Raw genomic sequence first — 72,089 nt, 5'->3', positions numbered from 1 at the left:
AAATCCTATGCTTCAAATACAATGTCTGGAGTAAATAAATGCTTCCTGACTGTGAAGAAACAATTTCCCTAGTTTCCTAGAGGCATCATAGCAAATTACCACAGACTTGGTGGCTTGAAACAACTGAAGTTTATTCTCTCACTGTTCAGGAGCCTGGAAGTCTGAAATCTTATCAGCCGGGTTGGTTCCTTCCAAGTCTCTTGAGACAAACTGTCCTATGCCTCTGTTAAAAGATAAACTGAAGATTATTAAATTTCAAAAAGTTTATTTGAGCAAGAGTCTATTTCAGACAGTGCCAAACCGGAAGTAATTAGGAGCCCTCCACCAACAGGAGCTAGGGGCAAGAGTTTTGTATCGGGAATTCACAAAGGCAACACAAGGAAATTGACCGACTATAGCTTAACTGGTGCCTTATTTGGGAAAGCATAGTTGCAGTTTGTGGCTGGTTGTCTTTAAGTTTTGATTTCTTAACCTTGAGGCATTTATAGGCTTAGGTTTTGGTTTGCTTATTTCAGCCACTAAGGCTTTAGAACTAGCTCAGCCTAATGGTCTTCTTGTTTAATTTAAGACCTCTCTCTTAGCTTTTGGTGGCTGGCAGGCAATCCTGAACACTCTTTAACTTGTACGTGCATCACTCCAACCTTCTTCTCCATCTTTGCATGGGCCTTTTTTTCTGTGTGTGTGTGTGTGTGTGTGTGTGTGTCTTCACATGGCCTTCTTGTAAGGACACCGGTCATTGGATTCAAGGCCCACTGCAATAGCATATGACCTCATCAGAGCCTAATTAATTACCTCTGCAAATACCCTATTTCCAAAGAGGGTCACTTTCTGAAATTCCAGGTGAGCATGAGTTTTGAGGGTACACTAGACAAACCAGGATGCAATGTAAGGGTACATTAGTGCATATTATGTGGTTTATTGTACACTTAAGATAGGAAATTAGTGAAATGACATTATTCTTCACAGTCTCTTTGTGTAATCTATTAAGTGACATTTTATAAGTCTAAGAAAATGCTTATTGCATATTTTGTTTATTAAAATCACTCAGTGGATCTAATCATATAGTTTATTGTTAGGAGGTTTTAATTATTCAAAATCTAATATGTCTGTTAATTAATTCAGAAAGTGCTGACTTTTTTTTTTTTTAATCATCTGGCGTGATGTTATATGATCTATATATTGGTTTTTGGTAAGTAGCTACTCTATTTTCTTTTGTAATCCAGATTTGAAACTGAGAATCTACCAAGATGATAAAACTCAGAGGTAGATAAAAATGATGTTTTAAATTTTTTTACAATTTACTTACTTACTTTGAAAAGTTCCAAGTTTAAGAAGCACGTTCTTTTTTGGGGATTCTTATGTCTTACTTTTATAACCTATATTTCCTTCAAAGTCTTAATCATAAGGACAGATAATATCATTTTTTAAATACTCATTTAAACAGAGTAACCATAGAATTGCTAAGGAAAGTAGCTTTGTTTTATGCTAATCTTCAGTTGATTTTTGGACACCAGCAAATTAATGAAGCATGGCAACAAATTGACTCATATTTTTCCTAGTCTCCATGGTACTTTAATCTAATTTAATTATTTTACCACATTTCCCTCATGTATATACATCACATTATCAGAGCTTTAAAACTACAATCTTTTAGGAGTTTTAATCATTTAACATAATTTCTGTTTTCAAAGTGCTATTTATACAATAATCTGAAAAGTCTATTATTAAGTCATTTTACAGTACTCTAATTATTTCCACAGAGCTGATTATCACTTAAATTCTAGACCCCATGTGAGTAGAAAATTAGCCTATTCACTTACCATTCTGAATGAATAGGAAATTATTATAATAACATTTCTAGTGTATTTGAGATAGAGGAACACTGATTAGCTGGGCCTAGACCTTTTTATGTTCAAGTATAGTGTTTTGGTAGTTGTTTTGCACAATTGTTTAGCCTTAGGCGTGATTGTAACATTTGCTACCAGACATGCCATATGTCCCTATTTGCTTGGGTCAGTACTGGTATATAACTGATTTTCCTAAGTTAGCTTTAATCTTGCTTCCTCTTTCATTCTAAAAAATATCCTCCTTTGGGCAATAAATTACATGTCCATCTAGTGATAATGTAGGTTTTCCTTTACCTACAAAAGTGAAGATTTAATTACATACCACAGAATATTCCCTTCGCATCTGGAGAGGGGAATCCATAATGAATTCTGTTTACCAACAGGAATCCTGAATATTAGTTCATGGTAAACTACTCATTCCTTTCTAGTCACCAGTACATGCACGGATTCCAAACTAGTTACATGAATAAAACCAAAGAGAAGTGGATTTTATCCAAGTAAAATTTCAATCCAGTTCCATTGCCATGTTAGCTCTTTAGATTATTTTTACAAAAATAACTATTGCCTATTGATAACATGAAAATTTGTGTAATAAATAACTTATACTTTAAAATGTTCCTTCTAAACATCTCTCAAGCTCATGCACTACCACCACTTCAGCCTGAGCCACTGTTTTATCTGGACTGCAGGACATGATACTGGTTTCTGGACATCCACTGTGGGTCTCTTTAGGGTTGTCCTTTCTGCTGCCGTCGAAGTGCTAATGTCAAAATGAAATCTGATGACGTTGTACTTTTTCTATACTGCACACTACTCATGTCTTATACTCTATCCCTTACTTTTCATAATGAACAATCGATTCTTAGTACAATTTCTAAATCCCACATGGTTTCCTGCTGACCAGCTCTCCAGCTTTGTGTACCACACTATTCTTGCTGCTTCTGCTGTCCAACCCTCTGGCCTCCATGCAGATCCTTGAGGTGTCTTGCTGTGTTTTGCCCTTCTCTTTGTACATGCATTTCTCTTTGCCTAAATGTACATCCACCCAACACCTATTTGGTCACCTCCAACCTATTGCTTATATAATTGTTTTTATCCAGATTCAACTCAATCCTTAAGAGAAGAAACTCCTGTCCAGGTCAGTGATGAGACAATCCAGGATGGTCTGGAGACTCATTTACCTCCTCCTTTTTGGGGGACTACACCAAGAACTGACTCTGTTGACCTTAACAGTTTACAGGGAGACACCAAGGTGTTAGCTGACATCAATATACCTCGCAACAAGGATGTGCCCTGGTACAAAGGATCTGATGTTGGGATGTGTATCTTGGGCCTTGGGATATTATTTCTTTCCTTGACCTGTGTCTTGTGTCTCGTGCCCCCAGTCCCTCTCAGGCTACAGTATTTCACCAGGTTTTGGGGATGAGGTTTGTTCTCAGACTCAGAGTGCACACAGACTGGTTTCTCTCGACAAAAGCCTCAGCCAGGGTGCATACAGAGCATCCATTTTGGTCTAGGCTATGGAAGAATAAGAGTTCAACTTACTCTCATTACTACTACTCCACTGATTGCAAGTTTCCCCTAATATATTCTGTTACATCTGCAAATTGTGGTACCCAGGTTGTGTGTCCAACAGTTACCTCCATGTATTTTGCATCCTCATGACCTCCTCTTTATATCATTTACTCTCAGCTCAATTGTTAAATTTGGGCCATTGTTTGATTAATGTCTGTCATCTCATTTGAATCCTATGCTCCCTGAAGGAATGAGATTAGAGGTTGTTTTGTTTTGTTTTACTTGTATCCCAAATTTCTGGCACAGTGCCTAGTACACAATAAATGTTAATAAACATTCTTGAATGAACGAAATACTTGCTAAATCAGATAACCCAATGAAATGGGTGATGTAATAGATATTTGTAGACGAGATGACATTTCAATGTCTCTCAAGTTACCCCACAGTGACAGTGATAAATTACATCCTTCTGAGAAGAAGAAGGACAGGCTTAAGTGTACAGTGATATGAAGTCTTTCTAATAAACTGGTGTTACATAGATCGCTTAAATTATGTAATTTATCAATTAAGGCTGTAAAGGAGGAGAAATGATACAATATTTGTCTTCGTTTTAGAGAGTGACAATGACAGGAATGGGAATATTAATGATTTTTAAGATATTTTGAAGAAGGAGATGAGGAAAGCTTGTGTTTAAAGGCCACCATATCACAGGCTTTATAAGGAAACTTTGCACAGATTCTTCAATTTAATTCAGTACCTTCTACAATAGGCCCTCAATGGATATTTATGGATTTATGTATTAATGAATAACATAGCAGTTTAGGGCTAAGGTATTATTTAAAAGTCTAAAACATTTGGTTCTAAATATAAAAATGTTTTTGTCTTAAACTGTTGCTCAAATAATGAGTCATAGAAGTTACGCTATTACAAAACTTATTTCCAAAGCCTTGCTATATATTAGAAATATATTGGCTATAAATTAGCCAAAAGTCTACAAACAAGTATGGTTTTCTACACATTTTTCAAGATAATTACTGATGTTATTGCAAGAACTTTATGTTCCTTTGAATTCATAAATCAACTAAGTTTTAATTATCTTTGCTACTTTGGTCAATCTCCTTTTTATCAAAGTGATTATATATAAAATAATCATATTACATCATAGTTCATAATGATAATAAGAAATATACATAAAAATTTCAGAAGAGATAAAGGAATATAACAGTGAAATTTCAGAATATGAGTAAAAACAAAAATCTTGTTTACTTCCAGAAAGTGGAAAAAAAAAAAACCTGTCAATCAGACAGGAGTGAAATTCACAATGGACTTCTGCTTCCTAATATCTCAGTTTCCAGAAGACAATATATTCAGTGATCTGAAGGAAGACTTCTTCAGTCTTGAATAACCTATTTATCCAGTTTATAAATCCACATATTTCACCCAAAATAGTTCACTCAATTTATTTCTTTTTTTCCTTTTTTCTTTATTTTTTTATTGACATATCATCAGTTAACAAGGTTGCGTCAATTTCTGATATACGACATGTTTTAGTCAACATACATATATTCAATTTCATATTCTTTCTCATTATAGGTTACTACAAGATATTGAATATAGTGCTCTGTGCTGTACAGTATAAACTTGTTGTTTATTTTATATATAGTAGTTAGTATCTGCAAATCTCAAACTCCCAACTTATCCCTTCCCACCCCTTTGCCCTCAGTAACTAGTTTTTTAATAACTATGTGGACTCAGTCAGAAAACAAGTGAAAACAATGGAAATTGCTTCTTAGACTACAACATCAGCCAATATATGTTTCTTTTGAGATCTCATAGTAATTCTCCTTTTATTTAAATTTAGTCCACGTATCTTGTAATTCTCACAATACTGGTACAGATAAAACTTGCTGTTAGCATAAGAACACAGTATCACTTCAGTAGAAACTTTAAATATCTCTGCAAAGCCCTTAGCAGGATGTTCCTGGATAAGAATACATTTAGTAACTAGAACACAGGATTTCTGAGCCATGGTCCCCTGGAAAATGTCTCAGAAGCTACACAAGTTCCCTCGTAGAGGAAGAGTTATTATAATTTAAACATGCTTGGCTGGAAAACACTGCAGGAAAGGGCCTGGGTTGCTGAAAGTCACGAATTCCTCGAGGGAATAGCATCATGAGTTTATTTTGGAAAAACTTAAGAAAAATTTGTGGTAAAGCGTGCCATGAGATATTCATATTTTTCTTAATCCCATATCTTTGGTAGTCAACTTTGTGCAAGGAATTTGAGGGCTGATGGTAGGGGTGGAACAGTGTCCAATTTTATTGATACTGTTCTTTCTATTATAAGGGAACTGCCAAGAATAAATTCTCAGAATTAGCCAAAAATGATTAAGGGAAAACTGTTAGTGCCTTGAAATTTACTGGTATTTGGAGATAATAATAAGCACTACAACAGAAAAGGGGGACAGAAATGTCTATGCTTTTATTATAAGTAAGTGGAAGATTTACAATAGTCTCTTTACATGATAATATGTAGCTATTAGAAAGAATAAAACAGCTTTATGTGCTGATACTGAATACATTTAAATATTTCAGAATAAATTTAAGTCTATAAAACAAATATACTTAATCATCATATGGAGCAGCCCCACTGAGTAGATTAGTAATTTTCACTTTTTTTTAAGAATTTCTATTTTGATATTATGCATCTTCAAAATTCATAAAATGCATTTCTTCATTAAGTTACAACATTGAGCACTGTCACTGAACTCAATTCTGTAATAAAAAATGAAAGTAAAACCTTATAAAGTTCTGACAAATTTAATGGCTATGACTATTTAAATTTTTGTAATTAAATTTGATACTTTATTTTATTACAATTTTTTCCTGCACTTTTTTCCTGCAATTTTTTCCTGTGTATACAGACATAGATGCATGGAGAAGTACTATGTAGTTTTGACTTACATTACTGTGATTTATTCAGCCACTCATTAATGGATATCCCTTAATGTTCCTGTACGCTAAACAGGAGACTGCCCTGGTTATATATTCTCCAAACTGCACTGGAATGATAGACATTGATAATCAGTTAAGGATATTTCTATGTGCCATATTCAATGATAGGTAACTTTCCATTTCAGTTCAGTGAATAAGTAGATATCATGAATACTACTTGGAATCCCAAAAATAAGTATATTTAAGTCATTTTTTTAATTTGAAAAGACTCATCAGTTTAGTTGTTTTCCTTTCTTATTGAAGTATAGTCATGTACAATATTATATGTTACAGGTGTACCATATAGTGACCCATAATTTGTGAAGGATATACTCCACTTATAGTTACTATGAAATATTGACTGTGTTCCCTGTGTTGTACAATATGTCCTTGTAGCTTATTTTATACATAACAATTTGTCCCTCTTTTGTTAATGGGTCATCATGTGCTAAAAATTAGAAAATAAATAGAGGCATGGACCAAAGTACTTTCATTCACTGAATTTTTATGTATTTGGGGGTATAATGTGTAATCTCATTTTCCTAACTTTGCAGTTAAAAATCACACGTCTTCCTATTCTTAAATGGATAGAGGGAAAAGATCATATTACAAATGTGCAACTAACCCAACTCCCATAGGTTTTTATCTTGAAAACAAAAGGAACTAATTGTCCAAAATCCTTCAGCATATCAAAATTTTGAGACTTACTTCTGAAGTCCAGAATGGGTCCCAAATGCTGCTTGACACATAGACACACATTTCTCTGAACCCTCTGCTGCTTACTTGAAAGAAAGAAAACAGATCCCATGACTTTTTTATTTGGTTCTTAAAAGGATTCATTCTCTTTTAAAGGTCAAATACCTGTGAGCACCTTGGTTTCTGGTCAATATGTTTTTCTCCAGAAAGTATAAAGGGCAAAGGGCTACCTGAAATGAGAAGCCCCCTTTGATTCCCAGCTGTGATGTGGACATGCGCTGATTGGAAAACAAAGACTGCAGAAGCTGAGCTAATTTTTCTCATTCAAGACCTGCTGGTAAAGCAGCATCGGCCCTTACAATTCAACACTGTATAATCACAATTTAGTTAGAAAATGCACAGTAGCTATTGAATTATAATTCTGTGATGAAGCAAAATTTAGTAAGATGCTATCTGAGATTTGGCTACTTTGAGATGCACATTTTGTGTCTCTCTTTTATTAAAACTGTCAAACTTCTTTAAAAATGCCAAAGATTTCAGTTAATTCTGAATACCAAAAATAATGCGAATGAGAATTATTTTATATAAAAATAAAGATCACTTAAAGCAAATCTAGAATAGTGCATTTGAACCCCAACTCAGGAAATGATCAAGAATATACACAAATATTCAGATAATTTCCTAGAAATCGATATTTCTTAAGCATTAGGTAGCCAAATGCAGAAAAAGTTATGATAAAACATTCTATTTCCTTTAGGAAAGTCATATCATGTTTTAATAATCTTTGTTCTAAGTAATCATGGGTTTATATTTGCTTAAATAATTCTATTTCAGGATGCTTGAGACTGATTTAAATATAATCTCAACAAAGAAAGGTTTATTAAGCTTTCATGTTATATCTATTTAGGAGTACTCACTGAATTCTCAATAAAATAAAATTTAAAAAGCAGAATCAAGGAAAACAAGCTTTTCTGGTACTTGTATACTTCATTTTGTGATGTGATTGAAAGGCATGAATATGAGTAATCAATATCTAGCAATGTACTTTTCAGAAATCGAGAAGAAAAGAATTAATTTACATACTTGGTTAATCCATTAAAATACTAAATACTATCTCTAAAATATACCCTAAATCAATATCTGTCTCATTTGTTGCCTTCTTATATTTGGCAATCAGGCCTAAAATTAAATATTTGCAGATTTTTTTTAAAGCTTAGAGAAAAAAAATTTTAAATGTCATTGGTTCTCAATTGTAGTGAAGGCTTTGTATTTCCACCACTTATGAAATTATATGCCTTAAATGTAATTTTATATTTTTTGAGAAAAATCTGCCAAATAGCTTTGCTTAAACAGGAGAACCGATCAGGGCATTTGACTTAATTATTTACGATATGAGATAAGAAAACAAAGTGCAGTTCAAAAAATTAAACTTTCAAAGAAATCAAAATACATTTCTTAACATAGAATGTTACAAAAATACAATTCAACTAATTCATTATTTTTACATATTTGTCTTCTTATATGGGTAAGATTTTCACCTAGAGATGAATCTCTTGACAGCAAGCACTTTTAATTAAGAAATGAAATTTCACTGAGTCAACAATATAATCTGGTGCCAAATGCAAATCATACTAGTTAAGGAAATCATGGAAATTTCTTTAGAGCAGAACCTCTTAGAACTCTTATTAAGTGCACTGTAAACCTAGGAGATAAGCATGCAATGAGAAGTTTTCTAAGTTTACATGAGCACAGAACACTTTCCTCCCCATCAGGACACCTAATTACATCATGTGGTTTCAATATTTAACGAAGCACAATTTAAGTTACTGAAATTTACTGTATGTGAGAAAATATCTCTTCTTTGTCTCCTGATCATACTGCATACTTTCCAGACTCTGAGACCCTGTTTAGACGCTTCTCCCCTCTTTCCTCGATCTATCTATATTTGAACTACTTCCAACATGACTGTAACTTGCAGATAGCCTTAATTTTAATCTATGGATTAAAAATGTTCTTTAAAAGCTTATAGAATAGAAATAACAATTTAGCTTAATGCATAAAGAATAAGATGAGATCCTTTATTTTTTTTAACTTCATACAATGTTCTGATATTGTTCTGATACTGTTTTTTTAATAGAACTTTTTTGTTACAGTGAGTTTTTTTAGACTTTATACTAACTTGTTCAATATAATATTTGTGAAATCTTAAAAAGGGGTAAAAAAAATAAAATGATGGTACTTTGTAATTAAACATAGAACTAGATGTTGTAGGAACTAAATAATCATGTAAGAAGTGAGACAAAACCTAGAAAAATAGTCATACAGTGTAGGTGCTGAAATATAGCTTCAAGATTATCTAAATTCATGCCCTTATTTTACAAATAAGTTGTGTAAGTGAGAAAGTTTAGCTAGAAGCTTTAAGTATCTTAACCTTACATGGTAACATACTTATTTTACTCTAGATAAAAGATGTGTCAGGTTTTTTTTAAAATGATCATTAGGGGATTTAGTAACTGGTGTAACAATAAACTGAATTTGAATTTAGGATTAATATGAACATAATAACACGATTATTTCTGTGGCATTGGTAGGTAAGTATAATGTCGATGAAGATACATTTTTACTTAATGTCTTTTTCCCTCTTATGAAATGATATTTTCATGGCACAGTAATAATCTGCCTTTCACAAAACTTTTCTCAGCCATATGAGAAACTTAAAAGACTTGGGCATATTCCTGACAAGGTAGCAATTTAGTATCGCAGCGGATCTGTAAAGGCAGAGGATTGAATAGGGAAAGAAATGAGGAGGTGGGCGAGTCACAATGCAGGAGAATCTGGCTCACCATGAAGCAGATTCCCTGTGCTGAAAGGATGAGGGTCTAAGCAGATCCTCCCCGGCGTATGCTGACATGATGACATGCCTTATTTCATGCTCCATTGAGAGAGAATGCAGGAGTTCAACATTAATGTTCACTGTCACTTTCCTCTCTCCTCCTGATATTAGAGCCTTCCTTCCTGGTGTAAATGCGCTGCAGCACGCAAAATAATACTCTTGTGGTCATGTTTTCCTCTCTCATTATCTAGCCTCTAAAATGGGTGCATGGTTTTGCTACACAATTCACTTCTATATTCCGTACTTTGAAAAAAAATGGTTGTAAATTGGCAGTAAAAATGTGCAAAATGACTTCTAGATTCAAATGCTGGAGATCAGCCAAGTCTTGCCAATATTAATTAATAAAGTTTTTGTGATGAGAAATATAGTAGAGAATAAAGAACATGGTCAAAACACAGGTCCAGGTGCAAACCCTGTGGCTCACTAGTTATTGTACCATTGGAAAACGTTTCTTGCCCAGAGTTTATCACCTCTAAATTACAATAGTTAACACCTCTCCTGAAGAATTATTGTAAGGATTAGAAATAACGAATGTTAAAGTCTTACAGTATCACATGATAGGTATAACTAGAGAGAGTCTAACAGATTTCTCAGTTAGGGTTCAGAGAGACAGAAGCAATCTGAGTGGTCTAGAACAACAGACTCACTACAGGGATTAGACCTTAACAGTTGTGAGAATTGATACAGAAAAAAGTCTGTGAAATTCCAGTCATGACCCTAAGGTTGAGAACACGAGAAGTATTATGTGACAGAGAGGAAAAACTGGTTGCCAGGAACCCAAATTGGAATTCACAAGGACAAACTGGACGTCTAACTCATCTGTCACCACCTGAAAGCTCTTGATGCAGGTAACCTGCAGGAAATGATGGTACCCTTTGCCATGAAGCTGCACACATGTGGCCTAGGACTTTGAGAAGACAGAAGATCTGGTGGGAGCTGGAGGAGTTCCTGGCTCAGCTGCCACCAGCCTCCAACGTGGTAAACCAGCGCATCAACAAGAACGTGTGCACGTTGCCCTACTCTGACCATCAGTGCCCGCTGGTGCTGCCTGGCTTCTGTCTTCTGAATCTCATGTGTCTCTCTCTGGTGTCCTGTTCTAACCCTGAATCATACCCGTAAATACAGTTCTAAGCATGGTTAAGTTGGCATAGTACATGGTTAAGTTGGCATAGTACAAAGATACTACAGAAGGCTAGGCTAGCCTATTTTATTGTAGTCTCTCCCACAGCTCAGAGGCTTAATTCAACAAGGGTTTATTTTTTATGAAAGTTTCACATCAATAATGGCTCCGTAGTGGTTCTGTCCCACATCCTACTTCTTCCTAGACCCAGTCTGATAAAGCAGCCTCTGATCAGAACTTGGCATTGATCAATGCAGGAGAAAAGAAATAATGTCAAACAATGCACTTGCTCATAAAGCTTTTGTGCAGAGGTGACGTACTTTATTCCTGCTTACTATTCACTGGCCAAAACATGTCACAAAGCCCAAGACCGATGTCAGTCGGGCTAGAGACATATAATCCTTCTCCAGGAAGGAGGAGCAGGTATTTGCAAGTGATAGTAGCATCTTCCACAGTCAACAGTTCTTGTGAAGAATATTTAGTGCACTCTTTGTTCTGTGTACAAGTACACCCACGGCCTCTCCAGGGAAATTCACACAAAGTGTAACTTAGTAATGGCGTCAGACTCAAATCCAGGTCTTTGTGGTTGCTCTTGCTCCAGAGACCTTGCAAAGAAAAATCAACATAAAAGCCCCATAAATTATTTGCTCCCCTTATACCACATATATATGGTAGAAGACGGGAGAATAAACGTGGTGAGAATGATAAAGATAAACACAAGTAAGAATAGGAAGAACAGCACATTCACTACACCTTGGCAGTCCTGAAACCACAAAGAGAAGGACGGTAATTTCCATTGAGAGACTCTAGTCCTTCTTGTTGGGAGAAGTTCCCTAATTTATAGTATTCTGGTGGGCATAGCTTTCCCCTGAGGGAGAACATTCCCTGTCCATGACTTCACTTGGCTGCATTTGAAAAGGACTTTGGAAGATATGTCCTCCTTGACGGCTGAGAAACTTTCAGAGCATTTCTCTGGCCTGTAGAAGGTCGGCAATCCAGGTATCATTCCAGGGGTAGAAAAGTCAGTCCTCTAGTCCAGGCTGGTGGGTTCCTGCAGCTACAACCCTGAAAACTTAGCTTCTTGTTCATTCAATTCTGATCAGTCCCATGTGCCAGGAAACACATCCACAATTTACACATTTTTGAGGTCATTTTGAGGCTGTTCATCTGCTATCCAAGAGGCATGTGTTTAATTTCTTTTCACTGAGTTATTCATTCAACTGAAAGACTTTATTGGTCACCACATAAAGGGCCTACCAACCAGACTATCCACTTGGTCTTTGACACAAGGCTGAGTTATATTTGGCCTTGTCACTCAAATATTTTCTCAATTTCATATTTTAATGTTTACAGTTGATAGTAATAGTTCACAGTTGATAATTGATAGTAATAGCTTACAGTTGATAGTTCATAGTTAATGCCCTGAAGTTTCTGAATTTCTGTATCTACTTTTATTGGAAGACAATTTTCCAAGGGTTGATCCCTTTTTACCCATCTCTTGAGTGAGAAGCATTGTGCTTTATTTCTCCTTGTTTTGTCAAGGATGTTTAAATAGCTAATAGCCTTCGAAGATGCAGTGCCCTCCCTCCAGAACAAAGCGTAGACAAACTTATTGTCTGGGAAAATGAAGATGAAGTCTCTTTTAAAGAAAAGGCCTGGTATATTTACTATCATAAAATATTTGTGCTTCCTAAGCTCAGGGTTCCTCTTCTGTAATGTAACCAGTTACATGTGCTGGGGCCATCTGGACCTCTTCCCAGCACCCTGTGAGATTCAACACTCAAGAAATTGGCATAAAAATGTTGACACTCTGGCTACTACTCATTTTATAATTTTGTCTCTGATGCAGAAGTTTCATGTCTTCTACCAAGAGCCACCCATGAAATCATGGCAGGCTAACTAATTAGTTTGTAAGTATCTTATACATGTCAGACTCTTGAGAGTTCTTAATATTTCCCTGTTACTTGTGGTTGTAAGCTGGACATTTTTTTAGTGAGCTCATCTCTAATGCACTCTCTTGTCAGAGGTATCCAGTCAAAACAAAACACTAGAGTAATATTTCTTTTTGCAATTTCTTAATGTGAAGTTTGCCCAGAACATTATTCCCTTTTAAGTTGTCACTTTTTTTTTTTTTGGTCCAGTGACTCACAGTGTATTATGCATCTCTGTCACCTAATAAATTCTTCACCACGCTCTTTCTGGCTCCTAAGCTCCTGTCGCACTTTGTTTTTGTTACTGTTGTCGTTTCATCAGAAGCCCGCCTCAGGTACTATCAGTTTCCCAGATCCACTGAATTGGTTCTCACTTCACCATCCATTATGCATCTACAGAAAGTCTAAAAATTTAAATTACTGTTTCAACATCTTTATTATTGTCTATATACTCTATCTTAAATGTTGCTTTAGTGGGATTATAAAAGGGAGATAATGAACATCTACATTTTTTATAAAACTTCGTCTTGGTTTTTTAATTCCTTTAAACCTTCTCTCTTCTCTTTCTTTTATGAAAGTATTCTGATGCAGGATTCTTGGCTTGACTAGCACTGCTGAAAACAAAAGGGGATAATACCTAATGAAAACAAATTTTATATTTTAAAGTAATTTTTCAGCAGATATAGACTAAACCCTAATTATTGATAGCTCTGAACCTTTAAGAAACTATACCAAATAACTCTCAGCAGCAAACAAACTCTGATAGTTGCATGATGCAATACTAATCTCTCTTGGTTACTTGAAATTATATATTTTCAACTAGGGATTCACATGATTTCATTTTCTGTCTAGCTTTACATATTTTGTTCATTCAAAGTTTGTCATTTCACAATTCATTTTAATTATCAATTTGAACACTATACTGAATGATGCAATTAAAGGAATGACTTCAAATATTCCAAGCACTCCCAAATATAAATGCAATTGTGAAACAAAAACAGAAGTAAGCAAAACTTTTAAATATTGACTGTGAGACCATAAAAAACTCAGCCCACAGTTGCCCTTTGATTTAGTGCCAGCAACCTCTGAACCTCATTCCCCGTCTGTCGTGACAAGTCTTCTCCCATCTGCAGCATCACGGATGCAAGCCCCCTCTTTCTGCCTCTTTTAAATTTTGCACTAGGGTCGGGGGAGGGGCAGGATACTTCTTTCAAATCTCCAGCCTGGCAGAGTTTTCTGTTATAAAACACCTGCACACTTGGCATTGGCACTCTCAGCCCTCGACTTCCTCAGGGAGAGTCATCCTGTTTGAAGACTATGATTCATTTCATAAACAACAAATTGTAATAGTCTATATATTTCACACAGCAACACTGCTTTACTTCTTCAAGTGGATTCTTTTAAAATGGAGAACTAAGTACTAGTTATTTTCATTCAGTTAAGGTAGAGGAACATGAACTAGTTAATTGCATTATATTTAAAACTTTAAAACAAATAAAAAGGGCAGAGTGGTCACTCATACTTTAAAAATTGTTTATGTATAAATCTTATATTTTAAGATACCTATCAATAATATTTGATTTTCTAAAAATGGAGTACTGATTTGCTAATTTTTTATTATGCACGTCATAATCAAAGAAATACTTGCTTGTTCTTTATATGCAAATTGTCACACATGACTAATTATCATTACCAGTCAATTCTTCTATTAGCATGAAACTTCCAGATCGTGCTTCACGCTGCTTTTACCCACAAAGAGAAGTAACTTTCTAAATATTGATTGAATGTATGGCATGTCGAGCATTGTATAATTACAGAATTTCTTTCTTCTTACTATCAAAATCTTAGACTCCAACCGCTAAAAGTGTAACATTATCTGGCCAAACTTCCCTTTATAATTGTCCCTAGTGAAGGAAAGAATTTCCCAATTAAAGTGAGAGCATGTATCTCCCACACTTCTACAAGTTCTCCATCACTTGCCAAACTCACTCTGGACTTTCTACTTCTTATTATTCATTATTTAAGAGTGAGGAGTACCACAGAAACAACCCACAATACATACTTTCAATGTATATGACCATCTTATCCCACAATTCCACTCTGGGAATTGTCTCTAATAAATAAAACTAGCAGTATTCACTGATTGCATTGTGGATTCCCTGCTATAGGCTCCCTCTAAGGGCGACCTCCCAGAGAGATGATCGGAACAGAGGAGGTAAATGAGTTTCCTTACATGGGCCTTCCTTCCAGGTTCCCGACTCCAAGGGCTGGGACTGTGGAACTGTATTCCTTCTTAACGGTCCACACTTAGATCCACCTCTCAGGGTCCACCTCAGAGCTGAGATGATGATGCACAGAGCACTAAGTGTGCCAGCATCTGCCTTTTCTTACTCAGAGCTCCCACTGCTTACAAGACTTCAAACAGTTGCACATCTCTGACAGCTTTTTTCCTTATTTTTCTCCCTACAAGGCCTGGCTAACCTGCACATTTTCTCCTAAATATACTGGCTTCTTTGATTCCTACAAGTGAAACTCGACACCTTCTCTTGCCATTGAGAAGCATTATGGAAGCATTATAGAAATATGGGCTGTATAAACTTTCCTCTGTTTCCTTATTCATAAAATGAAGAAAAAAAATTGTAAACTTGACCCTATGGGTCGGTGTGAAAACTGGGTGACTTAATATCTATAAAGCACTTAGAACAGTGCTGAGATTCAAAGTTAACACTGTGTAAGCTTGAACGCATATTAAAACTTCTATAAAAGAGATAATCCCTATAATTTCTCCTTACAAACAATAATTCCAACTTGACATCTACATTTTCTTTTTCTATAATTTTTGTATTGTGGAAGCCTTTCTTCCTGACCCTGTAATATAACCCAGTTGTCCATCTTTAGAATGAGAAATCCAGTAAGGCAGAGTTTATACAGGTTGAAATTATTCTGGCTAAAAATGAAAAGAATATTTGCTACTACTTAGCAAAGATAAAAACGAAAATGTAAGAGAAAAAAGAGTGTAAAAATAATTAATTAGGGAAATACAGTTTTTCTAACTTAAACCTTGTGCCACTAGTTCAAATGTAGAAATCCCCTAATGGATCATTTTATTTATTGAGTTTCTAAAATTATCTAGAAGTCTCACTTGTCTTGTGAAGTTCATGGACTTCTCACTCTCTTGACGTCACTATAGCTCTTTTGACAGTTTCAGGCACAATTTTTAAGAAGGAAATTGCCACTTTTATTTATTTAGTTCTGGACTATATTCTGAAGATTGATTCAACACTATTTTCATTTGGAATGATGTTGTTTCACCCAAAGTAAGGGAAATGTATAACTTTTAAGTGACTTTTATATCAATTAAGTCAATAGTCACAGAATCAATATATGCATTTTAAAATAGTTTTATTTATTCTTCTTCCATTCAATAAATATTATTGTGCTTATTATGTACCAGATTTTATGCTAGACCCTGGGGTTATGAAGAAGATTAAATGTGTTTCTGATTTCAGATAGTGGATGATCCAGTAAGCAAGAGAAATTAAAAATGTAAAAAAAATAAATGAATATGAATTAGTGTGGCTAAGACTGTAATGAAGATCTACACACATACATTGAAAGGATGACTTTATATGGGGAAATGAGGGAAGCTGTTACTCAAAAAGTGGCACTTGAGCTGAGATTTGTCTAATTTTCATTCCATAATCATTAATTTTTACATATATTCTATAATTTTCAAAATCAATGGCAAACCACTCTAAAAAATAGTCTATCTAAAAAATAAAATCAATGGCTTTCTTTATACCCATTAAACTCCTGTGAAGAGGTCATTATATTCGGCAAGATCTTCATCTTAGGCTTGTGTAACTGGAAATGATGAACTCCTGGGCTCTCACCATCTAGAAGAAGGAGAGAAATTTGTGTTTGATTTTCTTCTTCCATGTCAGTAAATATATACAATTCTTCATTATGTTTCCTATGGCCTCAAACTCTGGTTCAGATCTGCTGCTTCTGCTCTTCTGCCATGTTTCAGGCTTTCACTCAGCGCCCAGCATAGAATGAAACCTGCCAACACTCCTTCCTAGAGCTCGGACCCGACGTGCCCATCATCATGTAGGAGGTGCTGATTTTCCATCTTCATTTATAAGCCTTTATTCCCACCAACCAAGTCCACTTAGGCTCCCCAGACAAGGGATAGTAGATTGGATCCATGTACAAACTCACAATCAGACTACACGGGAGCGTACTCTGATGCATCTATGAAATGGATTTCTCTCCCTTGCCTGCAATGGTTTAAGAGCCTCAAAATCAGGACTATGTCTTTTGTTGTTGTTGTTCATCTTCCTTGATGCATTTCTACATTCTCCATCCCTAGAGCGTAGCAAACACCCACCGATACTAACTCATAATCAGTGATGACCATAATGACAGTGTTCCAAATGTCCTCAGGAAGTACTTGAACTTCCTCCAGTTATTCTTGTACTCAATCCAGTTCCATAAATATAATGTGATTTTAAATAGTTTTGTTTTTATGTATTGGAATTATGCTCTAGTAAATCTGACTATCATGAAATCTGTAGAGTTGTAAGCTTATCAGTTCAACCATTACTGAATTTGATTAGATGCTTTATATCAGTAAATAGCAACAATTTATATAAATAAATAAAAATACAAGTGCGTTTCTTTGAAACTGTGTTATATTATTTCACATATTAGAAAGAAAATGCACGCATCTGATGGAATTAAATTCCATCAAATTCCTCAAAACATTATGTACACTTTCAAACATATTCAAAATTATATTGCCAAACGTTGCTTAATATAAGTTTGAATTCCTTCAGAACAGACTGAGCGTTGTTACCACTCATTTCCTAAACACAATGGCAATCCTATGCTAGGAAGAGGAGTTTTTTTTTCAAGAATATATAACAGTTATGGCTAAAGTGAGTAACCTAAAGAGTTGTGCTCCATTTTTTAATGTGTATTTATAAATTTTAATGACATGACCTTACTAAGGTTTCACAAATATTTCTTTTTCCAAATATTATTCTGTGTTTATTATTTCTCAGAAGTTGAAAGCCTTAATCTTGGAAGGGCCATCGCAGTGTTCTAGAATTGTAGAAACTCTTAATAACTAGAGGTTATTATTTGAATAGCAAACTAGAAAGAAACACTAAAAATACTGATTTTACTCAACTCTTTGTTAAAATTCCCTTATACATTATTTTTTGGAAAAATATCCAATGATTAATTCTTGCTGGTTTTTGGAAAGGAAATTCTTAACTTAATATCCTGATAAACTATACAAAGTAAAAATATAAACATTCTGGGAAAAAATTATACTTTAGAGTGGAATCTAACAACTAAGAAATATTCACACAACAGACTCAATTGATTTTAGTAATTGTGACATTTTGAACTACAATTTGTGTAGTATCTCTTTTTTAAGCTCACAAATCATATGCAGAAACCCAAACTCAATTGATTTGCATATCTGAGATTCATAAAGCAACAAAAAACAGTATTTAAGTGTCTGTATTTCTAATATAACTTAGTTTTTAAAATAATTTCATTCATTTTTACAAGAGACAAAAGCCTTTTGGGAGAGCCATGATTTTGGCAACCACATAGCTTTCACGCGGCTGTGGGTGTAGATGTGACAAACACTCAGCAAACAGATGGCTAATCCTCCGAATAACATTATTCATGTTAAACAAAATGGCTTTTTGACGATCATAATGCAGCACCTGCTCTGAGGTTCTTCTTCTAAGGGCAGAGGAAATAGGGGATTTGGTGAGACTGTCAAATGCAGTATCAGGCTTCTGTTTTCTGACGGGCTTCGAAGAAAGGGAATTGCTCATTAATTAGCAATTACTCCTTGTTTTATAATGCTTACCACAAAGCTGGAATAAAATTTAATTTTTCAATTGATATATATATATATACTTGTTGATATTAATGAGCGAAAGGACTTTATGTACATGTGGGTAAACCTTAGGGAACAATTTTTTTGCCCAAGTGCACTAAAAAGCTAAACTGAATCCGTTACTACTGGAATTTTAAATAAAACAAAGATACCTACCACAATATCCAATTTTACCCTTATACATTTGGTACTAATTTTCTAGCCAGAGGGTTGGCCTATTTGTGATTGAGTGACAAGTTGAGAAAATGTTGAATGCCACTGAAGTTCTGTTGACATACTTTATCACCTTCCCTTTAGGAAATTGATTTTTCAGTGCTATTTACATGCAGAACATAAAATAATTGCCAGTCTAGCTTAAGAGTGATTTCCAACCCTTTTCTGGTTTGAGATTTTTAGATTTTATGAGGAGTTCCAGTCCTACCTTCTTCTAGATTGTGGATCAAAGTGCATAGATCTGCCTTTAATATCCAATGCTGAAGATAATATAATCTAAATTTCTCATGAGAATGTTGAACATTGCTTAAAGAAAGAAAGCATTATCTTGAAAATACAGGCACGAGGTCCTTTAAAATAGCATATTTCAAATAAGTGAGTGAGTTTTCTTTAGAATGCACTCTTTGTTAATAGCAGTCTAATACCATGGTAACCAGACGTGTATATGTATATTGTTCTCAGCAATCTGACTTTTTCTAATATTTTGACTCTTTGGAAATAACTCATTCCATTGCCACATTCACAGAAGATCTATGTGGCAACTATCTATTGTTATTTTTGTTTTCTAGAAAGTAACAATTTTCTTAAAGTAACCTCAAACTTAACCTTTCCTTAGAGAGAACAAACCTACTCATAAGTAAACCATTTGCCCCCTCAAATATATTAGAATTTGAGTTATTTAAGTCCTTAAGCTCAGTGCCTAAAATTCTGCCTTCATTCTTTAGTCTTCCACGTCTCCTGTTTATATATTGTCTCTTTCAAATGTATCTCTGATCCATTCAGCTTTCTGTAGTTCTGCTGATACCCTCTTAGTACAGATCGTCACTATCTTTCTCTTGAACTACAAGCAATGGTCCCTGAACTGGTATCCTCTCTTTCTTTCTTGTTGCTCCATTCCAATTAATGTTCTGTATAACCTGCAGAGTGACTAAACAAAACAAAGCAAAACAAAATGAAAAAGACAGGAAAGGCACGAGTTGGCTCAGGTCAATGTCCTGCTAGGAGTGTTTTAATGACTCCCCTTTTTCTTTAGAGCCCTATAACACCGACATGTCTTACAACCCTCATCTTTTTTTTTTTTTTCTGTTTCAATACATTTTTATTTACAATATAAAATTATACACATTATCTTGTAATTTCAAAATGTCATTATCTCTTTTTATTGAGCTATTGTCAGTTTACAACGTTGTGGTGTACAGCATAATTTTTCAGTCATACATGAATATACATACGTTTGTTGTCATGCTTTTTACCATGAGCCACTACAAGATCTTGAATATATTCTGTGCTATACAGTATAAACTTGTTTATCTATTTGAGCTGCTCTGCCCGCATCCATAGTCACCCCACCACAGCTCCGATCCAAATGATAATCGTCGCATGTGCTTGTCTCCTTATACTGGCAGTATACTGGCTTGACTTTTATTTTTTCAGTTCTCAGCTCAGGTGAGATTTTGGTCTCAGCACCTTGACAGGTGGTATAACTTTGTGGTTGTGGAGCCAGACTGTCTACTGTTTAATACGAATTCAGCCTTTCATTACCAGCATGGCCTTGGGCAGCTCCCTCCATCTCTGTATTGCATTTTCTTCACTTATAAAATGTGGCTAATAATATCACCCACCTCAAAGATCCGTCAAAAAGAATAAATAAGCTAATACATGTAAAGCATTTTAAAAGACTGTATAGGATATTTTAAGCATTTATTTAGTCAATTTAGTCAATTATTAGAGTTTTATCTTTAATAAAATGTCCTTGATGAATCCATTAGTAATTAACATAGTAACAGCAATAAGTATAGCTAACTCTTCAATAACTCTCGCTAGGTTTCAAGGACAGTCCTCTCTAATGAGACTCTTTTCCTTAGTCTCTATCACAAAATCCTGATTTTTTTAAATCACATTAAAATCTTAAATGTGTATTTATCTACTTATGTGTGTATAATATATACAGTCCACTAAACGCTAAGGTCCAGGCAAGTAAGTACTATGTCTGTTTTTCTTATGGCTAGCTTCTATAACTCCCTAAAATGGAGACCAAGTATTTTTGAACAAATGAATACTATTGATAGAATTGGATTTTTTTAAGCAACCAAGTGGGGCAAGCTTCTGAGATTAAAGTGACAACCTTCATACGTGGTAAGAAAGGCAATCCATAAACCTAATAGAATTAGCTGAAAAACAATTTGGCAGGCAGCTCTTAGCAACATTTGAACTTTTAGACAACATAGTCCACGCCAAGCAGATTCAATGAGGGGATCCAACTGGAACGTTGGTGGATGAGTAGAGGTAGTTGGGGAGACATCTGTCAGTAGACAGTAGGTAAAATCCAGGTAGCCTCTAAGTAGAGGGCATCTGTCAGTAATTAGTGTGGATATCTGATCATTTGAGCTGTTTGGTTCTGGGTCAGGTAAAGCACTCACAACAGGGAATGAGACACAGGCAAACCAGGTAAGCATTAGTATATCAGGTGGAAATTTTGTCACTAAAAGTGAAATAATTCGCCTATTGGCCATTTGTATCTTGATTGGCCAATCAAGACATACAAATGGCCAGTAAGCACATGAGAAAAAATGCTTAATATTGCTAATTACCAGAGAAATGCATATCAAAACTATAATGAGATATCTCACACCAGTCAGAATGGCTATCATTCAAAAGTCCACAAATGGTAAATGCTGGAGAGGGTGTGGAGGAAAGGGAACTCTCCTACAGTGCTGGTGGGAATGCAGTTTGGTGCAGTCATTTAGGAAAACAGTATGGAAATTGCTCAAAAAACTGAAAATAAACTTACCATACAATCCAGCAATCCCACTCCTGGGCATATATCCAGAGGAAACTCTAATTCAAAAAGATACATGCACCCCAATTTTCAAAGCAGCACTATTTATAATACCAAGACATGGAAGCAACCTAAATATCCATTGACAGATGATTGGATAAGGAAATTGTGCTATATTTATACAATGTATAAATTCATACAATGTATATACACTCAGCCATAAAAAAGAATAAAATAATGCCATTTGCAGGAACATGAATGGAACTAGCAATGTCATTCTAGGTAAACTAAGCCAGAAAGAGAAAAATATTATATGATACCATTCGTATGTGGAATCTAAAAGAAAAAAATAAAAAAAGGACACTAATGAACTCATCTACAAAACAGAAACAGACTTGCAGACGTAGTAAACAATCATATGATTATCAGGGAAAGGGGGTGGGAAGGGATAAATTTGAGAGTTTGAGATTTACAAATGTTAGCCACTATACATAAAAATAGATTTAAAAAAAACAAGTTTATTCTGTATAACAAAGGGATCTATATTCAATATCTTGTAATAATATTTAATGAAAAACTATGAAAATGAATATGTGTATGTATATGCATGACTGGAACATAGTGCTCTACACCAGAAATTGACACATTGTAACTGACTGTATACTTCAATTAATTAATAAATAAATAAACAAATAAATAAAAGGTAAAAAGTGAAATAAAAGCCTAAAGCCTAAAATATACTGTGATGATAGCATAATGCTGACCAAGGCAATTAAAGAACTATATTTCCTTAAATAGTTATTGAATTTTTTTAACCTTTAATTTTCTTATGTCCCCATTGACGGATGTTTATTTAGGGAAACATTTTTGGGGTATTTTTTGGTACAAACTCTACTAGGAGCACTGAAAAGCAAATTAGAACAAACTTTTTTTCTAAAATGAATGAAGTTACATTTAATGTGTATTTTGCATGATGATTTCATTGTGCTCCACTTTGTCTTTGATTTTCTCACTTCACTTAAATCGTTGCAGCAATTTTTTCTTTGCTCTGCTTCCTCTGCCAAACAGCTGATCTTATTTGAATTAAAAAATGCAGCTGTCTTCATCAATCTTTCATGGTATATATGGATTTAAAAAATAAATTTCTAAGTACAAAAATTCATGCCATTATTCAGCTTATGAGCTAATTCAGGATCTGTTTGTCATGATGTAGCTGTTTCCATTCCTATGCAAATTCTGCTTTGTTCTTAGCATTGACATTTTCCCCCATTTCACAGTTGACAGAATTAAAACACGGACTAAAACATTACTAGTAAACTCCCATTATATTAATGCAAAAGCTCAAATTATCCTAATTATAACTATTAATATAACTAATCTACAAACAAATATTAATGCCATTGTTAGCTTATGTGCTCTGTCCATCACTTCAAATTATTTATCTTCCTTAAGAATCTCCATTCCACATCTCTGAAGTGGGAAAAGTTATGTAGAAATATTTCAAAGTCTCTGTGAGTTAACCACACTGCCTATCAGGCATTAAGGATGAAATTTTAAACATTAAGCTAATATTTGACATTCATTTTCTTCACATGTTTGAAAGTTATTTTGAAAGCAAGAATACCTATCTTGTGCATCTGACCAAGATTGAATGTTTTTTATTCTTTTTATATCAGAATATAACTTTTATAACTATACATGTGTAGTTACGGAGGAATGAAATTATTTTGTAGAATCAGCTCATTGTATTTGATATGATCACGAAGTTGCTGTCAAAATAATGCACAGCTAAATGAAAAACAAATATTATTACACATTTGCAACTTGCCAAAAGTTCTGGATTTGTGAAGAAATACATATTTTGTGCCTGTTCTTATTTTCAAACTTTCAAACAAATCAGAATATGCCATTTTGCTAAGATCACAGCTGTCTCATCTCTGAATGCATTCAATCATATCATTAATGCAGATTAAATTAGTATTAACCTTGTCTCCACTACATACAATTTTATTAAGAATGATATTCCTATCTGTCAACTAATTACACCAATAAACTTCACTGCAGTGATATAATTAACAGACCATAATATTTAAGAAGGTGACATTTCTCACTTTTTTAGAATTTTCAACTTGGAATTTGAAAGTAAGAATAAGTTACTGGTATCAGAATTTTAATCTAGAGTAAAATCTAGTTGGCAGTTAACTGAAACAGCTTTCTTTCCCTTAACAGCAATGAAATAGAAAGGACTAATTACCCCTTTTATAGGTGCAATTGGAATCTAAAACTCTAGAGACAGTGCGAGCCGTAAACCACTGATATTGTCTATTTCACCATCTGTACCTCGAAACTATAGCTACCAAATCAACAAACAAACAAAAGAGTTAGTTGTGCTACATGTATTACTCCAAGTTTTGAAATTGCTTATTAACATTCTCTGGTGACACTGAGTGGTAAAAACAGATATTCCTTAAAAAAAAAAAGTCAGATTTTTAATTCATATGTATTTTTAGATCATTAGAAACTTTGAAACTAAATAGTAAGGCATAAATCTGTTTTAGAATTTTTAAGAATTGTTTTAAAATATCTTTATTTTTATTGCTTTTTCTAAGGATATTTCCTTCAGCTGAATAATTAAAGTTTTCTTTTCCAAAATCTGATCATTTAGAATTTTTTTTAGTAATTTTAATGCAATAATCCCTTCAAACTGGAAACCAAACATGATAGTCAAAAGTGCATTTATGTGTTGAGATACTATTTTCAAACAAGATGATTTTAAATATATCCACAAACACAAGAATAAATACTATTACATAATTCTAAAATATAATATGCTGTTTAATGATTTCAGATGCTACATATAAAATCACATTCATTTTGAAAACCCACAGGTTTTCAAAAAACGAACCTTTGAACAAACTGAGTTGAGTTAAAAATACCGTTTGTTTTTTCCCTACTTAACTTCAGTCAGGAGAGTATAAAATAAGATTAGGCATAAGGATAGGGTCTGTGAGCCTCTAAAATATCTTCAATACTTCATTTTAAATTTCAAACTGGTATGAGATGCTTCTCAAAAATTTAAAGAGAAGATTCCTTTATAGTCTGAAGCTACATTTTTCCAGAACCTGGTCATAATTTTAAAAATTGCCATAAATTAAATTGTTAAAAAATTAACCATACCACAAAATTCCTGGAAAATCCCTTCTCCATACTCTTTCAAATATAAACATATATTTATTTACCATTCAGCAGAAATAGTCTGACCTAGATTTCACTGAAGGAAAATTAGATGCAGTGCATTTATGGGAAGTCATGATATCAGTTTGCCATGCATGTTAAAATAATCACCATCTTATACATGTGTTATATTCCCATTGGGTGAAGGAATGCACATTCTTTTTTTTTTTTTTTTTTCTTTTTTTTTTTCCCGAAATTGCACCATCCTGCCAGCAAAAAGGCCAGTGTACCTTTTAGGCTCTCTGAAATGCCGGAGACTTGACTTAACATTATTTCGGCCTGCTATCTGATCAGGTTTTCAGTTAGGTTGGTTTCTCTCCTCACTGAGAAAATAAAAATCCTACTGTTTCTGCTATGCCTGCCAGATATTAGAGATGGAGAGTAATGGAATGTTTAGAAGGAGCAGGAAGTGGGGAAAAAATAGGAAGAATAGAACAGTAGGAAACGTAGGAAGAGGAGGTGCAAACCTGGCTAATATCTAGGCAACACTGATCAAGGCACATGACACATTGCACTGAAAGACCATCTCTCTGCCAAGCTGAGAGCACATTTTCCTAGGATAAGAGTAAATTTGTTTTCAAAAAACGTTGTGAAAACATGTATATATTTGTTAACTGTCTGGTTGGGTCCTTATCTGGTTGTTTGGTTACTTTGCTGATTAAAAAGCCTTTGGAAACTTGCCACCTCATGAGCAGGTGAGGTGACCCGTGTCCTCCAGTGTATTTAAATGTCTTCAGGTGTCATTGTGTCTGCCTAGTGATCCCTGAGGCATCGCATACTAACTGAGCTTTCAAACATAAAATCAACGGTTCAATTTTTTAAAACAAGTCATGTTTTAATATTCAGGAGAAATACAAAAGCTAATCTTGAGGAGAGTGATGTCACCAAGATGGTGACCTAAGGTGATTTAGTGACAAGAAAATCAAAATTTAACCAAAAAATAAATGAGAATGTTAACTCTGCGAAATTGAAAGCAGTGCGTAAGGATGGAATTACTCGAGTCACTTGGTAATAAAAATAGTTAGGTAGTCATAATAGTATAAAGAATAAGCATTGGCCAAACTATACTATGTTTATATTGGGAGTATTGTGAAGAGAAAGAATTTGTGTTAATGGAAAGATGTACAGAGAGCTAAAACTTAAACTTCAGTCCATTTTTTCACCCCATCCTCCACTGTCCTTTTATAGCTATATCATAATCAATGATTAAATTAATATTTATAACATAATAATTATGTGAATATCATTTATAAACAAGTAGTATACTGCATCATAATTATCTTTCCTTTTTTTTCTGTTATCTTTTTATTTTCCCTCAGTGCTTATTGTTGTTTCTCTCATCTCAGACACGTCTCAAGGGCTGTGACCAAGACAATATATACCATCCTTTTGGGTTTTTTTTTCAGCTGAAGGTGGCAAATCTTCCAAAGTTCAGTGTGCAAACTTGAAATCGGTTCGCTTGTGTCCAGTCCCACAGCAGCAAGACTCATCTTGTATTCCTCTGCTCCCTTCCCCAGAAACTAGCAGATCCATTTTTTTAAACTAACTAATTAATTAATTATTTAGCTAACAATAGCAAAAATCTTCAGGTTAGGAGTAAATGTCACGATTCAGCTGTGAGGAAGAGGTGGCAGGGCCTTGGCATACAACTGTTTTTTTATGTAAACATTTCAGTAATTTCTTTTCCATCTTCTATTCTGACATCATCCTACCTTACTGACTGTGAGGGTGAATTTTATGTGAAGGATGTTTTGGGGTGAGATTAACACTGAAGTCAGTGAACTCTGAGTAAAGCAGATTGCCTTCCATAGTGTGGGTAGACTTCATCCAATCAGTGGAATGCCTGAATAGAACAAAAAGACCAGCCTTCTCCAGCCAGAGGGAGTTTTCCAGCAGACTGCCTTCAGATTTCACCTACACCAGGCTTTCCTGGGTCTCCAGGCAGCTGGCCTCGGGAGTGGAACGTAACAGCTGCTGTTCTGAGTGTCCACCCGCTTGTTGGCCATCACTGTAGATTTGGGACTTGATAATCTCCATAATTACAGGAGCCAATTCTTTATAATAAATTTCTTTCTCCATATGTTCACATCAATTGATTTTATTTGTCTGGAGAACTCTAATACATTGGCTCACTGGGGGATTCAAGCCATGGAATCTCTCAGAGACTTGGGGGGCAAATTGGGTGGCCCCTGTGTGTACCCCACTCCTTCCATCATGAATTTTAACTGTTACATGCACCCATCTTTCAAACCTGTATTATATTATTTTACTTGTTTGTTCTTCCTCTTACATTTGTCCTTTTAGATAATATATTTTCAAAAATGTATTTATAATCATTTTAGTTGAGCTCAAGGGGGTAAGTAGACAAACAGGTTAGGTACACAATTATATAGTTTTTAACTGAAATTGTCTCCATTGGCAAAGATTTATTGTGATTATATCTGTGGTTTGACTCAAACTTAAGCTCTGAAAATCATCTTCTATATTCTGAACATTAATGTCTCAAAAATTGAATTATCAGGTAACATTTCTTATAGAAACAGAGCTACATATTAGAAAACATTTATATTCAGTACAGTGAAATTGATGTGTCAAAATATCTGGAATTGAAAAGAAAGTTAGAAATGAAACCTAATGAGAAAGTTAGAAACCTAATGAAGTTTACACACAATAGAGGACCTCTCTCTCTAACTTCCTTTTAGTATTTTACTATCTCTGCTTCAACAGCAAAATAGAGAATTCACAACTTTTTGCCACACCGTATTTCGTTTTCAGACACCTCCAATTCTCAGATATGTTTTTGTCATAAGGATTGAATTTTTCTCCTACCTCTTTCTAATTGCTACTTGAAAATGTCATTTGTATTTAAATATAATAGTAATTTAATAGGTACAATTTTCCCACACGGTAATCTTTTGTTGCATTGGAATACAACCATGAAGTTTATCCTTTCCACCCCCTTCTCACCTGAATTCTTCACAATAATTAGTCAAGATTTCAACTGTTGGTCAAAATGTGCAATGTTTTCTACAAGTTCATCAATCAGAGTATTCTTCTCTGGATGTGCTCTACTGTGTCAACCCGCCATGTAAACTGTCCCACATGTATTCTGACTAAGGCATAGTTCTAGGCACAGTACTTTTATTAATACTGCTGAATACTGCTTTAAGCATCTTCATATCGCTGAATTAAAAGAGCTTAGTTACCCAAAATAATTAATTACCCAAAATAATTAATCTTTTAACCTATTCTGCTATTTAGATATATCTATCCCTACCTTTTACTTGTCTCATAGGATTGTTTTGGGGGGGGCATAATTGCAGTGTTTACAATTATCTTTGTTAAATTTTACATGGTAGTTTTTAGTACACTTTTTTTTCAAAAACATTAATTCTGCCAGCTTATACATTCTATTCCTCCCACGTCGATGCTATGTTTGATTTTGATAAGCATGCCATCAATATCCTCATCACCTTTTTAATTAAAAAACTGTTGACAAGAACAAAGTTTAGTGTGGAACCCTGTAACATGAGGCTGAAAACTGTCAAAAAGCATCATTAATAGGGTACCGTTTTCCTGCTGCCACAGTAAAAAACACACTTCTGTGATTTAAATTATCACATAGTTCTCCTTTCGAACATAAACACATTATGAAAAATTTGATCAAATCCCTCTCTGAAATGTTGACACACTTTTTTTATGCCTCTCTCTGTACCTATCAGCTTAGTACATCATAAGTTTTACTGACACTGTAAGTTGTCCTGTAGTTAGGTCTATTTTTGGTTGAAGTAAGAGAAACATAACTAAAATTTAAGTTAAAATAAAATTATTTAAAGGATAGTGGAATGTTTTCTGGACTCTTAATTAGGATCTCAAAAATAAAACTGGAGAACCAGGTCTTGTAGGAAAGGAAGGGGGTCTTTGGTTCTCTTTGGCTTGTCTCTGCACATTTCCTTCATTCTTCTCAACGTGCCCCTTATCTGAATGCTGGGACAGGGCAACACAAAGCACATAAAATGTACATATTTCAGTGCAGTTATAAAAAATTTATTTTATTAATTCCAAGCTCACCAATTCTTGACCAGCTCCAACGTACAGAAACTATGTCTTAGAGCCACTCTTCCATCACTTTAAACTGTTTGTGTAGTGTCCAGTCCTATTCTATTTTCTCTTTATGTCTGTGTTAACCAAGACATCAAGACTTTTCCTTCTTAAGCAGCAGAAACCTAAATCAAACTTGAAATCCATTGGCACTATGTCCATTGAAATAGAAATTCAAGGAAGAATGGCTTAGAAAAAACGACTCCCAGGTGTTCAGACAACATCCTCAGCAATATGTCTGTCATTGCCTCTTAGATTTCTTGATTTCAGTAGCAGGTATCTCTTCCCATAAAATCACCTCTTCCCAAAAATCATCATGAAAACCCTCCAGAGTTGTGTTCCACTAGTTTGCCGTCTGTGGTGTAAAAGCATCCCTCTTTTATGATTTAATCAACTTGAATTATGAGACAGTATTTGTTTGACTTTGTCTACATCATGCCTCTCTGGTATTACCTTTGTGGTCGGTGCAACTCAAAGGACACTGATTGTAAAGAACTTTTGGGGGGGGGGTCACCAAAAAAGAATAATTACATCCAATACCCCAGAAAAGGATACTGTTGAGGGGATTACAGATACAGCTACCTACAGACACAAGAACTTGCATGTTCACGTGGAAGAGACAAAGGATAGTTTTACTCTTTTGATACACCTAGTGGTGGTGTCTTGGGTTCTGAGCCAGTCTTTTTTGATTAATATTCAAACCTCTTCTAATTTTGCTTTAACACTTCATACTGATGTATTATCTGATCAATTTAAACATGTATGAAGCACCTAAAACGGAAAGAGCAAAGTACCATAAGTTTCTCACCAGTCTACTGTTAAGATTATCCTGCTAGACTAGCATGGTAGGAGAACAGATTGGACCAGTGAAAAGAATGAGCATCAATTGGATACTTTTTTCTTTGGAGTGGAATAATATCAAGTTGTTATTTATGTCAGTTATGCCTGTGGAATAATGTGGTGTACTTTCTTGAGAATAGAAATCATTAAGAGCGAGAGGGAGAGAGAGAGAGGTTCCAAGATATTGTCCTTGATAAGATGACAAAGAATCAAATAATGGAATCAGTGCCAAATGAAGGTAAGTGTTAAGCTTATGTGGAGCCAAGATTTTTCATCCAGAGAAACAGAGTGGAAAGAATGTACTGCACAGATTCAATTCATTGAGTAGGTGTAATGATGGAAGCTTTCAGAAGCAATCTTCTATATGCATTTTTCTTTTCTCACTGTAAAGGAAAGCAAAATCATCAGATGTAATAATTCAGGGGAGAGTTGGAGGTTTGGGAATAGAAAAGGCAATAAAGTAGTTGTCTAGGAGATCAGGAGAATGACTGGAGCAGGGACATGCAGCCCCACAGACAGGAGCCAGTAGGGTCCATTTGGCATAAATGGTCATGAAGGTAAAGTGAGACCAGATACCCTTATTCATCTATATAGAAATAAGTGAAGTGCTAGATTTTTGTTCAACATAAAAGAAGGAATAGAGAATTAAAGATTCAGTTAGTGTTTATACATGAACCACGAAGTTTAACCTGTGTGAGAAAAACACGAGAGAAGGGTCTCAGTGAAAATGTAGCAGAATCACTGAATTGTAGCTACAGGATTTGTCTGAAAGATAGGATGTTGTAGAAAATGCTATAGAAAGATAGGAGGTGGTGTTCAGAGAGTGAATGCATAATTTGATCCTGGAGTTGGGAAAGAGTTGTAAGTAATGCTGATAACAATACCCAGACCAGTGTAAGAACTGGGAACAGACTGATGGAGATTGGAGATCAAGATCACAAGATCATTGGAGGAAAAGAAGTTAAGACACTGAGAATCCAAGTGATTTGAAGGATCACTGATGCGGAACTGTAAGATAAGGATTGTAACAGTAAGCATTAGGAGATGGCAGTGACTCAGGTAAAAAAATCTTCAAGAAAGTCATGGGGTGTGTTTGTGGATGGGAGAAGGGAGTGACCAGGATATGGGGCAGTAACTGCAGCAGGGGGAGTTTTGGCCGATACAGTCAGATGACCAGAGATTCAAAGCAGGGGGAAAGGAGAAAGTCCTAGATACACAACAAGACGAAAGGAACTTCTTCTTCCTCTTCAAAATCTATGGTATTAAAAATGTGGGAGAAGAACACCACCATTTCAGCATGGACGGGAAGTAGCATTCTTAGCAGAGCCAAGATTCTCTTAGAGCAAAACGTTAAGCAGGTGTACAACATTATATACATGTAATCATCATTTGCATTTTCAAAATACTAAGCTTTTGGAATGATCTTTTCATTTTGGATGGTTATGGTGCCTTTTATAAGAAGAAAAAAACTATTTTTACTGGGTAGATGCCAAGTCTATCAGGACGAAGGAGAAATGTAGGCATTAGTATCTAAGCTTATAAAAACATTTTTTTGTAATCATGTGTTTTGACATTTTTGAAAAATAAATTGCTCATGAGTCATTGATCAACTGTTCTCCTTTAATTAAGGAATTCAAAAAAGTCATTGAACAGACAACAGGGAATAGAAATGAGATCTCACATAGACCCATCCTCAGTCATTTGTGGGAGGAGGGTGGGAATAAAAGTTAAAATGCTTGTAAAATTTTCAATCTGGACGTGAATTTAAAACTTATGAACTTACAGTCATCATGTTTTCATATTGGGGGGTTCAAAACTTAACTACATATTTTTTCGCTTTTGATTTCACCACTGAATACAGTTTGCTGAAAATCCAGAATAATCACTATCACTTTCTTTCTTTTCTTTTCTTTTTGTCTAGTTTAACTATATATACTTACTTTCTTGAAATAAACATCTCTGTATGTTTGGTCATATTGATGGATGGCATTACATATGAATATAACATATTTAGCAAATACCAATGTTTAGTGAAATAAATTATAAATTAATGTTTGTAGAATTACTTTGGCTATCTTATATTTGTCTGACAAAACTAAAAAAAAAAAAAATAGCTATTTAGCAATACACTCAACAAATAAATTTAATTCTTTATTTTCCTACACAGCTATTGAACCACATTGTTATCTGTTTCTTCTAAACAGAACAAGACTTTCTTTAGGTTAAATAAGATAATTCTCCAGGACATTGACATACAACTCTCCTTCCCTGAGACTAAGCACTTAGTGACCCATATAACCATCTCAAAATTTCTGGAGCAACTTGCTGTAAAAAATAGGTAAGTAATGGTCTTGTGCATTAGCCTTGCAGGGAGTTTATGTTAGAGATGACCCAAATTAGAATTGGAAAAATGCAGAATAGCTTCTGTATGATTGTAAATGCAGGGCGCTACCTATCTGTCTAGAAAACTGAACCAATCAATCTGAGAGCCTCTGAAATTATGAATATTGTTCCCTTCATAAGGTCCCTTATGTGAACCTCAGCACTTTTTTTGGGTTTTAGCATTGACATTTCTGACTCAGGGTTATTTAGCGATAATTCTTGTTTTCAATAGTAAACAAACACAAGAATAAAATGACTCCCCAGGCTTTCAAATTAATTCATAGTTTGAGTCAAAGTCATTGTGTAAGGAAGTGTCTGTTGAATGTTTCTTGCAGATTTTTAATTTTTTTCACAACAATCCAATATGAGATCAATTCAACAGTTGCACACCGAGTATTAGTTTTATTCAAGACACTGGATACAGCAGGGAGCAAAAGTCTATGAAAACCTACTCTTGCCGCAAAAGAGCTGACAACCCTCCTAGGAGGTAAGAAGTACACAGGTGTGATTCGTGTATCTGAATCCCCACGTTGCTTAGCCGTGTGTTTTACTCACTTGGTGCCTTTTCGGTACATGTTTCATTCATTTCTCATCCTAGAATTTTGAGAACAGGAGCAATTTCTGTTTCTTCTTTGTTTTTCCCACCACACTTAGAACTATGTCTTGCATATAAAGTGGTGAATATTTGTCACTTATGAACAGTTTGATGTATGTTCCAGTGAGTGAATGATGATTCCCCCAAGAATTTGGATTCCCCCAAGAAGCACGTTATGAGATAAAGTTTACACACACAGGACTTAGCGGGGAAATTTGTAGGATTAACGCCTACGAAAGAAAAGCGCAGGGAGCGGGACCGAGCAGGGGGAGGAGTTGCTCTGTGACACAGTCTCAGCGAAGGACTTTGAAGCTGATTTACAAGGAACTCTTTCAAAGTGGTCTGCATTTGGAGAAATGGGGCTGGTGTTCCCATCCACTGATGACTCAATCACTGATGCAGGCTGCAGGGAGTGGAGCACACCCTTGGCCAGGCTCTGCTCTCCAGATGAAGCCATCCTTAAACTTGGATGACATCTGAGGGCTGTCTGCAGTCCCTCTCTCAGCAGCTGAAAGAATGTTATTTATTTCTGAAAAGAGCTCTAGGAGGTACCTCCCAGCACCTACCTCACAAATGAGTAAAATACATCTTAGGTTCATTGTGTCTTTCACATGCTAATAGTAATGCAAAGTGTTATGGAGAATCAAAGGAAAGAAAGATAATATATGGGTGGAAATACTAAGGAAGGCTTCATGGAGTCTTTTTTTTCTCTCGAGCCATCTACATTACATTTGAGATGCCTGTTGAATAACAAACATTAATACAATGAGTTCATATCCCAGAGAGAATGTTTTCATTAAGAAAATATCACGAGTAAAGGTGTCAAAGTGGGAATGAAAAGGAAAATCAAAAAGAGAAAAAATAGTTGTTTAGCTGGTTTATTAAAAGACATTTAGGGGGAAAGTAAGAATATATGAATAAAGCTTAAATTAGAGGAATAGCTGTGAATTTCAGATCTGTTCAACTCCCTTGTGTGCTAATTGTTCCATTATTTTAATGGAATGGCACTTTCATTGTACTTGTTTCTTTATAATCGTTTAAGGTCAACAGACCATAAATAGTAAATAAATTCCCTGTAATGAGAATGGTGGTAATCAGAATAAATTAGATGTCGGAGAACATTGGTGCCATTAGAAGAAGAGCAATACCAGAACCCACGTCTCAGGTCACATTTCCAAAGGTCACACTTTCACCTGAGGCTATAACTGCTTCTAACTCTAATCAGAGTTCTGGGAATCGGTGGATCCATCTGGATCAGAACTGAAGCAAGACTCCATTAGTAATACAGTAAGTCCAGCCCCAGCGCGACTCTGCTAAGAGTCTGATGCCTGGACATAACTGGTCTAAAAATTGCTAAATCTCAGTATACCTCCCCTACTTGTTACGCTGGGTTCCTGCTCACAGTTTAAGTCTTTTATTTAAGTCCTCATTCTTATCTGAACGTCTTCATGCCTTACCAGCTTTTCATAGCTTCCTGATTTCTTGTATCATTGTTTTCTGGGATATATATATATAACTTGGTAATATCTTCTGATCTGAGATGGAGCCAGATCTCAAAGTCCAAAATAGCTTCTTGGCTGAAAGAAGCAGGTAGGTGGAGGAGATTAGAGTGAGCCACTTCTCTTTCAGCTGAGGCGGCCCCATTTGAAGAAATCCCCCGTGTTTTTATTCATGTGGCTTCTTCACCATTTTTCTAAGTGTACCATACTTCCTCCCCTCCGAGCCTTCTCCTGAGCTATTTCTGTAACCACAGACGGAGACCAAACTGGCCCTGTCCTGTTTCTAACAGGATACTGAGTTGTTTTTCAGAGACAACAGAGCAGGACTGGAAGTCATGCAGCTGAAGCACGTGCAGAAGAGACAATTCTGACTTCAAATGATACCTGGGGCCAAAGTCCACCCCCCCCCCGCCCAAGAACCAAAAGACAGGGCACAAACAAGACCCCAAGGGTCTGTTGCCCAGAAAGATCCAGTGCCGAAGCCCCACTGCTCTGACATACCAACTCTCCCCACTAACCCAGACAAGTTTGACCCAACCCCAGATCAGGGAGACAGATTTGAGCCCTGCCTTCTGTCTCCTTGCCCGTTGACCTTAAAATAAAGATCTTTCTTTTCTCCAAAACCAGTGCCGTAGTCTTGGCATCTATGCGAATAGGGCAGTGTTAACTTTCTTGGTAACATTTCCTCTACAAAAAGCTTTTCTTCTTTTCACCTTTCAGCTTCTTCTCATTCTTTATTTACCTAACTTTTTAATTCTATTTTTCGACTGAAATAAATGCACAACTTAAAAGCTGAGGGTTATGTTTTATTTAGTGGATGTTTCTGAGGACTTGAACCCCTTCGAGCCCAGGATGACAGCCTCTCAGATGGCTCTGAGGGACTGCTCTAGAGAGGTAGGGGAGGAGCTAGGATACACAGGAGCTTTACAACAAAGACCAGGTAGTTAGAATGATAAAAGATTACTTGTAACTAAAGAAAACCAGGCATTTCAAGTTAAAGAATTTAGTGCTTTTCTATGTATGGGAGGAAGCAAACCTTTGGGCTCATTGAATCCATTCCTTTGACAAGCACCTAGCTATCTAGGGCCAGTATCCTGTCCTTTCTTATTCTGAGTCCCCTCAGGGTGCACCATTGGGAGTGGCTGCAGAGGCCCGGACTGCAGGCTTGTCTTCACTGCAGGGTGGCAGCAGCCACTGATGACTTGATGGCTTCAGCATTCTTTGTTTACTGATATGGTTTGCAGTATTTTTCATTCACATATTCAAATTTCAACCTTGATGAGACTTCGTTTTCAGTGTTTTACCTTGTATCTTAAGGTTAGGCTTACTTTCTATGTCACTGAGAACACTACTCAGAAATCAATTTGACTTTTTTTGAGGGGGGATGAATTTGTAATTACTGTCTTTAAAAGAACGATAAACAGAGGAAGACAATTCCACAGAAACATATTCCTACAGCAGTATCTACAATAACATCTTGATTGCCTGAGGTTAATATACAAATCTGTGAATTACAATTTTGTTCTGAGTTGCATCGATACTTTAGTTATGTATGATCTGAGCTGGAGAAAAGCAGCCATTCACACACCTGACCCCAGGCCCCTCTGCTGGAGGGAACTAGAGGCCTCCAAGGCCACAGGCTGCACCATGAAGAGACAGCCCAGGACTTTGCATACCACTTAAGCTCAAGGATTTTATGGCGAATGTAGTGTCTTTGCACGAAGAATCTTCCATATGATGGCTGAATCACAGTATACATCGTCAAGGACATGCATATGTGATGATGTGGTTGGTTGCAAAGCACAGAATGGAGGCATTCAGCACTATCAGGTGAGGTGATGCTCGGATGCCTGGAACACAGGGGCAAAGGAGGAAAGAGATCTCCTCAGCAAAGAATGCTGGGAGCTGTTCTCCTAGAAGTAAGGACCTAGACACCCTCCCAAGATGGAATGAGATGAAGAGGCCTGCCCCAAGCTATGAGTCTGGGATGCAGGCATTTATTTTTCTGATGTAGACTCCTAGATTGAGTCTGACTCAGTTCAACTTTTGCTTATCTGAGACCAAGTCTCCAGTCATCTCTTTGGGCTCCAAGTCTCCCGCGTAAGGAGTCTGTGACTCTAGGGGACTAGGATGGGTATATATCAGGGTGGGTAGGTGGGTGGAGGGGTGAGGGGCGTCACCCAACAAAACCTAAAGATCCAGGGAAGGGCAGCTTCCAAGCCCCTGATGCACTGAGGATGTCTCGGTTCCTTCTGGGCAGAGATTTGCCCCACGAAAGCATGGCTGGTTGAATTAGCCTCGCCTTGGGAGCTCTTGGTCACCATGAACACCATTAGGGGGCACATCTTGCCACCCAGATTATTATTATTCATTTGACAGACAGGCCTTAGGAGAGGCTTTTAAGGAGCCTTTCCATTTACTCTTGAACAACGGCCACCAAGGAGTCAGCGTAAAGAGCAGCACATGGAGGAACCAGGGTTCAGGCAGCCCCACGTGATGAGCAGCCCCTCTGCTGTGTTGGCACCAGCTGCTCCTCCTGCTCCAGGCAACACAAGGAGGGTTTCCTGGGCCAGCCTCCTGCCAGAGCTCTGTGCAGGCAGGAGAGGGAGCTCAGGTCCTCTGACTTGGCAGCACCACCAATGGGTTTGATGAGATTACACGGCTGCTTCTTGGTTCCTAAATTACACCCTGCTTCTCTGAGCCAGATGCACGGATAAGCCTGAAAGATCTTCTTTCAGAAACAGACCTGAGGCCAATTAAAAGTTCTTTTTGTTCTTTGTTGAGTTTTCCTAGGATTCACCTCAAGCCCACAGTTAAACCCATCAGTCATAGTCACACTAGTCTCTTTAAAGTACAGTCCACAGCCTCATTTCAAACTGAAATCTGAGACTCCTTTTCTGGTCTTGGTGTTGATCTAGCCCACAATACACACACACACACACACACACATATATAATACATATTTTTTTAATTGAAATATAGTTAGTTTACAATGTTGTATTAATTTCTGGTATACAGCATAGTGGTTCAGTTATACATATATATATTCTTTTTCATATTCTTTTCCATTATAGTCTATTACAAGCTATTGACTATAGTTCCCTGTGCTAGACAGTTGGACCTTGTCTATCTGTTTTATATATAGTAGCTTGTATCTGCAAATCCCGAACTCCCAGTTTATCCCTCCACCTCTCCCTTCCCCCTCTGGTAACCATAAGTTTGTTCTCTACGTCTGTGAGTCTATTTCTATTTTGTAAATAAATTCATTTGTGCCATTTTTTTAGAATCCACATATAAGTTATTATCATATGGAATATTTCTTTCTCTGTCTGATTTACCTCACTTAGTGTGATAATCTCTAGATCCATCCATGTTGCTGCAAATGGCATTATTTCATTCTTTTTTATGGCTGAGTAGTATTCCATTATATCTATATACCACATCTTCTTTATCCAGTCATCTGTCAGTGGGCATTTAAGCTGGATCTAGCCCACTTTTGACATGAGGCAGAACTTAAATGATTTTGTAAATCAAACATTCTGGGTTTGAATTCTAGATGTGAACCTTCCTGGCTATGAGAGCTTAGTGACATGTCCTAGACTGTCTGTGCTTCCATCCATTACACGGGGTTAATAGGAGGAGTTGTATGATGAGGTGGTGGTGAGCAGGAAACGAGATTTTAAACTGTGAGCGCTTAGCACAGGGGCTAACGAATTGCAAGTACTCAACATATATTGGTCAATATCCCCCAGCTGTCAGAAGATGGCTTGGGAGGGAATTTTGTCAAACTGGAATCTGAGACTCAAGGCCACAGCTAAGAGGAATAGACTATCAATGGTGGGTGAGGCCAGGAATTGTGACATAAAATGTGAGGCCCAGCTTAAAATCAAACTAGAGGGCCCTAGTCAAGGGTGAATAAATCAGTCTCCCCTTCTCACAGGCCCACTGCCCCAAACCACAAACTGGGGGTGGGTGAGAGCCCCACCAGTTCACCTACCAAATATGCCATGGTGCTACCAGCCTGCGGCAGAAACAGCCGGTGCTGGACCCTGAGTCTTTCCATACTTAGAAGCTCTTGCCAGTGTGGAACATGGGTCTTCTCCACCCATGCAGCCTTGTCACTGCTCTGAGTGGACAGCTACAGTATTCTCAAGGCATGGGTGAGGTGACTGAAGCCAGGCAGACCTGGGGTATCAGAAAGCAGAGAGTAGATGGCTGAGACCCTGTTTTAGGGAGGAAAAAGAAGGATGCAGGACTACATGTGAACTGAGGTTCCAAGCCCCTAGTGCGTGCTCCATTGCCCCATTGGACTTGACTTATAAAACTCAAATTCAAAGATTAATTTATTAAGAATTTCAAGACAGCCATTCCAGAGCATTAAACCCTAGTGTTGAACCTTTTCAAAGAGGGGCCCTGTGCAAATGCATCAGGCTCGCACTCATGAAGTTGGCCCCAGATGGGTTACAGCCTTTCCAGGCCAAGGGCTATTGGATGTCAGAAGAGATGGCACAGAGCTCTGAGATCTGTAGGACATTCAAGTGGGAGCAGACTGGGAGAGGAGAAACAGAGGTCTTGAGAGCCCAGGCTGAGGACAAAGATGAGGAAGGAGAGCCCCCTAGCGAGGCATTGCTTCTCCTGTAATTCAGTATCACCTTCTGCAAGGAGCAGGGTGTTACGGAGGCGGTCTTCACAAGGACAAGCACCTCCCAGCACCAGGAAGCCACTTGCATCCGGCCGTTCAGTGGCGAGGACAGCATGTGGCTAAGGAGAGGCTTGCAGAGGGAAGTGGTGGGGTGCGGGGAGGAGCACTCCCCAGAAATGCAGCCCGTAGCCTGTCTGGGAGCTGGGAACATGGAGCTGAGGGGTAGGGTAGAGTGTGGGGCGGGAGGACCCTGGAGCCAGCACGGCTTCTCAATCCAAGCCAGAGTTGGGTCCCACTTACCATAAAACACAATCTACTTAGAAACTCTCCATGGAAACTCACATCTCCTGAAATAGGCATAGCATGCTGTCCTCTAGTACCTAGGTTCCTGCCACTATAAATCCCTGACAATGACTCTAAGCATAAGACCAGATTTGTTTCTTGGTACTTCCAGTGTCTCATCCTCTGTCTTCTGAGAGACCCCTGAAAAGTGTCTATGGCAGAGTATGGCCTTCAGCAGGGACTTTCACCCCGAGGGCTGGGCTATGGAGCTTGTCTCCCTGAAGTAACCCTTTCTGGAAAGAATCTTACCACTATGGTCCCCCCAGTGTCCCTAGGTGACCAGTTGCCTCTGCATCAGTTGGAGCTGTCCAGTGACCCACTGGCCACAGGTCATGAGCAGTGTCTTCTTCTGGGTACTTGCCTGGCCCCAATGTTCATGTCATTTGCTGCTTTCATTCCTTCCAATATCCTTCAGCAGCAGAACCATGTTTAGCTGTAGAAAAACAACATTAACGTGCATGGAGATGAACTTACTGTTGGCTTGCATGCACTAGACCGTCTCCTTTAATTTTCTGCTGATAGCAAATGTGCCTTCCATCCATGGTTAAGTTCCCTACACATGCAATCTTTGCTCAGGTGGTACATTTACTGTTTCACTGGCTAAGTTTCCAAGACATTCATGGACAGCCTCTGGTCCTCTCTGTCCCTATTTCCTAGTCTTGGCTTGGACATATTCTTTTGATCTGGAGAGGATGTCCTGGTGTTCAATGTTTGGCTGATTGAGGGACTGTCTCCTTTATCTGGTTGGCAGACATGCTGAAGATGTGGAAGTTCATCTCAGTGCTGGTCTTTGAGGGTGACAAGATTAGTTCTGTGGTTTCCCTGGTGACTCCAGTGAGTGGACTTATAAGGCAGCTTGCTGTGATAAATACCAAACTCCTTCAGGGAAGGAAAATTCTGTTTACCATTGTATTACCAGACACTGGAACAATGCTTTGATGATGAGAGTTGTTAAATTATGTGGTGACTGAATGATAAAATCTGAGGTTAAGTAAAAACAAAAAGAAAATGATGGGGCATTGTGGAATAAGCTGAGCTTGAAATGAGGCAAATGTGATCATTTTGGAGTTGTTTAGCAGGCCTTGTGGAAATGCAGGTCTGTAGCTTGGTGAAAGGTTGGCAACAGAGACTCACACTTACAAGACATCTGCCTAGTAACTCATTGAGACAGCGAGGGTGTGTGAAATTGCAGAAGCAGAAAATAGAGTGAAGGCCCAGCTGTCTGCTCAGATCTCTATCATGGGCTTGAGTGCAAGAAGTATCCTGGTCTTTGATTTTCTCATACTATGTTCTTGCCTCTTTATGGTTCTTTTTCTTTTATTCATATTTTAAAGGTTACTATTATACATAATAGATAACACTAATTCCTGTATTTCTAGGAAATGAAACAAAAGCTCAGAACAGAGGAATAGTCATTGAGTGAAAATAGGACTAAGAATGGAACAAGACAGGAAGAAACACGTTTGGAAAAGCAGAAACCACGGGGACATCTGAGAAAGAGGAGTGAAAGAGAGCGTTGAGTTTCATCTTCCGAGTTGTTCTGACTGGGACAGCAGCCTCAGTGCACTGGTTGGGGCTGGGTCACAGCAGACAGGCAGAATGAAGCTATTCCGAGACAAAGACTGGCAGCAGGCCTGTGTTTGTACTGACCACCCTGTGCAACTGAATTAAAGTTTTCTAAATTTGTCCAGACTAGAAGCATGTTTGATCCTGAACTGTGGGCAGAGCAGAGCCTATGGGCAAGGGTCAAGGAATCAAAGCAGACATAGCAGGAGCTAAAGCCAAAGAATTTCATTTGTGGCCCAGGTCTCCCCAGGAAACAGTTTTGCTTTCTGTCTGTAGCAAACTGACTATTACCTTCACTCCTGAGAGCTCACTTGAAACACGATGTAAATGTAACAAATCTATTGAAAATATAACTCAAAGCACATGACTTCTTGATGTAGAGTTGGCTCTGTGACCTCAAAGTCCTGTCCATGCCCTTAAAGGGAGCACTTTTCTGGCAAGTTGCCATTTCTGGTTTATTTTAAATGTTCATTTCTTTTTTTTTCTTAACGGGGACACTGGGGATTGAACCCAGGACCTCGTGTATATCAAGCACTCGCTCTACCACTGAGCTATACCCCTACTCAAAATGTTCTTTTTCTTTATCAAGCTCCATGTTCTTGTGTGTTCATGAGCTCTATGGCTTGGCCTCTTGCATGAATCTGGATTTGATAATCATTCCACAATCCTACATAAGAGTTTTTATTCTTTTCTTTCTTCATCAAGTAGCTTTGCCTGTAAATGGACATTTTATTTTCATTGTAGGGAATGTGGATGCAATATATTTTCAATCAAATATCTCTCTATAAGTTAGACTCTTGGTAGCCAAAGAGTCCAATAGTAAGTTGCATATTGATGGGGTCTTAATTTTTGTACCTTGAAAAGTAGTTTCTGAAAGAAATGATTTTGTGCTAAGAGTTTATTTGGATGATAATCCAGAGCATGGTGAAAGAGTAGGAAAGTAAGAAGAGTAAGAAGGAATAACCAGTAAAACATACACTAATAACTTAGTAGCTACCTCAGGAACTAGGGTTTGATGCCAATAAGTAACTGTTGAAAATATTTCAGAATCGTGTCCCCGACAAATGAGTAAGTTTCATTTGTTACTTACCAACATCCACCTTTTTTGTTTGAAGGTTGTTACCGGAATCATTAGCCCCCTGGCACTTCCAGACTGTTCTATAGACAGGCTGATCTTGCTCATGCAGCCAAAGAAAGCCATCAAACAGAGAGATATAGGTACCTAGTGTAGGAAGTCATTACATATAGTGAGTCTCCACCAAGGTTGCAATACTCTTCTATGGTGAACTAAAGCACCAAGTACATATTGGATTCATCCTGCAGTCTATGCCTTGCACCATTTAGACCTCACGAGTGCATTAAATCCACTTATCCCTTTGCTGATTCTTCAAGGTAATGAATGGACATGATTCCTAAGAAAATAAGATCTGTCACAGAAGAGTTTGTAAAACTAGAGTTTAAACTGATACAGTCTATTCTAAGAACATAACTAATATCCATTATCTTTCACCTACCACTCATTTTAGAATTTCTTCATATTTACCTAGCATTTCTCATTGTCTAGATTGCTTAGCCTAGTGGGCTGATGTAGATCTTGGATGTAGGATGTAACAGAAAGGACTGAGTTCTAGGTTACCATGCCCTTGTCAGGCCCTGGCTGCTGTGACTTTCCATTCACTGTTATCCCTGGGCATAGAGACCTCATGAGACTCAAGCAAATATCTTGTCTCACAGACACACTCTTTTGTATTTCCGTTATGTAACAGCACTGCTAGTTCCCCTTAGTAATCAATGCCAAAAACTACAGGCATATAATTTACAGGCCTCTTATCTAAACTTCTTATCTAAAACTCCAGTTTGTCCACATGAAAATGACACAATGATCAAAGGGCCGTCAGTCACTCTCATATGTGAAATGGAACTCTTACCACATTCTCTGATGGAAGCTAGCACATAATCCACTAAATCCCTACTTTGGAGCATTAGCTTCTTGGCACTTCCACACTGTCCTGGGCATAAGCTGATCACACACCTGCAGCCAGAGAAAGCTCTCAGGTAGAAATACATTTTCATAAGGTGGGAAGCCATTGACATATGTAGTAGCTGTCCTGCAAGGCAGAGGTGGCTAAGGGAAAAGAGGCAGGCACTGACTGCTGTAGATTGCTAGCTAAAATGGGAAGAGTGCACCTGGTGTACACGTTTATGGGTCTTCTAAGGGGAGATAAAAAGTATCTGATACTAATGTAAATGATGACTTCAGAATTTATAATAAGATGGTAATAAGGAATGTTGAGGAGGATAGTAAACTGAAGTGGTTCATCCAGTGATGAGAATTCTATGGATCTGTGAGCAGAGGGAAGGAACCCTAGGAGCTACAGCTAAGTGAGGATGGAGAGACCTCAGTAGCTCTGTGACTCAGCATCTCTGTGACTCAGCATCTCTTTGTCTCAGCATCTCTGACTCAGCATTTCTGTGACTCAGCATCTCTGTGACTCAGCATCTCTGTGACTCAGCATCAGTGCTAGCCAATCTCAGATAGTAAGTCTATACATGCTGTTACAGTTTTCTGCAAGATGAGGAGTTTGATATTAGGAATTTATTGAAAGTAATTTTTGTTTTACTCTGGAGCTGCTGGTTAGGAAGAAGTCTTTCTTTTGGATTTGATTTGGAGTCAGTGACTTGGTGCCAGAGATAAAACAGTTTTCAGTGCATTCCATTTGACTCTTCCTTACTCTCCACCTCCCTTGTCTCACAGACTCACCACAGCCAGTTTCAGTCGTTCAATCAGTGGTCTATGATCATTGAATAACAATAGAATATTCATAAATTTTTAAAAATTTGAAGTTCTTATGTACCTACAGATAAATTGTATATTCAGAAAGAAAGAGGATGTCTAAATCAATCCCTGAGTAGCCCATTAGAACCTTATTTTGCAGTGGTAATTACCTGTAATCCTTAATACAATTTGAATTTATTTCTCTTTATTAGAAATGTGACCATAATTTCCATTAGCTATTGAGCTGGTTAAATCAAGAAAACTGAATTCTAATTGTTCAAATCCAGTATTAATTAGGAACTCTTAACAAGAAGATATAGATATGGAGTTGATATTTAACATGTAAAAATTAGATTAAGGGACTAAATTTTCATGATGATCCCTTTCTCTGCTAACCCCTTCTTATATCCAGAATAATCAAGGTGATTTTCCTCTTTCTCTTTCTTCTCTCAAACTCTCTCTCTCTCCCTCCACTTTGGCAGGCTTACCTGTGCCTTTGATTTTGGACCTATAGTCTTCTGGACCTCTTCTAGTCCCTAAAACCAAAAAGTGGTCCAACTAAAGTTTATGGTACCATAGTGACAAATAAATGTAAAATTAAACAAGAATTTTTTGATATTTTGATATTTCAACTCTCATTTGAGGATGCTTGTATAGTTATAAATATGGCTGTAAATTGTCTATTATCATAAAGTACTATTTTAATCACTTTTGATATTTGTGCTTTTTTTGCCTTTTAGGTGATTTAGTGACAGGTAGAGTAAACTTTTTCTAATACATATGTTTTCTGAAACTTTCAAATGCATTTACGAAAAAGTAAAATAATTGGTTTTTCATCTCTTGTGATTGCAGTATGCAGTTGTGTTTTTATTTTTATAATTCTGAATGCACGTTCTCTCTTTACCAGGGAATACACTAGTTGATATTAATTCTCTCCAACTAGATAATAAGATGGGCTTCTGAAACTGGAATCAACCCACAAGTTAATGAACAACTCAACATTCTAAGAAAGCTATCTTATTTTTTTTTATTACCAAGTGCAGCTAATTAACTTCCAAAATATATTGGGGAATATAAGAGATGTTATCTTTCATGTTTCTTCTTAAAAATTCTCAGTATTTATTTGATAAGAAAGATGAGAAAAACATTCCCCAAAAGAATTATTTTCATTAATACTGGAATTATTTTATCAACTGTATTAGATAGTTTTATGGAACAATTCTTGCCTTATCCCAAGTTTGCTTACATATCTGTAGTGTTTATGATTCTGTACATTTTCCATCTACATTTTCAGTTTCCTTTGAGGTCTACCTAGTTCAAATGACAGTGACTGAATTATCCATTCACAGTTATCAAAATGAATTGGGATCTGCAAGGTAGGGGGCAAAATAAACATGACAATTGGAGGGAAAAGCTGGGTTCCGATCTTAGGTCTGCCATTTTCCAGTCCTGCCATTGTGAGATTTTGATAAAACGAATAAGCTCGTGTAAAATGCTTGGAACCATACATTAAAAAAAAAATAATGACATATATTCTCTGAACTTATTTATAATTTTCTGTATCTTTTTATTACATGAAAGGTAATAGCCTACTTATTTGTTAAGATGTCTTTTCAAGCCTAAAGATTGACATCAAAGAAGGATGAAAGGAAGGGAGGGAGGAAGGAAAGGAGAAACGATGAATAAAAAAAAGAAAGAAAGAAGAAATGAAGAGAAGATAGTATCAAGGAAAGAGAAGAGGAAAAAATGAAGGGATCTGAAGGAGACCCAGGTGGGCCAACTATTAAGCTCTCCCAACTCCAACTCCTCTCCCTTCTCCCCTCTGCTTTGCAGTACTAGGGCTGGGACTTGAAACCACACTTCTGCCAAGAGGCCAGAGAGCTGGGAGACCGCAAAGCTGGAGGACGAAGAGGCATGTGCCTTCCTGTTTGCTTCCTGTAGGTCGCCTTTCACACTGCAGTTCTGAAGACTTTCACCCTAGCAATGCCTCCTCTCCCCAGCAGCAGCAGCTCCTCTCTGGAGCGGCAGCTGAATCCATTGTGCAGTTTTTCCAGCATTTACAGAAAGCACTCATTGTGCATCAGCCAAACAGCCACACCAGGACCCCATCCTCAGAGGTAGGTGTTTCCTGCCAATAAATGCAACATCTTCCTTTTGTTTTTCCAGCCGTAGAAGAGTAGCTACTTCCTACAATTGCTCCCTGTTTGATACCCTACAATTTTCATCTGGAGAAACACAAAAGTTAAACAATTGCCTGGTTAACAATTTTGTACGTGGTTAACTGTAGAGATTAAATTCTATCTGGTAAAGCAACTGGTGCAGATTTTGTCTCTTGACTAGAGTCTGACTGATGCACAAAAGGAGAAAGAGAAAAATAAGGTAATATTCATTTAGTGCTTAATATATGCCAAGCTCATTGCTAAGCACTTCAGATGTTTATTTCACTTTAAATCCCACATGAATTATGCAGAGAATAATACATCCGACAATCACAGTTGCTGAGTAAACTATCCAAGCCACACAGCTTCTGGGTGGGAAAACAGAGATTCCTGCTGTGGACTTTTTCAAAACATAAAATATCTATTTTCATTCCATATGAATTGAATATTAAAACTTTTATGAACATGGTCTTGCAAGCAATACACACTTAAGAAACACTCATTGATAATAACATAAATTGGGTGATGATTATTCCCAGGCATTTACTTTTAAATTGATAGATTTATTTAAACCTCACAATAATCCTTTGATATTCGGACTTTAATGAATCTTGATTTATGCCACATGGTTTAGTTTTCATTTGTATGTAGAGTTAACTCTAGCACTAGGGAAGTCTGACAAAATGGTGATTCAATTATGTGACCTATAGTGGGAGGGATTCAGATGAGAAAATACAAATAACTTCTTAATATTAAAGTAATGGAAAACTGGTATATATTAAATTCCACTGATTATTTCTAAGGAATTATTTCTTAGGGGACATTTTGAAAGTAGTGGGATTTAGAAGCCTGAACAAAGTGGTGTTTCAAAACATACTCCTTCCTATGATGGTTAATTTTCTGTGTCAACGTGACTGGCCACAGAGTGCCAGATTAACATTATTTCTGGGTGTGCCTGTGTCTCCTAATAAGATCAGCATTTGAATCCATGAGCTCAGGAAAGTAGATGACCCTCCCCAACATGGGTGGGCATCATCCAATCTGTTGAGGACCTGAATAGAACAAAAGTCAGAGGAAGGAGGAATTAGCCCCTTTCCTCCTGTGTCACTGAAGAGCTGGAACATCTCATTACATCTTCTGCCCTTGGCCTGAGATTTACACTCTTGGCTTCCTTGGCTCTCAGGTCTTTGGACTCACAGTGACTTGTGTTATATTCATGCTCACACAAGCTTTCCTGGGTCTCCAGTTTGCAGACAGCCAATGGTGGAACTTCTCAGCCTCTATCATGGTGTGACCCAACTCCTCCCAATGAGTCTCCCATTATGTAGACATATATATACTATTGGTCTGTTTCTCTGGGGAACCCTGATCAATAAAACTTCTTTATTCACAGTATATCTACTCAATGAGTTCTGCTATGCATCAGGCCCTAAATTCAGTCCTGGAGATTTGTACTGTGACAGATTGGATTAATGTAGTGGTCCCAGATCTTCAGCCTTCCCTATAGCTTTGCCCTCTTCCAGTTAGTTTAACAATTCCTCTCACAAAGGAGTGCACTTCCGCTTTCTTGACACTGTGATTTGGTTTGGCCAGTGGGATGTCAGTAGATATGACACAACCAAGGGTTGACAGCATTAGGCTTGTTCTCTTTGTTCACTGTCAGGCACTTGAAGAAGAACCACCTTGCTGAGCTCTGGCTAGATCAGCCAACAGGTAAATGATTTCATAAGGGCTTCCCTAGCCAATTCACAGAGGCTTGAGACAAAAGAATTTATATTTATATGCCACCAAGATTTTATAGCTGGTTGTATTATAGCAACAGCTGTTTGATAAAAATGCCTAAAATATATTTTGGGACCTCCAGTGATTTGTGTTGAAGTGGTTATAATTATATAAACACACAGTTTGACACAGTCTAGATGTGTGTCACCAGACAGCTCCATCCATGCCTCTATGTCCTGGCTGTTTCGTTTGCAAACTGGGACTAACAATGACACCTGCTTCCCAGATGTGCTGTGAGTAAATGAGAAAATGTGGTGGGGTGCTGGCACCAGCAGAAACTCAAAAATGGCAGCTTCCTCAGTCCTTGACCCCTCAGTTTGATCCACAACAGCTCTCCAGTCTTTCAAAGACAGCAACCTTGGGGATCGTCTTATCTAGTTTTTTTTTTTTTAATAGCGCAACTTCTTCAGATTAAATCTTATGTGAAGAAATGTTCACAGTGGGAACTGTCATTTGTAATAGCTGCAAACTGGAAATAATTCAAATGCCCATCAACAAGTCAATAGATAAACAAATTGTGGTGCATCTGTACAACGAAATATCCCTCAGCATTAAAAGGGAATGAACTACTGATATTTGTGCCAACATAGATGAATCTCAAAATAATTATGCTGAGTGAAAGAAGCTAGACAAAAAAGAGTACATATTGTGTGATTTCATTTACATAAAGTTCTAGAAAATGTCAGCCAGTGTGTGGTGACAAAAAGTAGATCAGTCATCCCTGGGTAATTGAGGAACTGAAAAGGGACACAAGGAAGCTTTTGAGGGTGATGGGTATGCTCACTCTCTTGATCATAGATGGTTTCACGAGTGTATACATATGTCAAAACTTATCAAATTGTACACTTTAAATATGCCAGTTTATTGTGCACCAATTTTGCCTCATAAAGCCTTAAAAACAAAACAAAAACAAAAACAAATTATTTGATTATGGCACTAAGGCAGGTATTTAAAAAGTACTGTCCAAACATGTATGTGGAAAAACAAACACAGATTGTCTTCAGCATTGTGATCGGATCCTTGCTTATGTGTATACATTTATAAATTCAAGGATGATTGTTCTTAACTGGTAATTTGGCATTTCAGTACATTTAGAGAAATAATATGAAAATTTAGTGAGGTAAAATAATAGAGATTTCTACAGAGCTTGCTAGTTGCCTACTCAAGAGCCATTCTCCTCTCCTTCTCATACAAAGGCACAATAAATTGATCAGGAAAGCCAAGTAAAATCGGCATCACTCAGCCACACTTGCAGCTTGGTGTGGCCATATAACATAGAATTTGATTAATGTAGTATAAGCAGAAATGTTGTATTTGACTTTCAAGAGGTTCCATAAGGAAAGTTTACTGAGTTGAAAATGGACCCTTTCTGTCAGTTCCCACAACCTGTTGTATTAAGGTGCAGAGCTGATGCCCCAGTAGCCATCTTGGACCACAAGCTGGCTTGACGGTGGATATTGACACTGATGTTGGCAGCATAGAAAAATAGAAGAATTGTGGTTCCTCTCAGAGGCAGAAAGCCTTATATCTTCTACCTCCGGTATATTTGTCTTAAGTGTGTTTCAATCACTCTTATTTTTGAGCTTCTTAATATTTCCTGAGTATTCATAGAGGCTATCCCTAAAAACTCATAATACAGGTGATTTTTTTTAATGAATATAAGGATGCAAAATAAAATTTAATTTATATTTTAACTCACAAAAGTATGTAGAAAAAACAATTTTTTCCCCCAGTGTTGATAGTTAGGACCATAATATCCCCCAGCTTTCCTATCTGTACCTTCTGTAGCACTTCTGAATCTGCTAATGCTATGCCTCATCTACATTCTTCCTGCTAATACTGTCAGTCAGGAAGGATCTGAAATATTCATTTATTCTTACAGGGCATGTTCATTATTTATAACATTTCACTATGTCACATACTCCAGGTCTATATCCTTTGGGCAACATTGAAAACTTAAAGTGAAAAATGAATATCAAATATTGGAATTTTTAAAATAATCAATTTGATGTTCAGAACATACATACCATCTAAAACTTGGACATTTTCTACAAAAATGTGTCATCATTATTGCTACTATTCTCTGACTCGCTAGTGAATACCCTTTTATTAAAAATGGAAGTTCACATCACTGAATTGAGAGATGAATGTTGTTTTGATGAATGTCAAGACTGGACCAAATCACCAACTTTATAACTCTTAAAGGCAATTATACATATTCAAGTGAAAATAAAAACAGAAGGAATATTATCCAAACTTGGTTAAAAATTCATCCCTTTTAAGATCAGTAGGGCAATTTCTATCACTGACTAGGACTTAAACTGTCTCATCAGCATTCCTCCCCACTCCTGCATCCTCCCTCAATGATTGTAGATATTTGCAACTTTTAGCTTAAAAAAAAAGAATCATTAATCTTCACAATTCCTTATTTACTTATTATTGCTGAGGTGATAAGCATCTCATGTTACTCCTTTCCATGTGAAAAATCTTATCTTTGTATCTTAAAAATTCCTTTTAGATGATTTTTATTGTTCAAGTTTTGACATTTATATTTCATTTTTAGTTCATTTTTGTATATAATATGTGGTACAGAACAAAGCTTTTTTTTTTTTTTTTGCCTATGGATAGCTAATTGTTCTATCATCATTATTGAAATGACTATCCTAACTCTACTGAATCACTCCTATACTTTCTTTGCTTAAATCAGTTATATATAGATAGAGATATAGATATTTCTGGATCTTCTATTCTGTTACATTGATCTGTTTCTCTATTTCAACAGTAAAAAATATACTGTCTTATTATTATGGCTTTATAATAAGTCTTGAAGTCAGATAATATTAGTTCCCCAACTTTGTTATTCTTTTTTAATGTTACTTGGCTCCTGTAGGTACTTTGCATTTTCATATAAACATTAGAATCAATTTACTAATTTCTATCAAAACCTGTTGATTTTAATTGGAGTTTTGTTGAATCTCTATAGCAAATCAGGATGAATTTACATCTTAAAATTATTGAATCTCCAGACCCATGAATATGGTATATCTCTCTATTTATTTAGGCCTTCTTTAATTTCTCTAAGAAATATTATGCATTTCTCATCAGTTCTTAGGAAACAGGTATTTCACATCTTTTATCGGTCTCATCACTCAGAATTTTATACTTCTGTTATAAATAGTATTTTTTAATTTCTACAATTTTATTGCTAGTGTGTAGAAGTTTAATTAATAAGCTCATTTATTAGTTCTAGTAATCTTTAAAAATAGATTCCATTAGAATTTCTACATAGATAATCGTGTCATCTATGAATAAAGATGGTTTTCCTTTATCTTTCTAAATATTTTTTACCTGATTTCACTTGCCAAAATCTCAAGTACAATGTTAAGGAGAAGTAGTGAGAGTGGGCATCCTTGTCTTATTTTTGATATTGGTGAAAAAGCATTTAGACTTTTACTATTAAGTTTGATATTAGCTATAGATCTTTCTTAGATGCTCTATTAGGTAGAAGAAGTTAGCTTCTATTCCTGGTTGGCTGAAAGTTTTTAACAAGAATAGATGTTTACTTTTGTCAATTAAAAAAAAAGAGAGAGAGACAAAAGATTTGAACAGATACTTCACCAGAGAATATGTATAGATGATAAATAAGGCTATGAAAAAAAAGACTGAACATTATTGGCCATAAAAAATGCAAAGTGAAATTGCTGTGAAATACAGTTATACACCTACTAGAATGGCTTAAAACAAAAAGGCTGATCATACCAAGTGTTATGTGAGAATGTGGAGGAACTGGAACTCTCATATGCTGCCCTTGAGTTTATGGTAAAGCCACTTTGGAAATAGTGTGGCAGTTTCTTAAAAAGTTAAATGTGCATCTAAACTTATGAGCCATCTCTTCCATTGCTAGGTATTTACTCAAGAGAAGTAAAATTACCAGTCCATAAAATGACTTGTAAATAGATATTGTTACCAGATTTATTTGTAATAATCAAAACTGTAAACAACTCTAATGTCCATCAACAGATCAATGGATAAACACATTCTGATGTATACATACACCAGAATAATATTCAACAATCAAATGGAATAACCTATTGATAATATACAACATGGCTCACTCTCACAATAATTATACAGAGTGAAAAGCAGACAAAAGAATATGTGCTATATATGATTGAACTTACATAAAATTTTACAAAATGTCAACTAATGGATAGTGAACAAAATTAGATGAGCGATTTCCTGAAAGTGGTGGGAGTTTGGGCAGTAAGGAATGATTAGGAACGGACCTAAGGAAACTTTTTTGAAATGATAGATATGTTGATTACTTTGACTGTGATGATGGATTCACAGGTATATCAATAGATCAAAACGTCAAATTATACATTTTTGATTTATGCAGTTTAATGGAAGTCAATCATACCACAATAAAACTGGCATCTAGAATAAGGAAGAGACAGACTATAAAACTCAGAAATCTTGTTAAAAATACTTATTTTGGGATTATGAGTTATATAAATGCTAGTCACAGATAGGATAGACATTTATTGTTTTTATAACAATTAATATGACAATCCTTTAATATATTTTCTAGATAGTAGATTATTCAATAGATTTTTTGCAATGTGTTAAACAATATAGTATTAATAACTGCACCAGAAAACACTCTATGTTGGTTTGTTGTAAACCAGACTAGCAAATTAATAACCATTTATTGGTGATCCTTCTCTGAATGCACTGCTGATCAAGAGTCAGGATTTCTAGTTTTAGTAGCTTTTTGTCCCTCAATGTCAGGAAGGAACTTTTCTGGGTGTAACAGCCCATGTCAAAGAAAAAGTGCACATATTAGAAACCTATTAAGGTCATATTCAAGTAATAAGGAGGGGTAGGCAGGAGAAATCTCAGGCACTTTTTGTCTAATTTCAGCCAAAATATTAGAGGGCCTCTACAAATTTTGCCAATCGAATCTTATTAATACCGTTGGCGCATTCAACTAAAACAGAAGACTGAGGGTGGGAAGCACAGTGAAAATGTTGTAAGACTGACTGAACAGCACAGACTTGTTGAAGCACATGGCCAGTAAAATGCTTTCATCGAAAAGTCCAAGAGAAGTTCCCCAGGCAGAGATAATCTTTTCCAAAAGGACTGTAGCCGCAGAAGAGGCAGTAGCCTATCTGCAAGAAAATGCTTCAGTCCGGTGTGAAAACACACAGACCACGACTAAACTATGTCTAGATCCATTAGACAAAAGAAACTGTACGAAATCCACTTCACAGGCTTTGATTTGTCCATTAGAGAGTTTAAAACATCCGGGAGCAGTACACACAGGGTTCCCTGGGTTGTACTTTGGACAAGTGGAGCAAGTGAGGTGAGCACTTTTTGCAGCCTTGTTAATGTTTTTACACCAATATTGATTCGCAGAAGTTATCATTTTGCCAGTAGACCAATGGTTAAATGGACATACAGTGGTGAGGAATTTTAGAATCTCTGGTAAGACTGAGTTGTTCTTTGGTCCAAACCAGAGCTTCCTCTTTTTATCAAACTAAAAATTGTTGACTTTCCAATCTTGTTTTTCCTTTTCTGAAGCCAGTTCTTGGACTTCTATAGCCAGTTTTTCTAAATTATCATTTAGGGAAATACCTCTTTAGACCATGACAGAGCTTTGGCTGATGTTGGCTCCTTTAAGGGTAGCATTCCTTGCAGAATTATCAGCAACATGGTTTAGCCATGTTGCTTCCCCCAACATTCTCAAATCATGAGCTACTCCAAAATCATATTAGTATAAACATTGGCAGTTTTGTCCTTGGCCAAATCACAAGCCTGTGTGAGAACATACAATTCAGCCTATTGGGCTGAAGTAATCATAAACAAAGACACCACCTTGACAACATAAAAAGGAGGTATAATAGCACACTCAGCGTGATATTTGCCACTGTCACCTTTTAAATAAAAACATCAGTGAACCATGAAGGATTAACAATACTCAATAGAATTTCCTGGAGATCACTGCAAGGAATCAGGAGGTGATCCATCAGCCTTAAGCAATCATGAAGGACTTCATCAGTGACAGAGGGTGGAGAGAGCTGGTGGGTTAATGTTAGTACAATGGAAAAGAATGTGAGGGGCAGTTAACGAAAGGACTTAATGTGAGGTGAGGTGGTTGACTGAGAAATGTTGTGTGATGAGAATTCAGGGGAAATCTTCTACTGCATGAGGTAAAGAATGGTTAAAGGGGATCCCACAATGATTTTCTTGGTAGCTGTAACCAAAAGGGCAGTGGATATAATGGGTCTAAGGCAAGAGGAGCATCCCCATGCCACAGGGCCAGTTGTTGACTAGGATACCCTATAGGTCAATGCTGGTCCTCATGGTTCTGTGTGAGTACCCTAATTTTAATACACAAAAAAGGGGAAAAAGGAGTCTGATAAGTGGATACCCAATGGTAAGTGGGTTCATCAAACTTTTCTTTAAAGCCTTGAAGACTCTGTCATCTGGTTCTTCCCATAAAGTTGGATGGGAGTTGTTATTGTTGAGTAAAACATATAGAAGTTTGGACATAAGAGAGAAGTTTGGAATCCAACTTTGACAGTAACCAACTAGCCCAAGAAAGCCTCACAGCTGGTGCTCAGTTTTGGGTTTGGGGAAACTCAGGACACCATGAAATCTCTCTGGATCTAAGTGTAGCCCTTGTTCTGATATCAGAGGCTCTAAATACCAAACCTGAATTTGGGCAAATTGCAACTTTTCTTTGGTGATCTTATGTCCTTTTAAGGGCTAAAAGCTTTAGCAAGTGGATGCTCTCTTCCTGTGAGGAGGTTTGAGAAGGAGAGAGAAGAAGTAAATCATCCACGTATTGCATCAGAGCAGACACTCTAGGGAACTTTCTATCAATTGGATCAGCCTTCAAGATTTGGGAGGAATAAGAAGGACTCAGTAAAACCCTGAAGCATTACCGTCTAGGTGAATTGATTTTCTTCCCAGAAGAAGGCAAAAGGGTATTGGCTGGCTTCATCAATTGGAATACTAAAGAATGCACTGGATGAATCAATTACAGTAAAGAATTTACTTTTGGTGGGGATAGACATTAGTAATATATGAGAATTAGGAATAACAGAGGGCACAGTGGGGGCGTCGGTGGTGTAGAAGGGAAGGAGGAAGATGGCGCCAGAGGCAGAGCCTGAGACAAAGAAGCCAGGGAAGAAGAGCCTGAGATTTCAGAAGCCATTTTGTTGTTCTTAAATGTGTTTTTGTATCAGTTAATCTTACAATCTTATTTTGCAGAAAGGCAATTTTAGGTTCGTGATAATGTTGGGAAGCCTCAAAATATCAATGGAAATAAGCATTCCACTCACTTCTGGAAAGTTTTGAGCTATTAGGTCCAATTCAGTTCTAAGGAAATTAAGTTTGGGGATTTCTCAAGTTCCCAATAATGGTCATCGATATTCTAAATTGCTTTTCATCAGATCGGTTCGTTTTAGCTAGAAATGCATGAGGAAAGACCTCAATTTTTAAACATAAAATCAGCCAGAGTCTCTGTGAGGGGAGCATCCTCAAAATACCTAGATAAGCAGTATTCCATCTTCTACAGGTTTTCATCTAGAGTGAAGAACAAGTTTTGACCAGATTAAGCACTTTAAGGCACAAATGGCTCAATTCAAATAGCTTGCAAGCCAATCCCAGCCAGTCCTAAGGAGACAGCTTGGTCCCAGAGAAGAAAGGCCAAAGGCCTTCTTCTTTTTTTTCTTTTTTCTTTTCTTTTCTTTTTTTTTTTTTAAGCCAGGCTCCAGAAGATAGCTTTGCAAAGGAGTAGATCAAAGACTGAAAACCTGGCACCATTTCTGAGAAACATTAGTTCACATAGAAACAGGTGGAGGCTAGACAACTTCAGGAGAAGCAGGCTCCACTCTAAAGGGAATTGGCCAGAGCCTAGACAGTTTCAGGGAAACTGTGTGATCTCAAAATCAGACTGAAGAGCCAAATGAATACTCGCATACAGAGCAAGGCCTTAACCAGAAAAGCAAAACCCTTAAATGGATCCCCAGTAAAGCCTGGAAAGCTTCAAACACAAGGAGTTCATGAGCTAGGATCCAGGAGAAAGACATACCTTCAAACGGTAAGGTCGGTGAGGGGTCTTTTCTGGTCCCTGTACCGGCCTCCAAAACATCCACCTAAAAACAAGATATTCTCTAGCAAAGATGGGTTTATTTGGGATCAGTAGAGAATTGCAATTCAGGGTCAACAACCATGGTGAGCCACGTGCTAGTCCCCACAAGGAAAGAGAAGGAGAACACTTTCCTAGAGAGGAAAAGGAAACTCAGGAGAGAGGTAATACACAGACAGTCCACGGCTATTCATTGGCTGAGTCCTTGCCAGGAAAGGAGTCTTCTTGCTGTGCTGGGCAATTGTCACATGATGTGAGAGCGCCCCCTTCTGGTCTCCTGATTCTATTCAATTGAAGTTTCTGTTTATCTTTTCACAAGTTGGTAAATTGAATAAAATAGACCCTCCCCAGAATGGGTGGGGTTAGTTAAAGAATTGTGTGGAACCAAAAGACTGACCTTCCATAGAGTAAAGGAAATGCCTCCCACTTGACTGCCTCAGAGCTAGAATATCAGTTTATTGATGCCTTCAGACCCAGACTGAAACAAAGGCTCTGAACTTCAAGCCTACCAACCTTTGGATTGGAGCTACACTATTGGGTCTCCTGGTCCTCCAACCTTTGGACTGGAACTATGTCATTGGCTCTCTTGGGTCTCCAGCTTGCTGACTGCTGATCTTGGGACTTGTCTGTACAACCATCTGAATCAATTTTATATATCTTTTTTTAGGGGAGATAGATAGATAGATAGATAGATAGACAGACAGACAGACAGACAGACAGACAGACAGATAGATAGATAGATAGATAGATAGATAGATAGATAGATAGATTTCTCCAGCTAGTTCTGTTTCTCTAATATAGGATTTGGTACCAAGAATGGTTCAAGAGGAACAGAATTTTAAGGATAAGTTTTCTGAACTGGTTCTAGGGTTTCTGGAACTGGTTCTAAAGTCTTATTAGATTTAAAAATATGAATGACTTTATTTCCAGTAGTAAAAGAGAAACTGCATAGCCAGCCTGCAACATGATTTAGCAATGGAAGAATACAAAATATCACCACGAGTTAATCAACTTTTCACAAGAAGCAAGGAGCTGGGTAATTGTGTGCTCTATACTTTGAAATATTTTTCTCAAACGAATGTCATGAGATTTGTTGGTAGCTCGTAATGTCACTGGGCAAGTAGGGAAAGAAATGGGTGAGGTAAGGGAGTTTAATTTGAAGGTCAAGGGCCACATGAAGACCTGAAATCTTCTACTGTGCCCCAGAAGAGATTCTCATCTCCTTTAGCTCCAGGACTGAGATTGTTAAAAACCTAACCCAGAATTTCATCCTGCCAGTGGATGAATTTCAAGGTAAATTAAATTCCCAACCCCACAGGGTATAAATGTGAGGGCATTACTTGGTCAGGAATGGGATCCTATAAGCTGGAATGGGGATTTGTGGGACGACCTTATCAAGCTGGGGATATCAAGCCCCTAAATTCTGGTGAGTCTTCTTTGCCCCTGAAAGAGGCCTCCCCACTCCCAGTGGAAGCAGCTTCCACAGCCTCAGCGAAAGCGCTTCTCTGCCTTGTCTGAAAGGATTAACTCTGCGTTCCCCAAGGAAACTGTGATGGTCTCCCCTGAAGCAGTTTTCATACAAAACAATGCAAGTTCTCCTCAGGACCCAGACCCCCTCCTGCCCAGCCCTCTTTGTTTCTAAGCCTATAATTAGACTCAAGTTCCAACAGGCCCCTAAAAATGAAGAACAAAGTATAACCCATAAGGAGGTACAATCATGCTTTAAAAGAACTACTCGACTTTTCTAATTTACGCAGACTGAAGTCTGGGAATAGAAGAGCATGGGGAATGTTGGAAAAAATATAAAGTTGAGCCAGGCTGAATTTATTGATATGGGCTCACTAAGCAGAGTCTACATTTACTAGCTCAGCTGGGGGAGTTAAAAATGACTCTCACAATTTGTTTGCCTAAAACAGAGATCCACAGGTGGCCCAAAGTGAGTCAGTTAGAAATGTCAGACCTGCCTTGATTTAATGTGGAAGAAGGAATTTGAAGGCTTAGGAGTATTGAAATTTTAGAGTAGATTTGTCTAAAAACTACTCACCCACACTGGGAAGGTCAAGAAGATTCATCTTTCATCACAACAGGGAGGCGTACACTTGTGAACTCTGTGATCACTCTTTGCTGTAGGACAGACCTTACGTGGGCACTGTGGTCACTGAATTGGGGAAACTGAAAGCAAGAGGAGTAATTGGATCCTGGAGTGGTAGGGACCAAGTGTGAGCAAAGGCAAGGTGGGTGTGGTTACTGTAAATGAACCAGAGTGAAAGCAGGCATCGATTACCTGACTCATGGAGACCTATGATGTTGGCCAGTAGATCGTGCTATTCCTAAAAGTGAAATAGATAGGAAGCCTATTAAAATGTTACTTGATCTGTAAAGGCAGAAACGTTCTAGAACAAGCGAACAAGAGTCAAAACAGTTGAATCAAAAACAGATTTCTGAGCCAGTTTATAGACCCAGAAACCTCTCTGGATTAAGAGAAGGCTGTGCTCCCTTGAGGAGGACACTCCTAAAAACATCTTATTCATCCTTCTCCCAGCCTTCCTCAAAAGGACCTATCATCTTTTTTGCCAGGGTAAGTGTGCACTGGGGAAAAGGAAATAATCAGACTTTGGAGGACACTGGCTCTGAATGGACACTAACACCAGGAGACCCAAAACATCACTGTTGTCTACCAGTCAGAGTAGGGGCTTAGGGAAGTCTGGTGACCAGTGGGGTTTTAGCTCAGGTCTGTCTCACCGTGAGCCAAGTGTATCTCAGCCCTTCCTGTGGTTATTTCTCCGGTACTGAAATGCTCAATTGGATTAGATATACTCATAAACTGGCTTTGTCTCCTGACTTGTGAACTGAGGGCTATTATTCCACTTAAAGGCCAAGTAGAAGCCACTATAACTGTCTCTATTTAGGAAGCTAATAAGCCAAAAGCAATCCTTTCAGGATTGCTGAGATTAGTGCCACCATCAAGGACGTAAAGGATGCCAGGGTGGTGATTCCTACCACTTCCCCATTCAATTTGCTTATTTGGCCTGTGCAGAAGACAGATGGATCCTGGAATGTAGCAGTGGATCATCATAGCTTTAACCAGGTTGTGACTCCAACTGCAGCTACTATACCAGATGTGGTTTCACTGCTTGAGCAAATTAATGTCTCCACCGGTTCCTGGGATGCAGCTATTGGCCTGGCTTTTTTTTTTTCCCCCTCCATACTTGTCAATAGTATCATCAGAAGCAGCAATACATCTTCACTGTCCCACCTCAAGAATCCATCAACTCTCCAGCTCTATGTCATAATTTAGTTCCTGGAGCTCTTGATCTCTTTCCCCTTCCACAAGATATCACAATGGTTTATGATATTGATGGCATTATGCAGATTGGACCTCATGAGCAGGAAGTAGTAACTCCTTCAGACTTATTGGTAGAATATTCGCCTGTCAGAGTGAGGAAAAAATAGGACAAAAAATCCAGGAGCATTTTCCTTCAGTGAAATTATTAGGAAATCAGTGGTGTGAAGCATGGCAAAATGTAATAGGGAAGAACAAATCTGACTCCATGTTAGATCTGTTCCTTTAGCTCTAACCCTGTGCTTAGTCATGCTGGTTCTGCACCTTTTGTAAAAGAATGTTCCTATAGCCTGAGGTATACAGGATAGCCAATTCTCAAGGTTCTAACCTTTAAGGGTATACTTTTCTGTTCATACAGAGATAAAGAATTGCAGAACAGAGACTAACATTTGTCTTGTCGGAGGTTTACAGGAACATCATGACCTGACCTATGTGGACAGCTGCAAGAACAAAGGATTCTGACACCAAGAAGTTTGCAACAACCAACCACATCCCTTCCCCTTTTCAGTACAAAAGGAGCCTGAATTCTGACTTGGGGAAGATGGTTCTCCAGGGCATTAGTCTGCAATCTTCTTGGCCTGCTGGCTTTCTGAATAAAGTCGTTACTCCTTGCCCCAACACCTTGTCTCCCAGTTTACTGGTCTGTTGAGTGGTGAGCAGAACCAGTTTGAACTTGGTAACAAAAATATCCCTTCTGAGGTGAAGAATAAGTTGTTATCTCTGGCCCCTCTTACGACCATAAAACAGGCACAACCCTTAGTGGACCTCTCTTGCTTTTGGAGGCAATATATTCCTCATTTGGGTGTGTTACTCTGGCCTATTTACTGAGTTATCTAAAATGTTTCTGGTTTTGAGTGAGGCCAAGATCGATAGAAGGCTCCTCGACAGGTCCAGGCTGCCTTGCCAGCTGCTCTTCTGCTTGATCCATATTATCCAGCAGATTCAATGGTTCTGGAAGCATCAGTGGCAGATAGGGATGCTGTTTTGAGACTTTTGCAGGCCCCTATAGGTGAGTCACAGTGCAGGCCATGAAGATTTCTGAGCAAAGCCATGCTACCCTCTGTGAATAACTACTACCTTTTTGGAAAAACAGCTCTTGGCTGTGGAAACTGAACATTTAACCCTGGGCCACCAAGTTACCATGATCACTGCCTATCATGAACTGAGTGTAATGTGATCCACCAAGTCATAAAGTTAGGCACATGGAGCAACACTTCATCTTTGAATAGAAGTGAGTATATACATGATCAGATTTTAGCTGGCCTTGAAGGCGCAAGTAATTTACATGAAGAAGTGGCCCAAATGCCCAAATGCTCATGGGCCCCACTCCTGCTACACTGTTTTCTCTCTCCTAGCCTGTACCTTTGGCCTCATGAAAAATTCCCTAATATTTGTTGACAGAGAAAGAGAACTACTGGGCCTGGTTTCCACATGACAGGCAGACACCACCTTAAAGTAGACAGCTTCAGCACTAAGATCATTTCCTGAGATGTTCAGGAAGGACAGTGGTGAGGGGAAATCCTCATAATGGGCAGAACTTCGAGCTGAATACCAAGCTGTCCACTTCACTTGGAAGGAGGAATGGCCAATCGTGAGACTGTATACGAATTCATGATCTGTGGCCACTGGTTTGGGTGGATGGTCAGGGTTTTGGAATAAACATAAATGGAAAATTGGTGATAAGAAAATGTAGGGAAAAATATGTAAGTAGAGTTTTCTGAATGGAAAAAATATGAAAATATTTGTCCCATGTGAATGATCACCAAAGAGAACATTTTTATAATCAAGTGGATAGAATGACCCATGCTTTGGACACCAGTCAGTGTTTTTCCTCAGCCATCCCTGTCATTGTCCAACAAGGTGGCCACTGTGGCAGGGATGGAGGTTATGCATGTGCTCAGCAACATGGACTTCCACTCACTGAGACCATCCTGGATTCAGCCACCATTGAGTGCTGAATCTGCCAGCAGCAGAGACCCACACTGAGCTCGTGACATGACACCTTTCCCTGGGGTGGTCGGCTAGCTACCTGGTGGCAGGTTGATTACATTTGGCAGCTTCTGTCTAGGAATGGGCAATATTCTGCTCTTCCTAGAATAGACACTTATTCTGGATATGAACTTACTTTCCCTGAAAAGAATGTTTCTGCCCCAACTGTCATCTATGGACTTTCAATATTCCTTATATGCCATCCTGATATTTCACACAGCATTGCTTCTGATTAAAGAATTCACTTCATAGCAAAAAAAAAAAAAAATTATGCCAATGAACTCCTAATCATGAACTTTGCTGGTATCACCATGTTTTCCATGATAGAATGGTAGAATGGCTTTTTGAAAACTCAGTTACAGCACCAGGTAGGTGACAATACTTTGCCAGGCTGAGGTAAGGTTCTCCAGAAGGCTACATATGTCCTGAATCAGCATCCGGTATACAGTGCTATTTCTTCCAGGGGCAGGATTAATGGGCCCAGAAATCAAGAAGCGGAAATGAGAATGGTGCCACTTATTCACAGCCCTAGAGATACACGTTAGCAAAATGTTTGCTTCCTTACCATGACCTCGTGCTCTGCTGCCCTAAATGTTTTAGTTCCAAAAGAAGGAATGCTTTCACTAGGAGATACATCAATGTTTCCATTACATTGAAAGTGAAGACTGTTGCCCAGCTACTTTGAGCTCCTTATGCCTCCAAATCAACAGGCGAAGAAGGGAGCTCATGGGCTGGCTGGGGCGATTGATCCTCACTATCACAGGAAAATTGGACACTTACTTACAGTGGAGGCAAGGAAGAGCATGTCTGCAATATAGGAGGTTTCTTAAAGCATATCTTGGTACCATGATTTAGATTATGGTCAGTGGAAAACTATAATCCAACATGGGCAGGACTACTAGTGGAGGTTTGTGTCACCCCACCAGGTAAAACCCACCACCAGCTGAGGTGCCTACTGAAAACAGAGGGAATGCAGAATGGGTAATAAAAAAAGTTAGTCATAAATACAGCTTTGAGCACATGACCAGTTACAGAAGTAAGGACCTCTTTATGAATATGTTATAGGATGTGTGTGTAGAAAATATCTTTGTTTTCATACCTCTCTTATTATCTTATTATGTAATGTAGGATGTATTGACTCAATATCGTAGTGTTTACTATTGTCAGTTCTACACTATACTGTTTAAGTTACAGGGCATCAAGAAGAGTAAATGTAACTCAAGATCTTTACTTTCTTTTCTGGGGAAGGATTTAATGAGCTTTTTATTATATGCAAAATCTCTGTATCACGGTAGGTGGAATCATGACCTTCTTATTGTTGTTCTTTGGAGATTAAGTATGGTTTAAGGAGATGCTTATGAGTACCATGTTGAGAAGGGCTAGGCTATAATGGTTAATTTGTATCAACTTGATTGGACCCCAAGCTGTCCAGACATTTGGTCAAATATTACTCTAGGTGTGTCTGTGAAGATGTTTTTGGATGAGATTAACATTTGAATTCGTAGACTGAGTAAAGTGATTACCCTCCCCAATATTGGTGGACATCATCTAATCTTATGAAAGCTTAACAGAACAAAAAGACTGACCCTCCACAGAGTAAAGGGATTTCTTCCTTCCTGATTGCCCTTAAGCTGGGCTGTTGTTTTTTTTTTCCTGCTTTTGGAGTCAAAATGAAACATCATCTTTTCCTAGATCTTAATCCCACCAGCCTTTGGGCCAGAAATACACTATTGGCTCTCATGGTCTTCAGCTTGCAGACTGCAGATCTTGGGACTTGCAGGCCTCCATAATCACGAGTGAATTCCTTATCATCTCTCGTCTCTTTCTCTCTCTCTCCTTTCTCCTGTTTTTTTCCTGAAGAACCCTAACTAATATAGAGGCTAATAGTTGATGTTTTTCTTGAAATCATTCTAGTTGGATCATTAATGTTTGAAAACTTTTCTTTATTTCTAGTGAGAACTGCCTAAAACATTAAATCAATTAAATTCTATGTACTGAGATGCTGATAGGGATTCAGTGGTCATTGCCCTATAAGTTAAAGTGTTTAACTGAATCATATGAATGTGTCCAATGCAATCATTTATGAAACTAGAAGTCTCAGATCTTCTTTGTGAAGAGCCTAGTTAATTTTCTAAATACGAGTTACCTTTTCTAACCATAAAGGTGAATTTGACAAATGACTACCAGAATGAATCCCTCCACTTCTCTTTGGCCTCAGAAAACTTTAAATCTCACGGGGATTGACTGAGAAGGAACTGAGGCCATGCTAAAACTTGCAAGTACAAATGTGATGTCAGGGGATCTCGGCAGCAAGGCTGTCTCAGATACACCTATTGCTTTGCCCAGTTCTCACTGCCCTCTCCTTTCCTGTGAACAATACACACTCACATTCAGTATCTCTATTGTCCTGGGCTATATTTTAAGTAACTCCCAGAGAACTCATTTGGTCTTTTGTTAAGGACGAAGTGCTCCTGTGATTGGTATTATGTAACTCCTGTGGGAATGGAACATTATCTCTCCTATTGTGAGGCTATGCCATCCTTCACTCTATTAGCTGTTGTAAAAGTCTGATGAAATCCTGAGCTTATTATCACCCACAAAAAAAAACGTCGCTTAGCTTTCAGATTCCTTTCTGTGCATTTCCTGGGTGATGTATAGGTTTAAATGACTCAATTTCCTATTCATCACATTTTAAAGCACTGAAAATGTAACCCAGTTGGTTGGGGTTGGAAACAAGAGCGAACAATTTTAAAAGAACATTTTTTTTCCCTCCTCCATCAAATTACGTGATTGTATCATAATGCTTTAAAAAGAAAATGAGTGCTGGAAAAGTAAAAAGTTGATTAAAAGAAAAGTTTGGATAGAAAATAAACTTTCAATAAAGTATCTCTAAATAATATAAAGCTTTTTTAAAAAGCAGAGACCTTCTTTCTACATCCTTCCATGACCAGTTCCACCCAGAACTTCAAAAAAGTGAAATTTCATAGGAATATGACTTTGCATGTATCTGCATATTGTTTGAAACTTTAAGTAATAAAACTATTACTAAAAATGCACATTTCATTGTAGTTTTATAAATTCACTTACATTTAGGGTCCTGTGATAAACCCTCTCTTTAAGAGAATTTTGTAGTAAACCTTTGACCAAGTGGGTTGTCATGCATAATTTATTTGTTTTATATATTCCAGTTGACTTAGTATTTTCATTGGTATGATAAAATTTGCCAATGACCTTGAAAAAATATTAAGATATTGTTGAGTTTGTTGTCACTAGATATTTCTCATCTAGCCCCCATATAGTTAGAAGGCAGGAACCACATCATCTTGTTTGAGATACAGCATTAGACCTGACACTATATAGTGTTGCACCATCAGCAATATTATTTGATGGTGGCAATTCAAATTATCACAGCAATGAGAATCATCATACAAAAGTAGTAGGTGTTCTAAGAGCAGCTGATAAAGTACCACCTGTCAGCATTTAATCAAATCATAGATTGTTAACTTTATTAATAAAACTTTAAAAAATATTTCTGGCATTGACCTACGTCAGTGATAGTCACTGTTTCATTTTCTGTCTTTTTGTTAGAGAATGTACTCTCCCCTCAGGCAAAAAGTGGTACAAACACTTATTGAACAAAATGACTGAAGGGAAAGAACCTCATGTATTAAATTAGTTTGACATTTCAAAAATATTTTTAAATGTCCAGCACAGAGGATTTGACCTTTGTCATTATCCAAGGGCTTTGTATGATTTGACAATTAAGCTTATTAATAAAATTAATAGTAGGTTATGCAGTGAAGGAAAAAATACTTTCATATGGTTTACGTTGTGTGGATTAAAGCTAACTATAAATTCTTTGTGTATCACATGTACACAGATGTTTTATAAAACTAATTGAAATGTCATACATAATTTCCAGGCAATAAACCTTCACATCTTTGTGGCAAAGCAATATTAATGTATCAACTTCTCATGCCAAGGATTAGGAGCCAAAAAGGAAACAGGAAACAATCATTTCTAGAAAGGTAATCAATATGTGTCCACATTTACTCAATTGTTATCTAAAACAGGAGGAGTTCAAGATCTATTAGTTGCTGGAACCATTGCATAACATTCCTCTGTTTTCTTAAGTATAAAGTATTCACAAGATATCCATGTGGTCTATGTGGTACACACACACACACACACACAGACACACACACACAGAGGCACATGCACAAGAGTATAATCTAAAACATGCTGAAACCAACTCAGCTGAGGAATCCAATCAGTTCTTAAGAGCATATGACGGATGATAGAAGTCTAGTTTTGATTTGTCTCAGACTCCAAATCTCTTTCAAAATAATCACATGTGCTGTTTTTTAATACTATACATGGACAAAAAATAAAGTCAGAATTTAATGAACACATCAATCAAGGATTTTGTTTTTGAATCAGAGAGAAAAGCTGTGCCACTAGTGAAAATTACAAAAGTGCTGACTAATTTGTTTTTGTTGTAAACAAAGCGTGACGTTAACAGAAAGGTTAACAGGAACGGAACTGCTATAAGATGGTGCTTACTCACCATCCTATCATAAGATTACAAATGATTGCTCTTTGAAAGCAGACAGCAATCAGTCAGTGGAAAATTATGTGACTATTATGAATGATTCTCAGTGATGTACTTCTAAGCATAAGGCCTAAGATAATGAAAGTGTTTCCCAGGATTGACAAGCCTTGCTAAGGTGAACTTCACAAAGGGGAAGGTGGAAGAAAAGATGGATTATCTCCCTGATGACACTTCCTCACTAAAGATTAAAGAGTTTATGAATTTAAAACACTTGACAATGATATTTACTATTTTGCTTCAATTTCCCATGAAAGAAATACATACATGCATATACATGCAAATACATGCATATATATACATATATACAAATATATGCATGTACATGCAAATGCACACATATATACATATATATGCACAAATACATGCATATATTTGGATTTGAGTTTTTCCTTAACTGTAGGAGTTTTCCAGAAATTTCGGATATTGTGCATGTAAATACATCATATATCTGTTGAATAGAACCAGAGTCTTATAAAGGAACATATTTAATCCTAATTGTTTCCAATGAGACCTGAGCCATCTCAAATTGAGAAAGGTAATTAGCCTACTACTGAGTACTCTATCTTACTGTGATCCTGATAGAGTTCATTTAGCACTGGAAGTTCTAAAAGAACCCCTATTTTATCTTGTTCTTCTAATCTTATAACTCATTGGTTAGCTTTCTTGATTATCTAGACCTAGTACTCACTTCCTTCATGGAAAGCCAGCTTTTTTTGTTTGTTTCTTTGTTTGTTTTTAGTTTTTTGTTGGGTTCTTTTGGGACATTCATATTTTATTCCCACAACATTCTATTCTATAGGCTTATTTTAATAAATTTGTAAATAAAGCCATCAAAATGTAATAGTACCCATGAAAAATTATTTATAATCATTCAAAAAACTCAACTTTGAAAACAATGAATAGAGATTTAAACAGCACATAAACACTCAAGAGTTTCAGATAAGAAGAAAAAAATATCCTACAGTATAAGCAACATCTGCCCAATAATTAAATATTAAAATGTCATTATTAAAAAATAGCAATTTAAGTATTGGGAAAATAGACATTTTCAACATGGTAAAATGAAGCACATAATCTACTATTTAGATTCACAGAATGAGGAGTAGGAATTTGAATGCCACTCTCTTTTTATAATGAGTTCTTTGGCTGAATTATTTAATTTTCTTAAATAAAATGGAGAAAAATCTCATTTCTTTACTATAGTTTTGTCAGTAAATATTGAATCAATTTTAATACCAGGACTGATTTGTTGAATGAAAGATTTTAACATAAGATAGACATGGTTATCAGAATTCTACATAACTATCTTGTTTGATTTGAAAAAAGTTTTGAAATTATTTGAAGTGTTTGCTCAGTGTTACTTTTGATTAAAAAACAAATAAAATAGTCTATTACAAAGTTATATCAATGATAAATGGAATTTTTTACAAAATTGTTTTTCTTGAGATAGTTTTTGTTAATAGGTTTTGAGCATACTTCCTACAATATGCCGGGTATCTCCATTAAAATGTGTTCAACAATGCTGCTGGGGTTACAACAAAGACAACTTGAGTGGCAAGTTCTGTGTAATAATCAGTAATAAACATTTTATCAAACCTATTGGAATCTGCCGTAACGTAGAAGATAATTGATGGTTCCCACAACAACTTTATAGGTGAATATTGTATGCCCCATGTGTCCTTTCAGAGATCATAAATCAAACATCACGGGTTATGTGTGACCTAAGTGTTTCTTGAAATGTACTTGTGTCTTTTAAAAGGAATCCTGACAGACACAGCTGTGTAAAATATTAAAGGAGGTGGGGAATCGTTTCAGGTTGCAGTTGAGTAAAATTTTTATCATAATAATCATAGTACCATTAATAATAATGCTTGACCTTAAGTGCATCAAAGACTCTCTAGAAAACATAATGGTTAGGATAACGTGACAGTATTCTCTGGTGATAACCCCTATATTCTGATACAGCCACACAGTCTCAAAAACTAGAGAACACAGTTCAAAATAATGTTGACCCTGAAGTGCAAGAAACTCTCCTGTGCATTCACGTTTGTAGTCTGCTAAACAAATTACAGAATTGATAAGACTGACTTCGGAGAAGGTCAATTGTTCAACATAGAGATCAGATTCTGAACATGGCTTTAGAATCTTCTTTAAGCGAGTACAACAGTATTCCATGGGCTCAAAGTACTCTTGGTGCAGTAAAGGAACAGACAAGAACACCAGTATAGTATGCATGTAAATGAGTGCAGTTGTTTTTAATTCTGCAATTCTTTTTATGCTTTTTCAAAAACTCCATCCAGATTGGCATATCTACTGTGAATCAATGAGGCATATCTAAATGTCTGGATTTCTCAGGGAGAGAGATGGTTTGGGTAATGAACTATAAAAATATATATAATTGAGCTATTGGTGGTATATAATGTTTTAGTATAATGTAGAAATCCTCACTGTGCTACAGGTAAATGGAAAGATTCTTTTCAGTATATAGACAGTAAAAACAAAAATGGCTATTCAAATTTATAGACAATAAAACAGATAGCTTTTTTTTACCTTGTTTTGTTTTTGAGTCAAAATGCCAGAAGATGAAGGAATTAAAAAAGACATGTGTTGAAGACAAAAAAAAAAAAAGAGCATTATAAATTATAAATGGCCATGTCAGCAAAGGTCCTGATGTTTGAAGGAAGTCAGTCATTAACAACCAAGAACAGAAAAAGAAAAATTATAGTGCACTTTATTTAGGAAACTCAAGACATTTGATAATCTGAATTTGATTGAGGATAACGTATGGTTCCGCTAATTGACCTGGCATTTAAGAGCTCTAGAAATTCTTCTGAGCAAAACTCTACATGTCCTAATTAAAAGTCAGATTAAACACTAAAGAGTGGACAAGATACATTATTTTATTTTTCATATATAATATATAATCTATCTGCTATTGACTTCTATATATGAAGCAGTCTGTTCATTGTTTTCACAGCATCACTGTAGTTTGTTAAACCATATTGTTTTCTAGCAGATTAGTGTAGTTGCTAGTAATGAAAATATGTTTGCATTAATCGACAGAGTCTGGTGCATTGTGAAACTGACCTCTTCTACAAATTCTTTCTGGGGAGAAACAGCCTGGGTATCTCTTTGTGACTTGAAAACATTACAAGATGCATGGAAAAAAAAAAAAACTGTTCTACTCTAAATAGAAGTATGGATTCTCTCAGACCTTGTGAGTTTAGGTTTTGATAGGATGGTGACATGGAAACAAAATAATTTTCACAAGGACTCACCTTACTCCTGGGACCTCTGCCCCCTTGGTTCTATGCATCACCACATCAGTCTCCCACCTCTCTCTGAACAACTTATAGGGCAGTATCCTGTTTTCCTCCCTGCAGAGTTGATTCTATTAGGACTTCCCCATTCTATCAGACACATTTGTGGATATCTGAACCTTCATATGCGTTCCTTCCCATGAAGTTCCTGGATTCCATTCAAAAGAAGACATTGCCAAAATAAGTGTTTACACGATGTCAAATACTTACTCTTTGATAATTAATAAGGGCTATGGCTGCCAAGAACAAAAAGAATCTTTAAGAAGGTAGAGGAATATGGGTTCAGGGTAGATAGGTAAGAGTTAAAGTGTTACTACCTCTGATTCAACCAAAATATACCTCTAATGTGTTTATATTGATTCTTTCATTACTTTTGTAGCTTTAGTAAGTCTTGACTGAGAAGAGCAATGTTAGGCTATTAGCAAACTCTTCTAGAAATTCCCCTAAGTAAATAAAATTTACCTGAAATACACTTTATTTCTTGCACTGATTTTAACTTCACCGATTCAATTCTGGATGGTAATATTCAAGCAAGGCATTATTGACAAGTATGACAACTTTATAGAATATCTTTGTTCTAACTGGAGAGATATGAGACCAGATAAAAATGCTAGAAATTCTTTGGCTCTAAGTTAAAAGTTCTTTTCAGCTTAGATGAGTAGAGGAGATAAGATCCACATAAAATTGAACTTTACAGCCAACTTTCCATCTTCATCTTTCTGCAGCACTAACACTGACCATCTTCAATCACTTGAAGCACCCTCCTTTGGTTTCTATATCATAGCAGGTTCTAATTTTTTTCTACCTTTTAAACTCCTTTATTCTCTTTTGCTTGCTCATTTTCCTCTGTTTATGAAATGTTGTGTTATTCAGGGTTTTATTCTTGCCTTATTTGTTATTTTTTACACAAATAATCTCAGCATTTTACTCAGTCTTCTACCTGCCCCTTATATGACATTTAAGAACAAGTCTCTGTGTAAGATCATTTCAAGAACCTCTTTCAAAAATATTCAATAGCCTCTTTAATACACGTAGAGTTCCCAATTCCTTCTCAAAATCAAAATGTTCAAAAGTCAATCCATCATCTTTTTTCTGTACTTCATAACGTAAGCTCCCACTTCAGAAGGACAGATCTTTTGAATCCTGACTCTGATACTTAAGGATTTCTCTGTACTTTCAAATCTTTCTCCGTAACACCAGGGAAATAATGCCTGTATCACAGCATTGTTTGAAATGAGACTACATTGTGAATGAATCAAAATTGAGATTCAACAGTTTTTACTATTATTATTAGTAGTAATACTGTTAGTGTTATTAATAAGCCCCCAGATCCACTGAGCTATATCCCACCATAACAAATCTCTCATGAAATAGTACTGACATACTACTTACTAAAGAGCAATAGAAATCAAAGTTTGAGCTGTACATTTGGTTATTATAAATGTATAAATTATATTTAAAGCCATTAATTATAGATAGGGTATATAGAAGAAACGATTGCCTCATGTATCATCTAAGGCTCTTTATTGTCTAATCTCATCTGACTTACCCCTGCAGCCTCACGTCTTTCTACAAATGCCAGTTTTTTCTGATTAGCAGGACCCAAATTCACTATTAGGTGTAAGCACTTTATACGACACATGATGCCTTCTTTACCATGAAATGTCTTTCCACATCCTCTTTTATGGCACTTGATAGCACTATATTACATATTAGTTTACATATGTTCACATCTGCTAACAGTGAGCTCCTTGAGTACCAGAACCATATGTTTTCACCAGTGTAATTTCAACCTCTTAAAACAATGCCTGGCACAAAGATTATAATCAACTAATGTCTGCTGAGGTTTTTTCTTTTTTCCTTTTCATTCTGCATCAATAATTTATAGCCAGAGATTTCTTATATGGTGTTTAATAGATCTTGTTCTCAGAACAATTAGCTAGATGTATAATGATTTAGATGCTACACTAAAGGGACTATATAAAGGAGGACAAGCGCAGAGAAATCTGAAAGTTAAAAAAAAAGAAACAGGCCTCCTTTCATACTTTAGATATTTCTTAAGATGAAAGGAACATATCTTTTAGGACCAATTCTAAAAATGTCAAAACACATGGAGAAGACAATTGTATAATTATCCAGTAATTGTTATGGTAAAGTAGGCAAACAAATTAAACAGAAAAAGAAAGTGTTAAAATTATTTACATATGGGATTTTAATGCTCAAAAATACATAAAGTTAAAACATAAGTATAAAAACATTTAATACTATTTTATATCAAGTTGCTTACTGAATGCTCTACTTTGAAAATAATTTATGTGAAATTAATATAATAAAACACATTAATAAAATAAAATTTACATGAGTAGTAATAAAAATCAATAAGTTATTGTGCTAAGATCACTGACCAAGAAATAGGTAAGTGAAGTCTTACCTAATGCTGCACATAATTCCAGTAATTGTTTTGAATGTCAAACTTAAAATTGTTAGTGGGTAGTATAAATAAAATACATTTTAATCATAATCACGCTAATACAATATATTACTGCTCTGTCTATTTGTTCTTTTTATTTATAAGAACTATGATATTGTGCATTTTGCTTAAAGTGGTCTCATATTTATAGAGGATTATACAAAAAATAATGTAGAGAAGGTAGAGATCTGTTTCAAAACCACACTGTGGGAGCTACAAAAGCTGGACAAGAAAGAGAAAAAAGATGTATTTAAAAAAATCTGTCCAAAAGCATTGGAGAGTCACGAGGCTACAAGAGCTTGAGGGACAGAAAAGACAAGCTCTCAGAGGAAGACAATCCCATGGCTTTTGGACCAATGTTATTCTTAG

The 72,089-nt window shown here is 36.8% G+C and overlaps 1 non-coding gene and 2 pseudogenes across 1 annotated transcript; 2 read left to right on the top strand and 1 right to left on the bottom strand.

Annotated features, from left to right (window-relative positions):
- The first annotated feature begins 39,699 nt into the window (after positions 1-39,699).
- Positions 39,700-60,558, top strand: LOC105086848 (uncharacterized; annotated as a pseudogene).
- On the bottom strand, positions 41,601-41,672 carry TRNAI-GAU (transfer RNA isoleucine (anticodon GAU)). Its single transcript has one exon. It is a non-coding gene; the product is annotated as a tRNA-Ile (tRNA).
- A 260-nt stretch (positions 60,559-60,818) lies between the features above and the next one.
- On the top strand, positions 60,819-61,863 carry LOC135318420 (uncharacterized; annotated as a pseudogene).
- The last annotated feature ends 10,226 nt before the right edge of the window (positions 61,864-72,089 follow it).

Source organism: Camelus dromedarius, chromosome 2, assembly GCF_036321535.1.
Source record: "Camelus dromedarius isolate mCamDro1 chromosome 2, mCamDro1.pat, whole genome shotgun sequence".
In the NCBI taxonomy this organism is placed as follows: Eukaryota; Metazoa; Chordata; class Mammalia; order Artiodactyla; family Camelidae; genus Camelus; species Camelus dromedarius.
This window is presented reverse-complemented; position numbering and strand designations above follow the sequence as displayed.